General features: G+C 44.0%; 2 protein-coding genes across 2 annotated transcripts; both read right to left on the bottom strand.

Moving 5' to 3' along the window:
* Positions 1-13411: 13411 nt before the first annotated feature.
* On the bottom strand, positions 13412-18684 carry Krt24 (keratin 24). The gene is made up of 8 exons (XM_052195191.1): positions 18094-18684; positions 17102-17184; positions 16212-16368; positions 15852-16013; positions 15630-15755; positions 14451-14668; positions 14189-14265; positions 13412-13515 (listed from the first exon to the last, which is right to left on the bottom strand). The coding sequence occupies exons 1-8, from the start codon at positions 18682-18684 to the stop codon at positions 13412-13414; spliced, it is 1518 nt and encodes a 505-aa protein (XP_052051151.1).
* A 31112-nt stretch (positions 18685-49796) lies between these two features.
* Krt25 (keratin 25) lies at positions 49797-57238 on the bottom strand. The gene is given in 8 exon segments (XM_052195192.1): positions 49797-49906; positions 50235-50302; positions 51118-51335; positions 51888-52013; positions 52099-52260; positions 54995-55151; positions 56442-56524; positions 56822-57238. Coding segments are annotated over 8 exon segments (1341 nt in total).
* Positions 57239-60948: the final 3710 nt, after the last annotated feature.

Here is a 60948-nt window from a genome sequence, read left to right as displayed (position 1 = left end):
CAGTACCCTCTTCTGGCCTCCTTGGATGCCAGGCATTATTTGTGATAGATATCCATGCAGGCAAATATATATATGTTAACAATGTTTTTAAAAGGTAGGACCTTATTCAGGTTGAAGTGTGCTGTCTTCTAATTGAAAAGGGGTGCATTTGTTTCCCAGTGCTGAATAGAAACCCAAATGACCTACATGCAGGCTCTGTGTCTAGACTAAGTCTCTTAGCCTTTCAGATAGGAGCCTGCCTTGTCACCTGCCTGGACAGAGGACAGTGATCTCATTCTGAAGCAGAGCCAGAGCTCTCCTGACAGCACCTCTCCCTGACATTCTCAGTAGCTCAGCTCCGCCTGTGGCTGGAATATTTTCAAAGCAGGGACTGCTGTGTGTGGTTGTTGTGGGTGCCAGATTTTTAATTTTTTTTTTAAATTTATTTTTAGACATTAGGTGGAAACATTCTTGTCCAAGTTACTAACTGAATAATTTCAAGATCTTGGAGACCTCCCCCTACCACCCTGCCATCTCTCTTTCTACCTCCTAACTCCCTCTCATTTTTTGAGACGGGGGTCTCAATATGGTTCAGGTTTGCCCCAAACTTGCTATGTAGGTGAAGATGTCCTTGAACTTCTTCCCCATCCTCCTGCCTCCTCCTCCCAACTGCTACGATTAAAGGTGTGTGTGCACCTCTGCGCGGATTTTTCTTGAATCTTAATAAAAATCAAAACACCTTTATTAGGAGATATAATGTTTTCGAAAACATTTCACAAGAGCTTGTGAAGCTGTCTGTGGGGTCCTTGGTGATTGGCGTGTTCATCCTGGGGAAGATTGTTCAGGAGCAGGGCTACTGTTGATGGTCGATCTGTCTCCCGGGTCCTGAAAAGCCCTTTTGGCTCGTTCTGCGTCTGACTGGAATTGCTGCCGCAGCAGGAGCTCCAGCGTCTGAGGCAGCAGTTTGCAGCAGGAGCACTTTGCTACAGCAGACCATAGATATCATTCTTAAAGCAGAGTCATGGAGAAAATCATCCTGGTTTCCTGACCTTGGTTTTCTTCCCCCCCACCCCCCCAAAGACCCTATTGTGTAGCCCAGGCTATACCCCTTCTCCCTTCCCCATCAACCCTCTTACTTCACACTTCCAAGAGCTGGGATTAAAGGCGTGTCCCACCACATTGCCACCAGCTGTGTCTTTAGCGACCTCATTTTATACTCTTGCTGATTATGTTTTGTTGGGGTTGATTTCTCCTATCACTGAAATCCTGGTTTTTGTTTTTTTTTTTTAATTTTTTTTTTTTTTTATTCAGATGGCAGGCTTTTAATTTCCTGGGCTAGAAATGACCAAGGGACTTAACCATTATGGAAGATGTTACTTCTTCCTTCAGTGTCGCCTCCCTCTAAGAGCTGAGTAGAACACAGGGACTTAGTAAGATAGAAGAGGATGCTGAACTGGGGTGGGTCCTCTGAGACAAGCCGACTCCTGCTCCAGGGTCTCCATTGGTCTCAGGCAATGTCAGGTCACCCTGGACATGGTACAGACCGTGGCTGTGAGGGTCAGCTTGGGTTCATAGCAGGAAAAAGGTTTCCAACACTTTCAACGCTCATTATCTATTTTTTTTTGTTGTTGTTGTTGTTTTTCCGAGACAGGGTTTCTCTGTATAGCCCTGGCTGTCCTGGAACTCACTCTGTAGACCAGGCTGGCCTCGAACTCAGAAATCCGCCTACCTCTGCCTCCCAGAGTGCTGGGATTAAAGGCATGCGCCGCCACCACCACACGACGGTAATTATCTATTATTGTATTGATTTATTCACAACATTTTAGGGAGGAAATACTGGCTAACCTCTAGTTTAATATTGGTTAATGTAATTGACTGTTTTTTTTGTGTGTTTTAATATCATTATTATCATTATTATTTTGTTTTTTTGAGACAGGATTTCTCTGTATAGTCCTGGCTGTCCTGGAATTTGCTCTGTAGACCAGGCTGATCGTGCTCTCAGAGATCCACCTGCCTCTGCCTCCCAAGGGCTGAGATTAAAGGTGTGTGTCGGCACCATACCTGGCTATAATTGGCTGCTAATGGTTCCTTGTTGAATGCAAAATGCTGGAAATTCAGTTCTCAGCATTTAGTGTTTTACACACTGTGTCGGCCTCTTGGGCTTGAAGACTTCCTGCATGTGCAAAGGAGAGACAGTGAGAGACTGCTTAGGAGCACACCATTTCTTTTCAACCTCATTTGAAATCCACCTGATTCAAAGCCCCAAGGCTGGTGGTGGAGCTCAGTGGCAGAACAGTTATCACCACACTTGAGGTCTTGAGTTTGAGAAAAAAAATTACTCGTGAAACAGAAATTAGGTGGTGTGTCTATATTTGAGACAGGACGGCTATAGCATGACTGTGAGAAACGAGAGCTAGCGGGGTGTGGTGCTGAGGACCTGCATTGACAACACAAAGGAGGAGGAGGCAGGAGGGTCACGGGTTCAAGGCCATCCTTAGCTATAGATCAAGTTTGAGACCAGCCTGGGCTACACGAGAACCCATCTCAAAACACCAAGAAAAGAAAAACTGAGTTACTACAAGATTTTCAATGCAAACCTTTTTAGTAAATTATCCTTTCCAAAAAGGAAAATTCTTTCTTTCTAGTTTATTATTTCTGTATAAGAAGCTTGAATTCACATTTTGATGATTTCACAGCTCCTATTTCTACTATGATAAAGGGAAGGTATGCCCAGCGTTCCTTTGAGATCTTCTGTCAACTTGGGATCCTGGGGATGAGAAGCAGGTGTTTTATCACTGGACCAGCCCTAAGCTGATGTCTAAAACTGTGAGCTTTAGGTCTTTCAGAGAAATTAGACAATTAAAATATAGATACATTTTTTTTCCCACCTGAGACAGGGTTTCTCTGTGTAGCCCTGGCTGTCCTAGTACTCTCTGTAGACCAGGCTGTCCTTGAACTCACAGAGGTCCATTTGCCTCTGCCTCTCAAGAGGTAAGATTAAAGTAATGCACCACCACCACTAGGCTTAAAATATAGATACATGTATATTCAGTTTCTTTAGTGGCAGATACATTATAAAAAGTTGTTTAACTCTTTCTTTTAAAAATTCATTTATTTTATCAACTCTGTGCATGTGTGCATGTGTGTGCCTGTGTGGAGGGTAAGTGCATGTGTGTGCAGATGACCGCAGAGACAAGGGTGGAGCAAAGCCCCCGGAGCTGGAGTTACAGGCAGCTGTGGACCCTGTAAGTGGGCATCAGAGGCTGGTCCTCTGCAAGAGCAGTATGCATTGCTGACTAATGTGCTCTCTCTTTAGCTCCTAATTATTTCTTTGTAGAATTTATCTTTGCCTCTGAGAATGAAATAACTGCAAGTGATGGGCAGATCATAATCCACACAAATGAACTTGTGCTTTCCCATGTTTAATTTCTGCTGCTATCATAGATTTTCATCTGTTTTCAAGACTATGCCTATAAAATGTACATTCCTTGGGGATTATGTAATACATTTCCTGAGGTGGTAGGAAGTTCTCGGGGCATGCATACCTCCTACATATCCAGTCTTGGAAATATTTAATTATAAAAACCTAGGGAGAAAAAAAATAGAATCATCTTGCTTTTAAAATAGTTTTGTCAGTTAAAAGGAAGTTTAGAAATCTGTCTCAAAACTTGCCTTGGAATTTTGAAGTGACTAGTGATGTCCCACCGTCCTGTCTTATTTTATGGCAGTGTAGCTCTTTCTGAGGAAGGTAAAGAGCAGGGAGCAGCTGGTGTGAACAGCAAATGTGGGTTCTTTAAACCTCTCCGGCTGGAGAGATGGCTCAGTGGTTAACAGCACTGTCTGTTCTTCTAGAGGACCCGGGTTCAATTCCCAGCACCCACATGGCAGCTTACAACCATCCGTGGCTCCAGTTCTAGGGGACCTTGCACCTTCACAGACATGCATGCAAAACACCCATAAATCTGAAAACAAACACACACACACACACACACACACACACACACACACACCTCTACGGTCACTAGCCTCACTCCCTTCACAGTTCTTGTGCTCTGCTATCACTGCAGTTTTATTTGTGATGTGCAGTCAGAGGCAGCAAGACAGATCCCCAGACTAATGCAGGGTCTTCCCTCCCCTCTGTTCCTCTCCTTCCCCCACCTCCCCATCTCCCACATTTATCTCATCTTTCCCCTCCTCTTGTTTTGTTCTTTTCTTTCCTTTCTCTCCTCTCTCTCCCTTCCTTCCTTCCTCCCTCCCTTTCTTCTTCTTCTTCTTCTTCTTCTTCTTCTTCTTCTTCTTCTTCTTCTTCTTCTTCTTCTTCTTCTTCTTCTTCTTCTTCTTCTTCTTCTTCTTCTCTCTCTCTCTCTCCCTCCCTCTCTCTCTCTCTCTCTCTCTCTCTCTCTCATATAGAAGTTACCACTCAATAAAGTCTGACGTTGCTGATACTCATGGAGTTCATTGCTCTTCCGCTTTAAGGCAGCCTGAATTCATTCCCATGTCTCCAAGGGCAATTCCCACAGGACTTAAGCTTCTGCTAACATTGACATAACTCTGCACTTGTAGCAGAATACCCATATGATGTATTTGGGAAACAAATCTATCAAGCTGGGCCTGCCATCATAGGTGAGCCTGGGGATATTATGGTAATATTGGTTGTATTTTAGGCTTAGCTTTAAAAACAGTTTTTGAGGTTTATTTCTTTTTATTTTATATGTATGGGAATTTTACCTGTATATATGTCTGTGGACCACATGTGTGTTTGATGCCCACAGAAGCCAGACAGGGCACCAGATCCCCTGGGGCTAGAGTTACAGATGGTTGTGAGTTGCCATGCTGGGACTGGGAATGGAACCTAGAAGAGCAGTCAGTGGCTTTAAGCACCGAGCCATCTCTCCAGCCCATAGGTTTGGTTTTGTTTTAAGAATGAAATAAAATATATTTGCTGAGTAACAGAGTGAGTTACAGAATTAAAAATGTTTCCTGAAGGATCTTTCATGCTGAAATGCTAACCCCTAAATTATCATGACTTTATAGAAACTGAGCAAATACCAGATGTAGGATAAAGTCTCTGTGGAAATGCCAGGTGATGGAGTAGGGGGTGTGATGTACGTGGTGGTTTTAAACAGCGTGGCTGATAGGATAGGGGCTGGTCTCCCATGGCCGGCAATCTCTGTGCTTAATTCTGGATGCCATATTTCAGAAGGAATACACATGTGTGTGTGTGTATATATGCATATGTGTGTCTATATGTAGGAATATTTATTTCTTTGTTTTTTGTTTTGTGTTTTGAGGCAAGAGCTCATGTGTCCCAGGATGGTTCTTCAACTTCCTGTGTAACTAAAGATGATGTTAAGCTGACTCTTCTGCCTCTACCTCCCAGTGCTGGGACCATAGCCATGTCCCACCATACACTTAGAGAAGGACATTTAGATGTGAAAATGATCACTGGATCTAACTTTTCAGGCCTTGATAATGAGGACTGTAAGTCAGGTAAGACACAACTAAAGAAATCAAGTCCTTTGTCTAGAGAAGACCCAGTGGCTGTTTCTAAACAGCTTCAAAAGCCCGGGCCAGGATCAAAGAGCTTGAAGTTCCTGGGGATGCAGATTTGGCCCTATGGGAGGAAAACATTTCCAGCACAGTACTTGTTTTAACCTGATTGGACTGCTTTGCAAAGCGAGGAACTTTCCGAGCTCTTGGGCACCTTGGCACTTACAGAATCATTTAGATTAGAATAATCTTCCAGGAGAAACTTCTGTTTGAATGGGAGGCTAGAGTAAGAGTCACTATCCAACTCATTAAAATTCTTTGATTCTTACATTGTCTTGATTGTGAGTGAAATTAAGAGCATCCAGATCAGAACTTCATGGAAAGTTTTGGGTGTGAAGTACCCATTGGGGAAAGAAAAAAAAATTACCTCATCTTGACAAGGTGCAACAAAATCCTCATTTGCATTAAAACCAACAGCAAGATTTCAAAAAAACCCCAAACGAAAATCCCAACCTTCTTTGCTTTCACTCTTGCTTTACTCCCTCCCTCCCTCCCTTCCCCCTTCCTCCTTTCTTCCTTTCCTTCCATCCTTTTCTTCCTTCCTTCTTTCCTCTAATAGTTGTGTATCTCAGGATGGCCTACAGATCACCATGCCCATTTCTATATGGTGCTAAGGATAAACCAAGGATTGTATACATGTTGTACAGTTATCACGTTACACTCTCAAATCCTAGATTTTGTTTTTTTCTTATTCTTAGGCCAGGTAATGAAAAATCATTCAAAACATTTATTTGCAGATAGGTATAAGCAGTGAGAAGAGATAAAATCAGTATATTCTCCTGTGTTTCTTAAGCTGAGGGTGTTAAGAATTCACAGACAGTAAGGAGCTGTTGGCTTGGAAGTGATGTCCCTCCTTGCCCTTTGACACCTGTGGTTCTTGGGACAGCTGTCCCTGTCCCTCACTGAACTCCAGGAATTCCTGCTGTTAATGACCTCACTTGTTTATGGTCCTAGGAGAAGCTCTCCCAAGTGCTGTATCCTGAGTTACAGCACTCAGGATAGTGGGCCCTGCAGCTCACCTGGGCAGCACAGTAGAGCTGGCCCTGGTGGCAGGGGCTCGGGCCAGCCAGCCCTGAGTGTATGAATGTGAGAGAGCTGGCCCCAACACTCCTGCTGTGAGGTGGCATGGGTGCTGGGGATAGCCTCTACCCAGTTGCCACCCGAGGCAGTTGGGAGAGCTGGCTCTGAGGTCATGAGAGCTAAGAGCTGTCCCTGTCTTTCACTGGCTGCAGCACGCATGAGAGCAGACCCTGCACCTTTCCAGGGCAACACAGTAGAACTGGCCCTGGTGGCGAAGGCATGGGTGAGCCAGCTTCGAGGGCATTCGAGCAGGAGTGCTGGCCCTGCCACTTGCTAGTTGCAGCACATGGGAGGGTGGGCCAAACACCTCTACTGGGCAGTACAGTAGGGCTGGCTCTGGTGGTGTGGGTGAGCTGGTAAAGGCTCCAAGGGCAGGAGAGCAGGAGAGCAGGAGAGCTGGCCCTGCCTTTTGCTGGCTGAAATGTTTGGTGACCTAGATGGGGCAGTGCTGGAGAGCTTCCCCTGGCAGTGGGAGCGTGGGAGCTGGCAGGCTGTCCAGATACCTCCCAGGCCCAGATCTAGGGCTTTGAGTTGGCCTATCCTAAAATCTACCTCATCTATAAACTGCTGGAGCATGGGAAGGAGCTGCAGGATCTCCATGACACAGGGCAACAACAGGAGATCTGAGAGGAGTCCCAGTGAGGATCCAGTATGGAGAATGTAGCAGAAGCTAGAGGCCTCAAACTGGACCGATGATTCATTGCAATGAACATTTGCAAGTAAAGATGTGTGGACAAAAGGGTAGACTGTGGGACACACTGTGACATACTGCAGCTGCTGTGATGAGATGCTTTCTATGATTTATTTATTTATTTTTATTTTTTATTTTCCTTTGGGGGTGAGGTTGCAAGAGTAGAGGATTGATACGAAGGGATGGGGAGATGAGGGAATTGAATTGCATGATGTGAAACTCACCAAGAATCAATAAAAAGTTTTTAAAAAAAGAATTCTCTGATTGGGTATGATAGCTGTGAAAACTATGCCCTTTTCATAAGGTCCAGGAATTCCTGCTGTTAATGACCTCACTTGTCCTAGGAGAAGCTCTCCCAAGATGAGTGAGGATGCTTGGAAACTCTTTCTCAAAACAGGAATAAATTCATTTTGTATGCGCATGTTTCGCCTTCATGTATGCCTGTGTACCACGTGTCTCCGTGGTTCCCACTGAGAACAGGTCATGTCTAATGGAACTGGAGTCACATGTTTGCGAGCAGTCATGTGGGTGCTGGAAATAGAAGAGCCAATGGTTTTAACTGTTGAACGATCTCTCCAGCCCATGAATAAAACAAACAAGCAAGCAAGCAAGCAATCTTTCCCAGGATCTCCTTTCATTTATTCTTACCCTCTATGAGTATAGAACCCTGAGTCTCTTATAGCACCCCACATCATAGTCACTGCCACTGTGAGATGATGACAGTGCTGTGATCCCCTTGCTGGGATCCAGCTTCTGGTTTTTCCCTTGACTAGGAACACAGCTTCTGACTCTCTACAATGGGAATAGAATTCCATCACAAGGTGTGTGTGTTAGTCAGAACAGAACACACAGACACAAAGTTTACACTTTGTGTCTTTCTGGGTGTAGATTTCTTTTACACACCCTCCTGTCTTTATTTGCTCAAGAAACATGCTTGAAGTCATTTCTTATAAAACCACACTAGACTAATTACAGATATTGACTTCCTATGATGCTTCAAAAATGTTTAAAAGGACATTTACTTTTTTACTCTCTCTCTCTCTCTCTCTCTCTCTCTCTCTTTCTCTCTGTGTGTATGTACTTGTTCTTGTATGTGTATGTTCACTCACATGTACATTGTCTAAGCATGTGGAGGCCAGAACACAGGTGTGATAGGTGTGGGTATCCTTCAGTTCATAGCATGGCTACATTACCAAGTCAATACTCATGTTTTTTTCTGTTTGTTTGTTTTTAATGGCTACATTAATCCCAGTGTCAGAATGAGCATAGTTTATTCAACCATTTCTATGTTGATAGATATTCATGCTGTTTATAAGTATTTGTTTTGGAAATTTTCATAATAAATATTCACATGTATGTGTGTGTGTATGCGTGTGTGCGTGCACATACATGTGCCCATGTATATGTGTTTGCATGGAGGCCACAGGTTGACATTAGATGCCTTTTGTTGTTGTTGTTGTTGTTGGTTGTGGTGGTGGTTTGTTTGGTTTGATTTTTTTGAGAAAGCATCTGTCTTTGGATGTCAGGTTGTCCCTCCCAGCCAATAGCCGGCTATGTTTCTGGCCTGAGTTTTGCCTCTTTCCTACTCTGTAACCTTTGAGAAGTCCCTGTGTTCATTTTGAGAAGGACAATGAAGTCCTAAGAATTGTGGATGGTCTCCTGATGAACCAGTCTAGAAGTCAGTATTATTTTAAAGTTATATTTAATAGACATTTACAGGTTATTATATTTGTACTTTTTGCAATGTTTTGCAAGGTCCTGAGTTCAATTCCCAGCACCCACATGGCAGCTCATAGCGGTCTGATGACATCTTCTGGTGTACAGATATACATTCAGACAAAGTATACACACACACACAAACACACTCACACACACACACACACACACACACACACGTTCTTAAAAGAGAGATTTATTATTTGTGGCACTTTGTTACTCCACGAGGTGGCATGGGCAACATTGTTTGAGCTACATTTTAGGTGACTGTGCCCTTCCCTCTGTCTCCTCTTGTTTGAACTATCTTCTAACTCCATGATGTCACCAGGCAAGTTCAGCCTTGTTCCTTAGAGTCTGGAGTCCTTCAGCACTCTGCTGCTGGCTGCCGTGCAGCTGGCCAGTAATCTCTGTGAAGACAGACGACACTCCAAGCATCCTCACTCCTTCTGTACATCGCCCCTTAAGTTCACAAAGATGAGAACAGTTTCCGTGAGTCTCTGGATCAAAAGCTAGCCTTGACAGGAAGCACATTCGATACCACTAACTGAGGCTCCTTCTCTGGGCAAGTCTACCCAGAGAAAGCTCTGCTCCTTTAAAAGCTGCTGGAGAGCTGAACCTCAGAGTTTTCACACAAGCACTTTCTGTTGTGAAAGCACCAATGTAATTTTTGGATAGGGAAAATTGTGCAAATATTCTATTTTTCTTTTTTTTTTTTGTTTTTTTGTTTTGTTTTGTTTTTTGTTTTTTTGTTTTTTTTGTTTTTGTTTTGTTTTTGTTTTTGTTTTTGTTTTTTTTTTGGAGACAGGGTTTCTCTGTGTAGCCCTGGCTGTCCTGGAACTCACTCTGTAGACCAGGCTGGCCTCGAACTCAGAAATCCGCCTGCCTCTGCCTCCCAGAGTGCTGGGATTACAGGTGTGCGCCACCACCGCCCTATTCTATTCTTCACATTGAATCCAGGCCCGTGAAGAAATTTCACGATCCAATGTGGTTGAGTAGCTCATTGTTAAGAATGGAGCACACTCCTAGCAACAGGTTCTATTGCAATGCTGCAACTTGGTGCCTACAAGTGGGACTTCTTGTGCACACAACCCTTTCCTACAAACCCATCATGTTAATACCAGCTAAGGGAACAGGGATCTCAGCTCCAGGGAGTTTTCTGAGTAGATTTCCAGTTTGCTTTGATCCAAGGGAAAAAAGGTGCTAGAAACCCCACCAAGGCTGTGTTGGCTGGAAACAGAGATCCAGGTAGTGGCGACCCACAGTTAGAAAACTGGCTCTGGGAAGACCCCTGGCCAATGGCTGAGTTGGGGTGGGTGGATGATGGCTGCATAGGACAGGTTTCCACTTTGAGTAGAATTCTACCGAGTTTCCTTTACTGTGTGGGCACGATGAGAATTGGATTAGCCTCTTCCCGCCCTGCACTCCTTCGGCTCTATCCTTTCCCCTTCAGTCTATTCACGTTGTTCTGAGCCTAGTGACAAAACAAGTTACAGATTACCCAGGTGCTTTGGGTTCTGAAGAGAGAACAGATTCATTGAAGAACGAGGAAGAATTCCCAAGAGTGGGAGGGACTCCAAAGGAGGAATGCATTGACATTCATCTTCAAACATTTGTTTTTATTATATTTCCATTATGCATGTATGTGTCCGTGGCTGTGTGCATATGCGTGTGAGGTGCCTTTGGAGGGCAAATGCATCAGATCCACTGGCGTTGGTTGGAGTGACAGGTAACAGTTGGAAGCCACACAAGGTGGATGCTGGAACATGAACTCACGAATAGCATGTGCTCTCAGACTCCGAGCCATCTCTTCAGTCATGACGTTCATTTTTAATGTCTCCTTCAATATGCTTAGATTATGAAATCCTACATCTTTTGGTTGTTTTGATGATTTAGGTTTGATGTTATATTTTTTATTAGTTTTATAGTTGAATGTATAGGTTTTATGAATTATGCTCAAGTGTGTGTGTGGGGGTGGGTGGGTGGGTTTCTTCATTGGCTGGGAGATTGTTGATTAGTCTAGACTGACTGGTCAGGGAGCACCAAGGATCCTTCTGCCTGTTTCTGCCTCCCTAGTTGATTCTCCAAATTGTGATAGGGTCAATATAAAATTGTGTGATGTATGTACCACTGCTCAGCCTGGCTAGACCTTCAGCTTCACTCTTCTCAGGGCCTGAACCACCTCCTAATCAGAACATTCTAGTTTTCATCACTGAGACAGAGTTCTGAGTGTTTAGAGACACTGTGCAAATGAAGAAATGGGGCTGTGACCACCCATGGGGTAAAAGGTCTCCAAGACGGAGACTGGGGAAAAGAAACCCCAGATCTGTCAACGGACAAGTTTTGATTGGAAATATGGCTCTAACTGGCAAAGGAACAAGTTCCAAAAACCATTTCTTCTCTTTGGGGCTTTTAAAGTGTTAAGAAATCCTAGGCTGGAGAGATGGCTCAGCGTTAAGAGCACTGACTGCTTTTCCAGAGGTCCTGAGTTCAATTCCCAGCAACCACACAGTGGCTCACAACAATCTGTAATGCCTTCTTCTGGGGTGTCTGAAAGCAGCTACAGTGTACTTACATATAATAAATAAATAAATCTTTAAAAATGTTGGATCCCATGTCACATGTACAATATTTTCTCCCTTTGGTTTTTATTTAGTCAACTCTTAATGTCCCCATTTTGTAGTGTGGTTGGCAAATCCTGTGTAATTAAGTCCTTCATGAATTCTTTTTTTTTTTAATTATTATTTTTTTGTTTTTTTGTTTGTTTTTTTGTTTTTTTTATTCGATATATTTTTTATTTACATTTCAAATGATTTCCCCTTTCCTAGCCCCCCCCCCCACTCCCAGAAAGTCCCGTAAGCCCCCTTCTCCCAGGTATCCTTCAACAGAAAAGTGGATGCAAAAAATGTGGTACATTACAATGGAGTACTATTCAGCCATTAGAAACAATGAATTCATGAAATTCTTAGGCAAATGGATGGAGCTAGAGAACATCATACTAAGTGAGGTAATCCAGACTCAAAAGGTGAATCATGGTATACACTCACTAATAAGTGGATATTAATCCTTCATGAATTCTTATGTAGCTCAGGCTAACCTCAAACTCGCAGATGACACTGAGTTTCCGATCCTCCTGCCTCTGCTTCCCAAGTGCTGGGATTATAGGTGCGTGCCACCATGCCCAGCTGATGTCCTTTACCATAAGTACTCTGTAGCCTCTGCTTTCTTCATGTTTAGTTTTCATTCTCAGTGACAAAGTAAACCTTATTGTCCTCAAGACACTCTGTAGCCTCTGCTAGTCTGGAATTTCCTATGGAACCCAGGTTTGCCTGGGACTCATGGCAATTCTGTCTCTTCCCCCACAACTAAGCTGGCTGGCAACTCCCAACTCTCCCGATGGCTACCTCCGGCCTTTGTTCCTGTGAACAATAAGGCTCCTCACCTCCACTACCGACACCGCCCCAAGGCGGTTTTCACCTGACTCGCCAGTCTGAAGGCAGGCAACCCGCTGAGACCTGGAGCCAAAGAAAATTCACAGCCCCGCCTTTGATGTGACCGACTTCTGGGAGGGGTGGTCGATTCCCCAATGACTATATAACATGCCTTAAAAATATTAAAGTCAGTCTTGACCAGAATTACCGCCTTGACTCAAATCTTTTTCGCCTTAACCTCAAAATTCTCTTTCAGGCCACCCAGTTCACATGTAGCTGCTGGCGGTCTACACAATTCCCCAAGTGCTGAGATTGATTACAGATGTGAACAGCCACAGCCAGCTGTGAATTTGTTGAAGTATGAGGCATAGCTTGTGTTTCTTCTTCTAAGCTTATGAAACACCTGTTCAGTGGCTGACATAAAGAATCAGACATTGGTGAATTATAAGTTGATAATTCTAATAAGTTTACCCCTGTCTGAGGAGCTAGAGTGTTGGTTAGAGCGTTAGGGACCCTGAGGTCTACCTTCAGCTATGGCGCTATTCTGTTCTTGTGCGATGTTGAAACCCACATGCAAAATGGCTGGGATCTTACTTAATAAAGAAATCATCAAATTAAAAGAATTAATAGAGAATTAATGTGAGTGACACAATAATGAGCTGTCAATCATGACTCCAGCCCCGTGTCGTAAAATATTAAATTTTTAGGAAAGAAACGTCCACGTGAATGACTTTGCTAGCTTGCAAAAGTACATTTATTGAAGTACAGAAACAGTCAGAGCCAAGTTTTCCTTTCTACTTTAAAGAGAATGTTCTAATAAGAAAAATAAGAGGAAGCAGAAAATGGGATGGGCAGCTAATTTTGGGTAGCAGGTTTCCCGAGAGTTAGCCGCCACAATGGTCAGTCCGGTGTGAGCATTTCATTTTTTGTTTTTTTTTGACAGACGTCCTGCTGATCTGGAAGTTGCTTATTTTACTTTCACTTCAGAAATGTTGCTGACTTGAGACGAGACAACTTTCCCATCTACCACCTCCTCTATGATGGTCTTCGTCACCCTTGTCTTGCTGGGATCTGAAAATCATGAGATTACAAGGTCAGTCTGCAAAGCAGGACAAAGTTGACGCTTTGCTGACTGTGCCCTCTCTGTTTCAGATTGTATCACTGAATATTTTTAATGTGTGTGTATGCATGTGTAAGTGGGTACACATGCATGTATGTGTGTGTACACATGTATAAGTGGGTACACATGCATGCATGCATGCTTGTATGTGTGTATGCATGTGTTGGTGGGTATACATACATGTGGAAGTCAGAGAACAACATCTGGTTCTCCAGGCAACATCCACCTCTCTCTCTCTCTCTCTCTCTCTCTCTCTGTCTCTCTCTCTGTCTCTCTCTCTTTTGAGTCAAGGTCTTGCACTAGCCTGGAACTTGCCATGAAAGCTCCAGCAATCCACCTTTCTTGTTCTCTACCAGCCTTGAAATAACAAGTCCATAAGTCTGTGCCACCATGCCTGGCTGTTTTTTTTTGGTTGCTTGTTTTGTCTTGCCCATGGTTTCTAGGGAATGAACTCAGGTCTTTCTGCTTGCAAGGGAAGCACTTCTGCCTGGACCATGTCCCCAGCCCAATGGTAAACATATACAAGTAAAGCATGCCTTTCACTGTAAAATACTTTTCAGTGACTACCCATTGAGAAGTATTTTGAGATGCTAACATTGTCAACAGTATTCAGAAAACACCTACCTTTTCCTTGGCCAGAACAGCTTCCAGAGTCACTCAGTACCACATGCCTGGGTACTAAGTTTCGATAGTCACATCCACTGTGGGTAAGAAGAAAGAACATTTTCCTATGCAGTTGCCAAGTGGGAGAAACCCCAGGGAGGCCCCAGGTGCAGCTTCGGTGTCTTCTGGTGGGGCTGTGTCTGTTACCCTATCACCCCCCCCCCTTTCCCTCTTTGGTTACACAGGGCCACCTCGAGCGAGCATCTCAGCGACTTTTGCTCACCCTGCATCTCCGCTGAGCAGGCGGCGGTAGGTCTCAATCTCCTGCTCTAGGCGGGTCTTGATGTTCAGCAGACATTCGTACTCCGCACTCTGGCATTGTGTCTCACCCCGGATCTGGCTGAGCTGCTCCTCCAGGCTGCTAATCTGCGCCTGGATTCCAGACAGCTGAGCCACATAGCCAGCTTCTGTGTCAGCCAGGGTCCCCTCCAGAGAGCATTTCTAAGACAGAGAGGAAATGAGAATTCATGTTGACAAAGAATGTAAGACATGTAAGACAAAGAATGATTGGGAGACCCCTCCAGTTTTGCATGAGAAGGTGTGTGCGTGCTTTCACCTACGATGGGCATAATCTATGGTGTCTTGTTTTTGCTTCTTTTACTTTCACTTGCATGACTCAAATTAAATCTTTGAGAGAGAGACAATGAGAGAGAGAGAGAGAGCGAGAGAGAGAGAGAGAGAGAGAGAGAGAGAGAGAGAGCGAGAGAGAGCACATGTGCACTTGTGTGTTGTGGAGCCCAGCTGATGTTCAAGACAAGGTCTCTCACTGAAACTGGAGCTCACCGATTTGGCTAGATTAGGCATGACGCCACCTTGTTTCCATGCCTCCCTTCCCCAAGCTTGCCCAGAGGTGTTGGGGATCTGAACTCTGGTCCTCATGCCAGCACGGCAAGTAACCCTGTCCCCATGGGGCTATCTCCCAGGCCCAGAGAGCAAAACAGTTTTCTTTTCTTTTCTTTTCTTTTCTTTTCTTTCTTTCTTTCTTTCTTTCTTTCTTTCTTTCTTTCTTTCTTTCTTTCTTTCTTTCTTTCTTTCTTTCTTTCTTCTTTCTTTCTTTCTCTCTTTCTCTCTCTTTCTTTTTTTCTTTTTTTGGTTTTTTGGATTTGTTTTTTTTTTGTTTTTTGTTTTTTTTTGTTTTTTGTTTTTCCAAGACAGGGTTTCTCTGTATATCCCTGGCTGTCCTGGAACTCACTCTGTAGACCATGCTGGCCTCGACTCAGAAATCTGCCTGCCTCTGCCTCCCAGAGTGCTGGGATTACAGGTGTGAGCCACCACCACCCGACTACAGTTTTCTTTTCTCTGCCTTTATGTGCTTAAGTGGGCATCTTGCCAATGAAGGACAACTCATTTGCCTGACTCTGCTGGATTTAAAACAAAGTAACAAATAACCATGAGTACATACCATGGCCAGCTGAGACTGAAGCTCAATTTCCAGGGCCTGCACTGTGCGCCTCAGTTCCATTACTTCACTCCTGGCACAATTGGCTGCCTCTGCATCGGTAGAGATTTGGGCTTGCAGGGCTGTGCACTAAATGGAAATAGAGCACAGTTGTTACAGGCTGCAGGAGCAGGGATGGTATCTTAAGCTTGACTTCAGGGTCAGGTGCTTGGCACAGTACTCTACCTGCTCGTTGAACTGTTTCTCGGCTTCTTGGCGGTTCTGCTCGGCCATCGCCTCATACTGAGCCCTCATATCATTCAGGAGTTTGGTCAGGTCGGTTCCTGGGGCAGCGTTCATTTCTACTCTCACGTCCCCTCCAGAGCTTCCTTGCAAGCACTTCATTTCCTAGCATAAAGGGACAAAAAGGCACGGTAGTGATGGGAACCGGAAGGCACAACCTTTTAATGCACGCGGCACTGGGAACACTTAAAACCGTGATACCCAGAGGAGCTTCAAGGCGCCACCAGCTCATTACTACATTGGATGTGGTGGAAGACGCCTGGCCTACGGCAGAGACGTTCATGTCTGCGGAGCGGGTCCTACCTCCTCGTGGTTCTTCCTCAGGAAGACCAGTTCCTCGGTCAGACCCTCGATCTGCATCTCCAAGTCACAGCGCGTCATGGTCATTTCGTCCAGCACTTTGCGCAGGCCATTGATGTCGGCCTCCAAGCACTCTCGAAGGCAAAGTTCATGCTCGTACCTGGAGTGTATCGAGGGAAGGCAGGGGAGGGACCGGTCTCAGAGCACCTCTCTTTCACAACCCTGGGGCAAGTTTTCACCTTGGAGCACCGTTCCTCATTTTTTCTTTCTGCGTCGAAGCGAGGACCCCTGACCTTTGCTAGCAAGTGTTCTCATTGTTGGAGCTGCACCCCCAGCCTCCCCTGACTATTTTGATAAATGAAAATGGCTGACGTTTCTCTAAAGGTTTTGTTTTAATCTCATGAAGAAAAATAATTTCTAATATTAGCTCTACCATGTATGATATTTTTATAATAGTTATCAACCTTAAGCCCTATCCTGTCCTCCCTCCCTCCCACTCTTTCTTGCTTGCTTTATTTTTTCCCCTTCCCTTCTCTTCCAACAATAGTCTCTAAAGTTTACTCCTAAGAACCAGACATAGGACTGCACTCTTGTGACACAGCACTCTGCAGCTAGAGGCAAAAAGATAAAAGAGTTCAAAGCCAGCCTCAGTTACATAGTGAGTTTGACTCCTGTTTGGACTACACAGTATCTGTCTCAAACAAAACAAAACAAAACAAAACACCTCTAAATACTCCAAACCAAACAAACAGTAAAACAGAAGAAAACCAACTAAGTGTACTGCTTTATTTAGGTCATTATCCCCCAAAGGGTTTTTTTTTTTTTCTCTCTCAGCGATTAGACTGTGTTTTATTCCCTATGATTCTTCTTTTCAAGTATTTCCTGGGCCTTACTTCATTCTGAAGTCATCCGCAGCCAGCCTAGCGTTGTCAATCTGCAGAGCCATCCTGGCGTTTTCACAAGTAGCTGAAGTGATCTAGAAGAGAAGGAAGGTGCTTTCTCTTTTGCCTTTGATGCCCACCTGCTGAGGGCACACTTCTAGGTCATTAAATGCTCAAAGGTGGGCTGACCCGCAGACTCCCTTAGCAGCAACCGATGGATACTTAGCACTGCACCTCTCTGCAACAGGAAACAGCCTCCACAATTGTATTTATTTGTATAATTGTATGTATTAATTGTATAACAGTATTTTATACAATACCATCCTCTGCTCCTGTCTGCTGAGCAAAAGATGGGCCATTTCCTCACCTAGTTAAGGTTTCAATGCAAACACAGAATTTCACTTAAAAATATATGTCTCATACACCTGTGGCTGAATTTTTTTTTTTTTTTAGTTTGATGACATTATGCAACATCTCACCAGATTCTCTAGGAAGAAAAATCATCCTAATGACTCCAGAAAGACACAAAAAAATGTTCTAACCTGTCAGAATGAGTCATGAATAATTAGGTCACCATAATTATCCCCTTGGTACCATCGTTCTTATGTATGCCTGTCAGCTGGCCATCTGGCATCGTACAAATGCCATCCTCAAATCTGAGATTCAGACGGAACGCAATCATTGTATAGCAGGACCCATTTTGCACGCATGAATAATTCATTGACTTTAAATTTCATTACAGGGTCCTGGAGATGCCTTAGCATGTACAGACACTTGATTTTTCTTCTGCCTTGACTTTGATCCCAGGGACTCACATAGTAGAAGGAGAGAACCAGCTCTCCTAAGAGGTCCCCTGACTTTCACTCTTGAGCCATAGCATGCATGTCCTTTCTCCATACACACATGCAGACACACACACACACACACACACACACACACACACGTAAATAAATAAATGTATGACCCAAGTAAAAGCCATACAGCTCATAGGAGCGGAGGCCCACCTGGTTCTTCAGATCTTCGATGACTGAGCAGTAGTGGCTGTAGTCTCTTCCAGACCCACCTTTTTCAGCCCCATGTTTGCAATACCAGTCCTTGATTTTAGTCTCCAGATCAGTGTTGGCTTCCTCCAGGGCTCGGACCTTGTCTAGATAGCTGGCCAGACGGTCATTGAGGTTCTGCATTGTTTGCTTCTCACTTCCGGAGAGAAGGCCTCCATCATAGCCACTGATGCCACCAAAGCCACCCCCCATGCTACCTCCGTAGCTAGAGAAGCCTCCACCAGAACCCCCACCAAAGCCAGCGCCCCCACCAAAGCCAGCGCCCCCACCAAATCCAGTGCCCCCACCAAAGCTAGAGGCTGCTCCGAATCCACCCCTTACTGAGCAGCTCCCGAAGCCCCCTCCAATGCTACCCTTAGATCCCCCACTCAGGCCCCAGCTGCTGCTGCTGCTGCCCTGGAAGCCCCAGGCAGAGCCTCCCCCCAGCCCACAGCTGTTCCCACTGCCAAAGGCGCTTCCCCCAGTGCACCCCCTGCTGCCCACAGCCTGGGAGACACGGGAGGAGCAGGACCCTTTCTGAGATGAACAGAACATGATGCTTCTTCGAGTACTGAGCTTTTCCAGTGGCAGGAAAGGTGGAGTGAGAGGCCTGTTCCAGTCTGCCGTTTTGGTCCTTATATACACACCAGTAGGGTGTTGCTTTTCTCTGGGCATTTCCTAATCCCTGTTACAGTTTTGCTAATCCCTAATTGGATAATTTATTTTCCACAAACCTACTTTACTGGCTCTTTTTACGAGGCTAGGTCAGAGACATAGAAAAAAAAATAAGGTGGAGCCAAATTTTTTTTCTTTCAGAATTACTGTTGTAGTCTTTGAGAGGTTTTGATGACTGGTAGTTCCTAGTATTCAGAAAGTGTAATTCCATTCCATTAGCTCCATGGTTTCCCAACGGCAGGGCCTATCCTCAGATTATCAAGTGTAATTAACACCCTCAGTGTGATGAGAGGGAACACTTCCCACCGGGTATCTTTTTGTCTATGGTATTGCCAACAGCAAAATTAAGCTTAGCATCAGCAGACTTTGCTCTGCTGATCAAGTTAATGAAGCTCTCTTCTCTCTGATTTGGTTATTGCCTTCTTGGTAGCTTAGGCTGAATTGAGGCATTTTCACAGTTAATAAGAAAAGCAAACCTCATACTTCCCATTGAGGACTGTGGATCTCAGGGACATGCTCCTTTAGGCAGAAGTCAACTGAGAACAATCGGACAAGGTTTCAGATTGTTCCGGCTTGGGACCAGGGAGAGGCTGCAAAGGCTGCTTGTTCTGTGTCCCACCTCCAGGTCAGGTCTTGGATAGTCTACGCTGGAAAGGAAGCCCTTGCATTTCTAATCCTCCTGCCTCTACTTCCAAAGGGCTGTAATTACAGGCATGTACCACCCCAGTGTTGTACTGGCCTGGGGACTGAACTCAGGGCTTTGGGCTCACTAGGCGCGCACACTACCAACTGAGCCACATTTCCTGGCCCTCTGCTCTTGTCTTACAGCCACAGTAACTTCAATCTTCAGAGTCAAGTCTTAAGACATGGAGAGGGACTGATGTTTCCTGCTCCTGTCTCTGTTTTGGAGGCAACTGGAAAAGAGAAACTTGAAACCACTGTTAATATACAAAGGAGCCACTTTACAGGAGTTTGTTCATTTTACACACGGGGAGACGGAGTTTGTTTGAGTCTGTCCAGTCTCTTTACTTAGGTTTTCCTAGTTTTGTCTACAGGATGTTTACAAGCGAGGACCTTTAATTCTGATAACTCATGCTATAGTTAGGACCTTGGGATCTTCAGTTCCGGAACTTTCACTGTTCATTTTCTGCTTTGTGCTGTTCTCTTCATTTGAGGCGTAGACAGTTCCTTTTATGTTGGCTACTTGTTCCTCTGGTTTGAAAGCATCATTTAAAAAGACTAGCAACGGGGACTGGAGATGGTTGAGTAGGAATGGGCGCTTGCTGTCAAGTCTGACCATGCTAATTTGATATTTGGACCCAGGAGGGAGAGAGGATTGATTTCTGCAAGCTGTCACCTGACCTTCACATGTTGGCCCAGCATGTGCAAACAAGCATACACACGAAATAAACAAGTGGTTTTATTTTTAAACTAAAAAATATGAAAGGTCATTAGTGTTTGACCTCACTTGTATTAAGCGATAGAGGAGTCAAATTCATAGCCGTACACAGCAGGATGGTTGCACCAGGGGCTGGGCGGGCTTGGGGGTGGGGACAGCTGCTGAGACAGTGGCAGAGACTAAGTGTCTCTGTGTGGCAAGGTTTCAGTAGATCAGTTGCTCAGGCAATGTGAGTGTGCTCAACCCTGCTGTACACATCCAGTGATGGCCATGGTAAGCTTTATGTGTATGTTTTATCACAATTTTAAAAAAAGAAAAAGTGTCATTTTCCCACAAGCATACTTAGCTTTATACTCAAGTAACTGAGTTTTCATATTTGAAACTTTTCCCCTTGTCTTAGGGGTCTTTTAAATCACGTGCATGCATGCATTAATCTTTATCCAACCTTCTTCCTTAAGCTAATTTCATTTTATTTTAAAGCTAATTTTATTGTTTATTTTTTATTAATTAGGTGATCATGACCTTTTGTGTGTGTGTGTGTATCTCTGTGCGTGTCTTGTGTGTGTGGTGTGTGTGTGTGTCTGTCTGTCTCTGTATGTGTGGTGTCTTGGTGTCTGTGTGTGTGGTGTGTGTATGTCTGTGTGTGTCTGTGTGTGTGTGTGGTGTGTCTATGTCTCTGTTTGTGTCTGTGTGTGTGTGTGTGTGTGCATGCACACATGCTAGACCATCTGCCCAGCAAGCCTCAGGGATCTCTCCTTGCCTCTACCTCCCCAGGCCCAGCTTTGAACATGGTTCTGCCAATCAAGTCAGGGGCTGGCAAGTGAGGAAGTTTTACTCCCTCTGTAGATTAGGAATCTTTCAACTCCAATAAATTGAGCTGAGGAGGTTTTAAAGGGGAATGAAGGAGAAATGAAAGGAACCTAATGGAACTTAGTAGGTGAAGAGCCTGGGACAGAGAGCTTCCTGTGAAAGGACTGATTTTCACCTTTGTGTTTGTGGCTTTTTCTGTAGTTGTTGTCTTGCTGGAGGGTTTTAATGCCTTTAATTATGCTGATTCTTGGGACATCAGAACATTTGGTTCTTAACTGAGGAAGTACGGGGTGGTGGAAGTATTCTTTTTACTTGGTGTAATTTTCTCTTTCTTTTGTTTTCTTTCTTTCTTTCTTTCTTTCTTTCTTTGTTTGTTTCTTTCTTTGTTTCTTTCTTTGTTTCTTTGTTTGTTTGTTTGTTTGTTTGTTTGTTTCTTTCTCTCTCTCTCTCTCTCTCTCTCTCTCTCTTCCTTCCTTCCTTTATTTTTTAAAAGATTTATTTATTATATATGTAAGTACACTGTAGCTATCTTCAGACACACCAGAAGAGGGCATTGGATCTCATTAGAGATGGTTGTGAGTCGCCATATAGTTGCTGGGATTTGAACTCAGAGCCTTTGGAAGAGCAGTTAGTGCTCTAAACCACCTAGCTGTATCTCCACCCCTGGTGTAGTTTTCTTTATGTTTTTATAATGCTAGTTTCCCTCCCTTCTTCCTTCCCACCTTCCCTCCCTCCCTCCCTCCCTCCCTTCCTTCCTTTCTTCCTTCCTTCCTTCATTCTTTACTTCCTTCCTTCCTTCCTTCTTTACTTCCTTCCTTTCTTCTCTGCTTTCTTTCTTTCCAATGCTAGGGTTCTAACTTAGGCACCCAGGGACTTACACATGCTGGGTAGTGTTCTGACTCTGATTAACCTTTCTAAGTTTTTCTTTTCTTTTTTTTCTTTTCTTTTCTTTTCTTTTCTTTTCTTTTCTTTTCTTTTCTTTTCTTTTCTTTTCTTTTCTTTTCTTTCTTTCTTTCTTTCTTTCTTTCTTTCTTTCTTTCTTTCTTTCTTTCTTTCTTTTGGTATAGAATAGAGTTTATTCAGGCCAGAGGATGGGAGTTAGAGAGGCAGAGAGTGAAGGAGTCATAAATGAAGGGGAGTCGAGTCAGTGAACACGGACATGGTATAGAATAGAGTTTATTCAGAATAGGGGATGGGAGTTAGTGGTAGAGAGAGAGAGAGAGAGAGAGAGAGAGAGAGAGAGAGGAAGAGAGAGTGTGGAGGCCGGCCATGACCACGTGGAGGGGGGGGGGAAGAGCCCCAGGGGCAGAGAGGTGAGAGTCTGTGGGAGAGCGGTGAGCCAAGAGGGAGAGGAGGAGCAAGTAGCCCCTCTTATAGTGGGCCAGATCTCTGGGGCGGGGCATACCTGGCTATTGCCAGGTAGGTGTGGGGTGGAGCTTACACAAAGCCCCAACAGAGAGAGAGAGAGAGAGAGAGAGAGAGAGAGAGAGAGAGAGAGAAGAGAAGAGGGTAGAGGGTAGAGAAGTGGAGGCCGGCCATGACCACATGGAGAGGGGGGAGGGGAGGAGAGCCCAAGAAGGTCAGAGAGGTGGGAGTGCAATGAGAGAGAGCAAAGAGAGACCTAAGTTTTTCTTGTCTTTTAAATTGACTTTCAAAATTAAGGTTGTGTGTTTGTGTGTTTGTGTGTGTGTGTGTGCGTGCGTGCAATCCCCTGTGCAGAAGTGTGTCAAGGTCAGAAGGTTTGTTTTTCATTTATTATTATTATGATGATGATGATGAGATGATGATGAGATGATGTTGATGATGATGATGACGACGATGATGATGATGATGATGATGATGACGATGATGATGATGATGACGATGATGATGATGATGATGATGATAGAGTCACTAAACCTGGAGCTCACCATTTCAGCTACACTGGCTCCCGTGAGCCCCTGGGATCCACCTGTCTCTGTCCCCCAGCACTGGGGTTACAAGTGTGCACAGGTATGCCTGGCTTTTTTGTGGGTTTCGGGGATCTGAACTCAGCTCCTCATGTTTGTGTGGTGAGCTCTTTATCCCTGGAGCCATGTCTCCACTCTCTCAGATTAAGCTCCCAGGAGATACTTTTCTGGGTCTTTTCGGAATGGACCAATGGGACAGGCATTTAATGACTACAATAGCCATTGCTATCTCCCATGCTTTGGGTAATGCGTCAGTGTAGAAATGGGTGCAGAGAGAGTCTGCAGAATTTCCTTCTCTTTCTTAGTCTCCCTTAAGAGCATCTTCACGCTCTCTAGTGCTTCTGTCTTGTCTCTCTTCTAATGAACAAATCTACACAGGAGGCTAACCTGGATTCTGTGATCTGCAAACTGCCTGGTGTATTTATTGGATTACATTAAAGGATTTCCATTATATGCTTAAGTACAATTCTATTCTGGACTGGGGTATCGAGTAGTAAACCTTACTCCCCGGTGTTTCCAGACATCCTCAAATGTGACACTCACTGTCGTTGTCAATGATAACAAATTAGTTCTTGGCATTTCGCTCCACTGTAAATGGAAGCTTCGAGAACATAGTGAGTTTTCAGTGCACTATAACACCTGGATTGACATTCTGGGTGTCTGGCAGCTAGCCAGGGGTTGTCTCGTAACCAGGAGCTCAAAAGAAATGATCAGGGGTGTCAGCCCCATGCTCTGTCCATAGTTATATGCAATTTTGACCAGTAAAGAATTCTATAAATGACAATTCTTGTGCATATGGTTGTTTTGCTGAGTGACTTGCAAATAGTAACCACCAGTGTTGGTTATTGTTGCCAAATAGATTCTGGGTGCTTTTATTTAATTGTTTTTTTTTTTTTAATTTAGCTAGTGTGTCCCTTGCTTTAAGATCAGCATGAACCTTGACAGCTGATGGGCGTGGCTTATCGCTCATGATGAGTCTTCGTTGAGAATGGAACTCAATTTGTATCTCCTGCTTATCCCAGAGAACATTCTAGTGTGGGTTTTATCAACCAAGACATGTGATCAGAGGAGAGTCTGGAGTTCAGAGTACTTGATTGTTGCTAGAGCTTTCAGTGGCAAATGGTAAAGGAAAAGGAACAGTGTAATACAGGGCGGGGAGGGTGTGTAAGATCAGTGGGCCAGCTCCCGTGCAGAGTCATTATTTAGGATAGACTTGACTACTTGAAAGATAAATGTTCTATCCCAGTGGGCATGCTGAGAGGCCGCTCTGTGGACCTATTAATTGATCTCAGCCCAGTGCTACTGTGAGGAGCCAGAGAAGTTACAAACTATCAATAAAAGAAGAGCAGACTGGGCCGGGGAAACTGAAACGGCTTCAATTCCCAGCATCCACATGGTTGCTCACATCTACCTGTAACTCCAGTCCTGTGGGGTCTGATCGTCTGTGGCCGGTGCATGGATGTCCATGTAGACACACCAATACACATAAAATAAAACAAATTAAAATATATGAGAGCGCAGACATCCTGCCTGTGGCTTTGCCTCTTGCTTTCTTACAATCTTATCCTTTCTTTCTTTACTTGGGTCTTTAGCTTGTTGACTTTTACCTTTTAAAAATGCAGCTATTGGACTGGAGAAATGGCTCAGTGGTTAAGAGCACTGACTGCTCTTCCAGAGGTCCTGAGTTCGATTCCCAGAAACCACATGGTGACTCACAACCATCTGTACTGGGATCCAATGCCTTCTTCTGGTGTGTCTGAAGATGGCAACAGTGTACTTACACACATTAAACAAATAAACAAACAAATAAATGCAGCTATTAATTCCATTCATGTTTTCAAAATTAATTAATTAACTTTTTTTTTTGAGATAGGGTCTCATGTAGCCCAGGCTACCCCTCAACTTCTAATGTAGCCCAGGCTGTCTTTGAATTTATGACTTTTCTGCTTATACCTCCCAAGTGCTGGGATGATAGGCGGGCACAGTCCCAGTTCAATGCAGCTCTGAGGCTCTAAGCCGTGGCTTTGTGCATGCTTGACAAACACTGTGCTAACAGAGCCACATCCTGGCTCTTGCTGATCGCTTCTGTGGTTTCCTAGTCTCTGTTCATCTTTGATCTTTGTTATTTGCTTTCTTCTTAGCTCTTATCTTAAGCTGTGATTGATTTCAGGTTCCTTATTTGAGATTTTTTCCCCCATTTTTAAAATTAAGTAAGTACCCGGTGCATGCATATGTAGGTGCATGTATGTGTGCACATCCATTTGCCACAGTATGTTTGTGTGTGTGTGTGCATGTGTATGTGTGTGTGCACATGTATGTATGCATGTCTATGTGGGTATAAGGTGAGATGTCAACTTGTGGAAGTTTTGGGCGCAGAACTTATGTTGTCAGCCTAGGTGGCAAGTGCCTTAGCTACTAAACAATTTCAATTGATCTTTTGAGACAAATCTCATGGGATAGCTCAGGTTGGTCTGGGACTTCTTATGTAGCCCAGGCTGGCCTTACATTTGATGTGTCCAACTATATTTCTGCTTAAGTAGGTACTTGCTTTTGTAAACTTTTCTTCTACCTTTGCTGGATCGCTAATATTTTAAAGTATTACTGTTTCCATTTTTGTCCTAAGAAATGTTTAATTTACCTTCTTAAATTTGTTGCCCATCCATTGGTTGTTTAGAACATGTGATTTAATTTTCGCACAGTTATAAATTTTCCAATGTTCCCCCTGTTATTGATTTATAGTTTTATACCATGGTGATTGGAAAAGCTCTTGATGCGGTTTTAGTCTTCCTGAATATGTTGACCTGATGATTGAGCTGCTTTGGAGTTGTCCCATGTGCAGCTGAGAAGCTGTGTAGTCCCTTATCTGATGGAAGCTGTTATGTGTATGTTATAATGTTTTGTTATTGATTTTTTGCTTGGATGATCCCTCAAAGCAAAGTGTTGCAGACCCTCAATGCTATCACATTATAATTGATCTCTCTCTCTCTCTCTCTCTCTTCGAGACAGGGTTTCTCTGGCTGTCCTGGAACTCACTCTGTAGCCCAGGCTGGCCTTGAACTCAGAAATCCGCCTGCCTCTGCCTCCCAAGTGCTGGGATTACAGGTGTGCGCCACCACCGCCCAGCCCTGATCTCTCTTTTCTTATACCTCCACATTTACTTTATACATTGGTCTCTGGTGTTGGGTGCATATAGATTTATAATTGCTGTATCTTTTTGCTGAGTGGGTCCATTTATATAGTGATCCTCTCCCTCCCCACTTCTCTTGCTCTCTCCTCCACCCCTCTCTCTCTTTTACAGTCTTTTGTCTTGAAGCTGGTTTTCTCTCTATGTAATTATTCTATCTTTTTCTTGGTTTTCACTTGCCTGGGCTTCACCCCCCTCGGCCCCCCCCCCCCCCCCCCCCGCCCTTTCACTTTGCCTTCATGTGTGTTTTTATTGTTACGGTGCATCCTGGTGCTGGAGAGACGCTGCCTTGGGGGCTGAGAGTACCGGATGCTCTCGCAGAGCACCCAAGCTTGGCCTCCAGGCCCGTGTCAGGCAGCTCATAACCTCCAGTAACTCTAACTGCAGAGGATCTGATGTCCTCTTCTGGTGTCTCCAGGCACTGCCCCCCCTACACACACACACACACACACACACACACACACACACACGTAGAGAGAGAGAGAAAGAGAGAGAGAGAGAGAGAGAGAGAGAGAGAGAGAGAGACATACACAGAGACACACAGGCACACACACAGAAAGTCATGCAATTAACAATAAACTAAAACCCTTTAGTGGATTTCTGCAGACTGCACGTGGTGGGTCTAGTGTATGTATCCATGTGTTTTAAATCTATTTTAAACCTATTATTCTGTTTTGTAGACTTGAGAGGACTAGAGAGTTGAGTCCACAAGTATTTCATTGTTAGGTTGGGATTTGTCTCTACTAGTTTGTTCATTGTTTTCAATGTGTTACAATGTAGATTCCTTGTTCCTTTCTCCTCCCATTGTCTTCCTTTGTGTTTAAGAGATTTTCCCTGAGCTGCGCAGGGGTGGTGCACGCCTTTATTCCCAGCACCTGGGTGGCAGAGGCAGGCAGATTTCTCAGTTCCGGGCCAGCCTGGTCTACAGATTGAGTGCCAGGACTATATAGAGAAACCTTGTCTTGAAAAACCAAAGAGAGAGAGAGAGAGAGAGAGAGAGAGAGAGAGAGAGAGAGAGAGAGAGAGAGAGAGAGAGAGAGATTTTCCCTGGTTTGATTCCTTTTTTTTTTCTATTTTTTCTTTCAGCTATAGATTTCTACTTGCTGGTTCTTATGAGGCTTAGGAGAAACATCTTCTAGGTGATAACACATTGCAGGCTGATAACAGCTTAGCCCAGACAACAGAGGAAAACGAAACCCCTCAGAGCTGTGACTCTACTTGTTGCCACCTTCTGGGTCGGGGATGCCACCTCTACAGTCACCACCTGACAAATCATTTGCTTATTATTTCCATAAGCAAATATATCTTTTCGTCTCACCCCGAAGGTGCAACTGACATCCCCCACCTGCACCCCCGCTCCCCCCTACACTATCAGAGCCCTCAACACTTGACTGACTTTTGCGGGTGAGCTTAGCCTTAGATGCGTTCCTGTTACCCGCTGGTGTGCCACTCCTTCAGACTGCAGAACTCTCTTGAGCATTCCGGTGGAGACAAACAACCTCGGCTGTTGCTTTTTAGGAACATGCCCACCTCTCCTTCGCTCTGTCACGCTGGAGGACATCTTGGCTGGGTGCTGTATTCTTACTCTCTCCCTCAGTCTCTGAATACGCCATCCCACTTTCCTGAGATCTGTGAGGGTTCTGCCGAGATGTCTGCTGTGGGTGCACACTGGGGTGCGCTTATGTGTGATTTGCTTTGCTTCTCTTGCTGCTTCCAAGATCCTTCTGGGTCTTTGAACTTTGGTGACTTAATTATAATATCCTAGCGATAATCTTACTTGTACTGAACCTAGATGGGGACCTTTGACTTTAATTTGATTTTTCTGCTTTATTATTATTATTATTAAAAAGATTTATTTTTATATGTATTATATATATATATATATAAGTGCTTTATTTGCATGTGTGCCTGCATGACAGAATAGGGCATCAGACAGAAGAGGGCATCAGATCCTATTACAGATGGTTGTGACCAACACGTGGTTGCTGGGGACCTCTGGGAGAGCAGCTGGCGCTCTTAACTCCTGAGCCATCTCTCCAGCCCTCTTTTATTCTTCTTCACGTACGTTTTCCACTCCTTCTTCGCTCTTTTCTCCCATTTGAATGCCTCAGGCATTTGCTTTTCTGTGTTATCTCCGGAATCCTTTCAGTTTCCTCGCCCTGTCTCTCCCTCTCTGTCTTCCTCTCTCCTTCCTTATTTATTTCTTCTATGCAAGCATGTGTGGCGGTGTACATGTGTGAGGTGGGTACACGAGTGGCACGGTGCAGGTGTGGAAGTCAGAGGACTAGCTGTGGACAGCACTTCTCTCCTTCTATCTTGTGGATCTCTTCGGGGATTGAACCCAGGTCGTGGGTCTTAGTGGCGAGAGTCTCTATCCTCTGACCCATCTTACCTGCTCAATCATTTTCTCTCTCTCCCTCTTCCTCCCTCCCTCCCCCTCTGTCTGTCTGTCCCTGTGTGTGTGTGTGTGTATGTGTGTGTGTGTGTCTGCTCGCTTCCTTCCCTGCCTCTCTCTCTGAGGACAGATCTTATCATGTAGCCTGGAGTGGTGTGGAACTCACTGTGTAGATCGGGCTTTCCCGGGATGCGTATGAACCTTACTGACACCTGGTAACTGCGATTACAGGTGTGCACCACCACGCCTGCTTAGCTCTGTGCACATTTTCATTCCTTTTCATTTTCTTTCTCCTTCCAACCATATTCTTGTTGAACAACCCCCCTTGAAGCTCATGGATTCTTCTACGTAATCAATCCTGCAGTCAGTGCTGGATGTTGGCTTTTTTCATTCATGTTTGCCCAGTGCTTTGTTCAGTTCCTTGCTTTTTTTTCTATTTGTTTTTTTTTTTAAAATCAATCTACTGTCAATTGTCTCAGTATAGTTATTTATTGCTCATTTCATTTATTGTTTTTCTGATGTGGGCTGAGCTCCCTGATTTTCAGTACTTTGCCAGTATTTGTGTCTCGTAAGTTCTCTGTCACCTTCTCTCTGGTGAAGCCTATTTCCTGGATTCTTCTGCATCCTGGTGGCCATGTAGTGACTCTGCATTTGAAGATGTATTTACTGGAGTCTATGCAGACTTGGTTTACCTCAGAAAAACCCTTTAAACCAGCTGTTCTCAACCTGTGGGTCGTAACCTCAGGGGTCTTATGACCCTTTCACGGAGTCACATATCAGCTATTTACATTACAATTCCTAACAGTAAGTTATGAAGTAACAACAAAAGTAATTTTGTGGTTGGGACACTACAAACTGAGGAACTGTATTAAAGGGTCAGAGCATTAAGAAGGCTGAGAACCAATGGTTTAAACCAAGACAAACAAACTATCTAGGGTTCCTGGGCAGACCATTTGACATGGTGCCCATGCAGGGGACCACTGTGGCCTTTGCAGTATTAGGGGAGTGTCCTGACCTCAGGACATTGTTGTTGAGCTTGGTCATAGGCTGGGACCCTGTGGATCTTAAACCTCGAGCAATGCCAGGATATGCATTGAGTTTTATGAGACAGACCACTGGCTGCTCTATCTGAGGGCCTGCTTCAATAACAAGCACCCACATAGCAGCTTACAGCTGTCTGTGAGTTCCAAGGGATCCGATACCCTTTCTGGCTTCCATGGGCATGAGACATGCAAGTGGTACATAGACATCCAGGCAGAAAACTCAGCTGTCCCCCCCAAAACTAAAATACAAAGTAAATGTTTCTGAGAATAATTTTGGGAGGGTTCCAGTCCAATCTCTGGGTCTATCCTTTCCTCTTCCTCCTCCTCCTCCTCCTCCTCCTCCTCCTCCTCCTCCTCCTCCTCCTCCTCCTCCTCCTCACACATACTGTGTGTGTGTGTGTGTGTACATACATGTGGAGGTCAGAGGACAATTCTATAAAGTTGGTTCTCATCTTCCATCTTTACATGGTGTGCTAACTAGTTAGTTTGTGTCAACTGGATGTAGCGGGAAATAATTAACAAATGACCCAACTCTTTCCCGAGCCCACCATGGCTACAAGACAACCAACCAGCGGCCCACAGAGCTCAATCCAGGCCCTCAGGTCTCCTGTGGCTACCGGCCACGTGCAGTCTCACTCGGTGGTCCCCTCTGTCCGCCATCTCTCTGGTGGGGGACTCCGAGTTTCTCTCGCTTCCACTCAGCACCCACACTACCCAAGAGCTACCAGCTTTTACAGTTCCAGGACCGTGGTTCCCCAAATTACCCGGTAGAAGAGACTCTCAACACTTAATTAATTTGCTAATAGATTTATCAATATGTAAAACACAAATTCAAGATGCCAACACAATAAAAGTTTTTGCCAGTATTTCTAACCTCATAATACATCCAAAAAGACGTCCCAAGCTATGGTGTCCTAGGCTCCTGCCTCCCAGCGTCTCTCCTCTTTCCCCTTCGCTCCGCCCCTTACTTCCTCATCCAATCACAGCCCTCTTTGTACTCATGAATTGGGCAGGGAAGTTTTTGCGTCAACTGGACACAGGCTAAAGTCAACTGAGAAGGAGGAAACTCAACTATGAAAATGCCTCCGTAAGATCTGCCTGTAGGCTAGCCTGTAAGGCATTTTCTTAATTAGTGATTGATAGGGGAGGGCCCAGACCATTGTGGGTGGTGCCATCCCTGGAATGGTGGTCCTGGGTTCTATGAGGATGCAGGTTGAGCAAGCCAGGAAGCAGCATCTCCTCTGTAGCCTCTGCATCAGCTCCTGCCTCCAGGTTTCTTTCCCACTTGAGTCCCTTTCCCGGCTTCCTTCAATGATGAACAGGGCAGAGGAAACAGAAGCTGAATGAACCCTTTCCTCCCCGAGTTGGCTTGGTCACGGTAGTTCATTACAGCAATAGCTACCCTAAGTAAGACTCATGGTTTCTGGGAATTGAACTCAGGGTAAGCCATCAGGCCTGGGCGACAGTCACCATACTGCTGAGTCATCTTCCGGTTCTGTCGTTTGCTTTGGAAGTTTCAGTGATCCCTATGTTTGCATCCTTCCTCTACTTCAGTGCAAGTGCATCAGTCTGACCACACTATTTTGACAAATTTCTTACTTTTGAAATCCATTAGCAAGCAGACCACTAGCTTCTATCAAACCCAAACTTAAAGGATATCATCAGACAGCGTCTGCGGCCTATAGGAGAGATTCTTCCATCTTGCTGTGACCAATTCTCTGTATACCCACTGATGTGATTTTAAATTGCTTCTATTTATAACCTTCTTTGCACTATAAACCGTCATGAAACTACTTCCTTGTGGGAACATGGAACCTGGGCGACCTGTGTTTCTATGGCCACACGCCCAAAGGAGACTGAGTGGAGAAGTCACAGATTTGGTCAAGTCCCCGAACAGGCTTGGGAGCTGGCTCTTGGGTTAGGATGCTGGGTCCACCTGAGTGGACACCATAATGTGAAGAAAGCCAGTAAGAACACTGGGTGTGAAAGCCGAGCCCTCCGGGACGAGGGAAAAGAAACAAGAGTCAGCTTTGATGTGGGGGCAGCGACACACTGAGAGTACAGAACAGCTTCCCCCAAGCAACTGTTCTCTTTTGGTCCTTGCCCCATGGAAGGAGCTGGGAAATCATGGCTGGAGGGTGCCAGACAAACCTTGGGTCCTTCTTTCAGCCACAATCAGCAGCAAGTTGGGAGGCTCACACCCCTACAGAGTGGACACAAATATCTCTTCCAATAACAGTGTATGACCGCCTGTGCTAACCAGTCGTCATTACAGGGTGTTTCTGCCACTGCTTGGCATGATGTTCCCGGGCAAAGGCTAATGCCACACCCTCTCTCTGATCCATGAGTTCAGACCTAACCACTTCTCCTTTAGTACATCTTTCTTGTTCCCATTCCAACCTCGAATTTACCAGTTTCTCCCCTACCCACATAATTTTCATTTTTGTTGTTCTTATATTTATTCTTCCCCAACATAACATTTTTATTAATTATTTGGGAATTTTGTACAATGCTGGCTTGCTATACCTCCAAGGTCCACCCTTCCATCCTTACACCCTCCTCTGAAAACAAAACAAAAACCAAGCAAGTAAAAAACAACAATTTATGTTGCATATATAGTCACTGGAGTATGATCAAACTCCCAGTGGGCAACCCCTTAAAGAGAACAGAGTTCTTCCCCATTGCTCATTGGAAGCCGGAAGCCATCAGATGTGAAGGGATACACTTCAGTATCTTCACCACAGCTTTTTTTTTTTTTTTTTTTTTTTTTTGAGACATGGTTTCTCTGTGTAACCCTGGCTGTTCTGGAACTCACTCTGTAGACCAGGCTGGCCTCGAACTCAGAAATCTGCCTACCTCTGCCTCCTAGGTGCTGGGATCAAAGACATGCGCCTCCACTGCCCAGCTTCAATACAGCTTTTAAAGGACTCTCTTCAGAGATTCCTGTCTGGACGGTTTCCTTTTTTCTTTTTCTTTTCTAATTTTTTTTTTTTTGTGGGGAGGGGGCCAGATAGGGAGAGTTTGTCACACAGAAGCCTTCAACGTTTCTCATACTCAATTATGAGTCTGCAATGATAGATACCAGACTGAAAGGAGCTTTCTCTCCCATAACAGCCAGTGGAAGCATGGATTATGGATTGCCACAGGATTTTTGGAGGCACCGGATTGTGGACTTCATGGTTTCTAGGGACAGGATGAAGACTCAGGAACCAAATGATGTGGTGAAAGTCTGCTAGCTCAGAGAAGCAGAAGAAGCACCCAGCTGACCTTCCTACTCCACAAGGGAAAAACTCCTTCTCCTTCTCCACACTGTTTTCAATACCCTTTAACACAAAGACCCTCCTTCTTCTTTCTTGGGTTCTCATGTGTTCACTCCCTGTCAACTGGTTGCTTGCTCTGCATTTTGACCTATTTACCTCTTATTCACAGAAAGCTCTTGGGTTAGAGGTGTATGCTAGGGTTGAGCCACAGGAAAACTACTTGTTTACAGTAAACAGAAAGCTCTTGGATAAAAAATGTGTGCTAGGGCTGAGCCGTACCACAACAAGAAACAGGTTTTTCCAGTTCCTATTTTCAGGGCTCAACAGCGCAGAGACCTACAGCTAGACATTATGAGGACATAGTCTTAATTGGAGATCTGTAGGAGCCAGAGAGGATGGAGGACACCTGGAAAACAAGGACCTCTGGATCAACTGAGCAAGATATACGTGAACTTACAGAGATTGAAGGTGCAAGCACAGGGCCCACATGGGGCTGCACCAGGTCCTCTGTGTAGATACTACAGCTGTTAGATTAGTATTTCCATGAGGAGTGGGTCTCCTGTGACTGCTCTCGGGACTCTTTTCCTTCTGTTGGCTTGCTATGTCCATATTTGATATGATAGTTTTTGCTTGTCTTATATTTTATTTTGTCCTGTATGGTTGTTATATCTTACAAGCCTGTTATTTTCTAATGAGAGGTAAAAAGGGAGGAGATTTGGAGACCGGGGTGGTGGTGGAGAGGAACTGGGAGGAGTAGAGGGGAGGCAAAACTATAATCAGGATATATTATTATATGAGAAAAGAATAACAAAAGAATCTTGTTTTGTGTGTGCGTCCTGGGGAACCAAACACATGTTGTCAAGTTTATTGGCAGGTGCCTTTACTTGCTGAGCAATCTTTCACCCTGTATTTTTACTCCCTCAAAATATCCACCCTTACGAAGATGTCAAACCATATTATTTTTGATTTTTGTGAGCATGTGTGTTGAAGCAAATTAGTTTTGATTTTCATGAGTATGTGTATAACATGCATGCAATTGCTTTCTTATAAAGCTGGGTCATACTGGATCTCTGCTGAACTTCTCAATGAATGACTAATATCTATTCAGGTCAATGAATGAACTTGGACATCCTCAAGGGCTGCATTATGGTCCCTAATAGAGTCTGGCTGGTGCTTTCTGACTGCACTTATTCATTCTGTTCAATGGATAGTTTGTTGAGGCTGAGGTTTCACTATGATAAGCAGATGGAAAGAACAGACAGCTATTAATAATTAATTATGTAAAGATAGATTCCTAGAATGAGGACTCACTGGCTCCAAGGAAATATTATCTGGAACCTGATTATATTTCCAGTTCACCCACTATCTGGCAAGGTATTCTATACTTTCTTGATAAAATGAGTATTTACTGGTGTTTTATGAATAGGAATTGTTTGATACTGGAGATGTAGGCCTGGTATGCCTCCTAGCCCTATGCTTCCAGAAATAAGGCTCAGACTCAAAATAGATTTACAAATACTGTGGTGGTTTGAATATGCTTGGTCCAGGGAGTGGCATAATTTGGAAATTATGTGTGGCTTTGTTGCAGTAGGTGTGGCCTTGTTGGAAGAAGTGTGTTACTGTGGGTGTGGGCTTTAAGACCCTCATCCTAGCTGCCTGGAAACCAGTCTTGTCCTAGTGGTCTTCAGATGAAGATGTAAAACTCTCAGCTTCTCCTGCACCATGCCTGCCTGGATGCTGCCATGCTCCCTCCTTGATGATAATGGACTGAACCTCTGAACCTGTAAGCCAGCCCTAATTAAGTGTTGTCCTTATAAAACTTGCCTTGGTCATGGTGTCTGCTCACAGGAGTAAAACCCTAACTGTTGGCATTCCTTCTAAGAGCTGCCCAACAGTTACCTGGCTGTCACCAGGTAGGCCTGGCTTGATGTAAAAGGGGATGTTTGGCTCCTCCTTACTCTCTTTCTCTCTCTGCCTTTTTCTCTTTCTGACCCCTCCCCCCACATGTTCCTGTCTCTTCTCTCCCTCCCCTCTCATTCTCTGTCTCTACTCAACTCCCCTTCCCATGTCCCTAAATAAACTCTATTCTATACCATATCTGTCATATAGCTAGTACCTCAGGGAGAAGGGATGCCTCAGCATGGGCCTGCTGAGGAACCCCTCCTGCACCTCACCATACCTGGCCCTTTCAAATACATCCTGGCTTATTTTTCTTATAAAACACAACAGTAACTAAGACAAATACCTCAGCCATATAGCCAGGCTCTTCTCTGACTAGGTTAAAATATCCCATTTATTCTAGCCTACATTTCTCCATGTGGCTGGTTACCTGTATCCATCTTGTCACATCTGTACCATGTGTTCATCTTGTCACATCTCCCACCTGCCTCTATCCCAGAATTCTTTCTTCTTCTGGATGTCCCAACTCTATTTCCTGCCTAAGCCGTAGGCCATAGGCTTTTTAACTTACAGGTTATGCATCCATACAATACACAAGATGTTCTCTCTACAGCAGACGGCATTTCTTACTTAAATTTGCCTTGCTTTGATAGGAATCATCTGGACGTGAGGCAGTGTGGAATGCTGCCTGGCCGTTCTCAGTCCATGAATTGTTCCTGTGCAGCCCAGGATTACTTCTTAGGGATCCTGTATGACTTGCTCATAGATCTGCTCTCAAGTTCACACTGAGGCGTTCAGCATGTCCATTGGTCACATGGGACAAGAGTAATGAAAACCTTCGTGTCTTAGGGCACTGTAGGGAATTTAGACCCATAGCAACGGTTTCTTGGCTTCCATTCTGCACACTCTGCACCTAGCCCTTGAGATGTGGGCTAATGTAATTATACATTTTGGACAGCAGGTGGTGCAAAGCTTCAGTAAGACCATTTCATTTTTTTTTTTTTAAATTAGTGCCTATTAGCCACTCAAAATATTGGATTTCATGATGGCATTTCCATGCCTATATATAGCAGTTTACTTGCATTTAAGTCCCTCAGTTCCCAACATTTATTCTTTCTTCCTTTCTGCACCCACTGTTTTTCTTCTACCTTCAAGTCTTAAAGACTTGTGTGTGTGTGTATGTGTGTGTGTGTGTGTGTGTGTGCATTGGCATGTGTGAGTTCTAGTGCTCACAGTGTATATGGAGATCAGAAGACAACCTTGGCTGTTGGTCTTCAACTGCCATCTTGTTTACGTTCAGACAGGATCTCCTGGTTTTCTCCTTGCTACAACAGGTCAGCTGACCCCTGACCTCCTTTCCATCTCCTCCAAGGAGTGCTGAGACTGCAAACACCTCTGGAGATTTGAACTTTCTTTCTTTTTAAAGTTTTTTTTTTTTTTATTAGATATTTTCTTTATTTACATTTCAAATGTTAGCTCCTTTCCCGGTTTTCCCTCCGAAAACCCCCTATCCCCTCCTCCCTCCCCATGCTTCTATGAGGGTGTCCCCTCATGTGCCTACCCACTCCAACATCCCCATCCTGGCATTCCTCTACACTGTCGCATTGAGCCTTCACAGGACCAAGGGCCTCTCCTCCCATTGATGTCCAACAAGGCCATCCTCTGCTACGTAAGCAGTTGGAGCCATGGGTTGCTCCATGTGTACTCTTTGGTTGGTGGTTTAGTCCCTGGGAGCGCTGAGGGGTCTGGTTGGTTGATATTGTTGTTCCTCCTATTGGGTTGCAAGATGGCCATTTTTACTATATTAATCCTGCCAATATATGAGCATGGGAGATCTTTCCATCTTCTGAGATCTACTTTGATTTCTTTCTTCAGAGACTTGAAGTTCTTGTCATACAGAACTTTCACTTGCTTAGTTAGAGTCAAACCAAGGTACTTTATATTATTTGTGGCTATTGCAGAGTATTGTTTCCCTAATTTCTTTCTCAGCCTGTTTATTCTTTGAGTAGAGGAAGACCACTAATTTGTTTGAGTTAATTTTATATCCAGCCACTTTGCTGAAGCTATTTATCAGGTTTAGGAGTTCTCTGGTGGAACTTTTGGGGTCACTTAAGTATACTATCATATCATCGGCAAGTAGTGATATTTTGACTTCTTCCTTTCGAATTTGTATCCCTTTGACCTCCTTTTGTTGTCTAATTTTTCTGGCTAGGACTTTGAGTACTATGTTGAATAGTTAGGGAGAAAATGGGCAGCCTTGTCTAGTTCCTGATTTTAGTGCGATTGCTTCAAGTTTCTCTCCGTTTAGTTTGATGTTGGCCACTGGTTTTCTGTATATTGCTTTTACTATGTTTAGGTATGGGCCTTGAATTTCTGATCTTTTGAAGACTTTTATCATGAAGGGGTATTGGATTTTGTCAAATGCATTCTCGGCATCTAATGAAATGATCTGTGTTTTTTTTTTTTCTTTGAGTTTGTTTATATAGTGGATTACATTGATGGATTTCTGTATATTGAACCATCCCCACATCCCTGGGATGAAGCCTACTTTATCATGAAGGATGATTGTTTTGATGTGTTCTTGGATTCAGTTTGTGGGAATTTTATTAAGTATTTTTGCATCAATATCATAAAGGAAATTGGTCTGAAGTTCTTTTTCTTTGTTGGATCTTTGTGTGGTTTAGGTATAAGCATAATTCTAGCTTCATAGAATGAATTGGGTACTGTTCCTTCTGTTTCTACTTTGTGGAATAGTTTGAAGAGTATTGGTATTAGGTCTTTGAAGGTCTGATAGAATTCTGCACTAAACCCATCTGATCCTGGGCTCTTTTTGATTGGGAGACTATTAATCATTGCTTCTATTTCTTTAGGGGTTATGGGACTGTTTAGATAGTTTTTCTGATCATGATTTAACTTTGGTACCTGATATCTGTCTAGAAAATTGTCCATTTCATTCAAATTTCCCAGTTTTGTTGAGTATAGGTTTTTGTAGTAAGATCTGATGAGTTTTTGATTTCCTTGGTTTCTGTTGTTATGTCTCCCTTTTCATTTCTGATTTTTCTGTTTTGTTTTTTGTTTTTGTTTTGTCTTTTTGGATTTGGTTTTTTCAAGACAGGGTTTCTCTGTATAGCCCTGGCTGTCCTGGAACTCACTCTGTAGACCAGGCTGGCCTCGAACTAAGAAATCTACCTGCCTCTGCCTCCCAGAGTGCTGAGATCACAGGCGTGTACCACCACTGCCCAGCTGATTTTGTTAATTTGGATACTGTCTCTATGCCCTCTGGCTAGTCTGGCTAAGGCTTTATCTATTTTGTTGATTTTCTCAAAGAACCAACTCCTGGTTTTGTTGTATACAAACTCCTGGTTTTCTTTGTATAGTTCTTTTTGTTTCTACTTGGTTGGTTTCAGCCTGAGTTTGATTATTTCCTGCTGTCTACTCCTCTTGGGTGTATTTGCTTCTTTTTGTTCTAGAGCTTTCGGATATGCTGTCAAGCTGCTAGAGTATACTCTCTCCGGTTTCTTTTTGAAGGCACTCAGAGCTATGAGTTTTCCTCTTAGCAGTGTTTTCATTGTGTCCCATAAGTTTGGGTATGTTGTGCCTTCATTTTCATTGCATTCTAAAAAAGTCTTTAATTTTTTTCTTTATTTCTTCCTTAACTAAGTTATCATTGAATAGGGCATTGTTCAGCTTCCACATGTATTTGGGCTTTCTGTTGTTTTTGATGTTATTGAAGATCAGCTTTAGTCTGTAGTGATCTGATAGGATTCATGGGATTATTTCAATCTTCTTGTATCTGTTGAGGCCTGTTTTGTGACTGACTGTATTGTCAATTTTGGAGAAGGTACCATGAGGTTCTGAGAAGAAGGTATATTCTTTTGTTTTAGGATGAAATGTTCTATAAATGTCTGTTAAATCCATTTGGTTCATAACTTCTGTTAGTTTCACTGTGTCTCTGTTTAGTTTCTGTTTCCATCATCTCTCCATTGATGAGAATGGGGTGTTGAAGTTTTCCACAATTGTAGGATGTGAAATATGTGATTTGAGCTTTAGTAATTTGTTTTATGAATGTGGGTGCCCTTGCATTAGGAGCTTAGATGTTCAGAATTGAGAGTTCATCTTGGTAGATTTTTCCTTTGATGAGTATGAAGTGTCTTTCCTTATCTTTTTTGATAACTTTTGGTTTAAGGTTGATTTTATTCTATATTAGAATGGCTACTTCAGGTTGTTTCTTGGGACCATTTGCTTGGAAAAATTTTTTCCAGCCTTTTACTCTGAGGTAGTGTCTGTGTTTGTCACTGAGGTGTGTTTCCTGTATGCAGCAAAATGTTTGGTCCTGTTTACTTATCCAGTCTGTTATTCTATGTCTTTTTATTGGCGAATTGAGTCCATTGATAATAAGAGATATTAAGGAAAAGTGATTGTTACTTTCTGTTATTTTCATTGCTAGAGGTAGAATTATGTTTATGTGGCTATCTTCTTTGTGGTTTGTTAAAAGAAGATATATGTCCTTGCTTTTTTGAGGGTGTAGTTTCCTTTCTTGTGTTGGCATTTTCCATCTATTATCCTTTATAGGGCTGGGTTTGTGGAAAGATACTGTGTAAATTTGTTTTTGTCATGGTATATCTTGGTTTCCCCATCTATGGTAATTGAGAGTTTTGCTGGGTATAGTAGCCTGGGCTGGCATTTTTTGTTCTCGTAAGGTCTGTATGAGATCTGCCCAGAATCTTCTGGCTTTTATAGTCTCTGGTGAGAAGTCTGGTGTAATTCTGATAGGTCTGCCTTTATATGTTACTTGACCTTTTTCCCTTACTGCTTTTAATATTCTTTCTTTGTTTTGACTGTTATGTGACAGGAGGAATTCCTTTTCTGGTCCAATCTATTTGGAGTTCTGTAGGCTTCTTGTATGCTAATGGGCATCTCTTTCTTTAGGGTAGGAAAGATTTCTTCTATAATTTTGTCAGAGATATTTACTGGTCCTTTAATTAGGTAATCTTTACTTTCTTCTATACCTCTTATACTTAGGTTTGGTCTTCTCACTGTGCTCTGGATTTCCTGGATGTTTTAGGTTAGAAGCTTTTTGCATTTTGCATTTTCTTTGACTGTTGTGTCATTGTTTTCTATGGTATCTTCTGTACCTGAGATTCTCTGTTGTATCTCTTGTCTTCTGTTGGTGATACTTGCATCTATGACTCCTGATCTCTTTCCTAGGTTTGTGTCTCTAGAGTTGTCTCCCTTTGTGATTTCTTTATTGTTTTTCTTTCCATTTTTAGAACCTGGATGGTTTTGTTCAATTTCTTCACCTGTTTGGTTGCATTTTCCTGTAATTCTTTAAGGGATTTTTGTGTTTTCTCTTTAAGAGCGTCTACTTGTTTACCTGTGTTCTCCTGTGTTTCTTTAAGGGAGTTATTAATGCCTTTCTTAAAGTCCTCTATCACCATCATGAGATGTGATTTTAAATCCGAATCTTGCTTTTCCCGTGTGTTGGGGTATCTGGGACTTGCTGTGGTGGGAGAAGTAGGTTCTGATGATGCCAAGTAGCCTTGGTTTCTGTTGGTAGGGTTCTTGTACTTGCCTATAGCCATCTGGTTATCTTTGGTGTTAGTTGGTCTTGCTGTTTGGGTGCGGATGGCTGTGGGACAGCCTTAGCTCTGGAGTGCAGAGGGAGACTGGAAGAATCCTGTCCCTATCTGCTCAGCTGTTCCTGTTTCCTGTGCTCTCCTGGCCAGTCCTGCTTTGGACAGTTATTGGGGTGAAAGTGGTGATGTCACCTATTGCTTAGGAGTGAGAGCACTCCTGGGAGACCAGCTTTCTCCTGGCAGGATTTGTGCTGTGGAGGTCTGTGGAACAGCCTTACCTCCTGGGTACACATGGAGATTGGAAGTGAGATTTGAACTTTCATTCTCACACTTATGTGGCAAGCGTTTTATCTACATTGAGCCATCTCTTTAGCTCTGCCCTCCTACTTTTCGATTCCACTCACGAGAGAAAACACTGACTACTTGTCTTTACCGAGTCTGGCTCACTTTGCCTGGTGTGTTGATGTCGGATTCCATCCATTTTCCTGCAAAGGAATGATAACAATCTTTGTGAGCAAATGATGTTCTGTTGTATGTAGATGTCGCATTTCTACCATCCATTCAGCCACTGCTGGGCATCCATGCTGATTCCACTGAGAGACTAGCAGTTAGACAGACCCCCTGACAGGCAGACGGGGGGGGGGGGAGGCTATGATGAAGGTGGTAAATTTTCAAGATGGCCAACTTCTTCCTCATCTTCCTGACTTGAGAGAAGGCCCCCTGCTGATGGACTGGCTCCTCAAGTTCAAAGCCTGCTCAGGTCATACCACACAATAATTCTGGGCCATTCAACCATCCTCGCTTTCTTCAAATCAACCAACCCTAAATCAGAGGAGAAAAACTCTTTAAGAGGTTTTAAACCTTTCCTGCCCCTGCTGCATCCCCCACCCCTAGCCCTGGAGAAGGGACTGGATTTTCTGACTTCCCAAGTCTCCCTTCTGCTTTGCAATGTGTGCCTGCTGTGTGTTTCCTGGCCCCCAATAAACAGTCTTTTAAACTGCTGATTCCATCTGCTGCCGACCTTGGTGTTTCTGTGATCATCTGTTGTGCTTCAGATTTTTCCTGCCTTTTAGTTCTTTAACTGGTAGAGAAACACGAACCAGATCAAACCCCCTAGGCTGTATCACTATCACCTCACTATTAGAAATTGTGCCACAATAAACATGCATGCGCAGGTTTCTCTGTCACATGGTCATATTTGAGAGGTTGTCTCTGCAGAGGAAATAAGCCAGTTCAGCTGAATTAAAAGTTAAAAGAAAAAGAAAAAGAAAAAGAAAAAAAAGGCATGTTTATTTGGGAATGGGCTCCAGGACAAGCTCACCAGTCTCTGAGGATGAAGCTGGGAGACTGGGCATTAGCATTCCTTCTAGGCTCTGCCCCACAGTTACCTGGCAACAGCCATGTAATGCCTGACTTACTATAAAAGGGGATGTTTGGCTCCTCCTCACTCTCATATTCTATGCCCCTTCCCTCCCTGCCCCATCTCCCTCTCCATCCCTCCATATGTTCCTGGCCGGCTTTTCCTCTTCTCTCCTCTCCTCTCCTCTCCTCTCCTCTCCTCTCCTCTCCTCTCCTCTCCTCTCCTCTCCTCTGGTCCCCTTTGATCCCCTCCCCTCCTTTCCCCTCCCCTCAATTCAGACCTTTGCATGTGTGTATCAAGCACTTTACTGACTGGGCCATTTCTCTTTTTTAAAAATTTCAAGCTACACAGAGAAACCCTGTTTTTAAAAAAAAAGAAAAAAAAAAGAAAAAACGTTTGCGGTCTCACATTTCTGTAATTTCTCTGTGAGATTCATCTTGGTTCGTGAGTGGCAGGAAAGAACTTTTTTTAAAAAAAGATTTATTTATTTATTATATATAAGTACACTGTGGCTTTCTTCAGACATTCCAGAAGAGGGTGTCAGATCTCTTTATGAATGGTTGTGAGCCACCGTGTGGTTGCTGGGAATTGAACTCAAGACCTCTGGAAGAGCAGCCAGTGCTCTTGACCATTGAGCCATCTCTCCAGCCCAGGAAAGAGCATTTAATTCCCTCCTCAGCCCTGCACCCTTTCCTGTCCCTGACAGATAGTCTTTTCTGGAGTGGCCTTTCTCACTGAGGACTTGGAGGGAAACTATCTAAATTTGATTGTTGCTAGGGAAACTGACTGCTGCTGTTTAGAGATGGGAGGAGGCGTAGCTCAGTGCTCATGGGGAGTCGGGGCCAGGCAGCATGAGAGGTGTATGCATAACCCAGAGCCAAGGAAGTGCCAGAGTCCTACACCATCTCCATGCTTGCCCACGTCAAGGCCCTGCTCCTAAAAGGCTACTATGCACTCCTGTGGTGTTTATATAATCACAGCAAGATGCAAGACTTCTTGTAGTTTTCACAACATTGAGAACGTGTCAGAGAAGTAATTCACATCACCGCGCCCCTCCCCTCCCCCCCTAAGGAAAGGTGACTTCACTAAATGTTGACCTAGATGTGGTCTCTTGGCTGCAGATGGCCGGTTTGTGGTTTGTGGTCTCCTGCTGTGGACCAGCAGCTGCCCTCATTAGAGACCTAGTTTTCTCAGGGCTGGCCTAGGGGTTCACCTTGCCACCCCACTGCTTCCTAATCCCATACCCCTCAAGTCACAGATCCCCATCACTGGGCTGGGCTTTCTTGCTATTTTGCTGCTGACAAACCCAAGACCCCCTTTGTCACTTGCTGTGAAAGGTTCAGGATGCTTATATTCCATTCCATTGAGACCAGGGTGGGAAACGGTGACAGGAGGATATGTAGATTCATGTCCCCGGACCTGGGTGCTCCAAACTCCTAAGTGGGGAGTCTGAAGAGAGACATTGGAGGATGGATTTAGGCTTCTCAGCAGTGGTGTGTGTGTGTGTGTGTGTGTGTGTGTGTGTGTGTGAGAGAGAGAGAGAGAGAGAGAGAGAGAGAGAGGGAGAGAGAGAGAGAGAACAACTTGTGGGAGTCAGGGGTATGCACTCTACTCATCAGGCTTGGGCAGCTTGGTGGCAAGAGTCCTTACCTTCTGAGCATCTCAGTGCCTCTTTTGAGTCAAAGTCTCATAGGATAGCTCAGTTTCTCCCCACCCACATAATTTTCATTTTTATTGTTTTTACAGAGATCTTTAAAAAAGATTTATTTATATATATGAGTACACTGTTGCTGTCGTAAGACACACCAGAAGAGGACATTCGATCCCATTACAGATGGTTGTGAGCCACCATGTGGTTACTAGGAATTGAACTCATGACCTCTGGAAGAGCAGTCAGTGCTCTTAATTGCTGAGCCATCTCTCCAGTCCTGTGACAGTTATTTTTAACCATCATTAATTATCACTTAATTGTTCTTGTATTTTTCTCTGAAAACAAAAGAAGTTTGTTTATTGAATGTGTTTATTTAATGCGTGTGTGTGTGTGTGTGTGTGTGTGTGTGAGACAGCCAGTTCTCTCTACCATATGGTTCCTGGGAATTAAATTTAGTTAGCTGTCATGCTTGGTGGCGGGTGTCTTTATTTGCTGACCCATTTTTGTCCCTTGTATTTTCACTACCTCAAAATATCCAACACTGTAAAGACATTGGTGGAAATTGATTTTGATTTTTATGAGCATGTATGTAACATGCATGCAATTGTTTTCTTATAAAGCTGGGTCATATTGGATCTCCAGTTTCAGTTTTCCAGTGAAAGACTAATATTTTTTTCAGGTCAATGAATGAATTTGCAGTTAGTCAGTTAGTTAGTTAGTTTTCAGACAGGTTTCTCTGTGTAACATCCCACTCTGTAGACCAGGCTGGCCTTGAACTCAGAGATCCACCTGGCTCTGTCTCCTGAGTCCTGGGATTAAAGGTGTGCACCACCTCTGCCCAGAAAGCTTGGACATTTTTAAATGGCTGTGTATGGTCCCTAGCAGAGTCTGGCTGGTGCTTTCTGATTGCACTTCCTCACTCTGGTTAAAGGATATTTTATTGTGTCTGAGATTTCCCTATGACAAGCAGCTGGCAAGAATAGACAGGTATTAATAATCGATTATTTTAAAGACAGATTCCTAGAAGGAGACTCACTGGCTCTATGGAAACATTATCTGGAGCCTGTTGCTGTATTATTCTTTGGATGATTTTGCCAGCTCACCCTCCATCCGTAAGGTGTTGGTATTTTTTCTGCACTCTCTTGGTACATGAAAGTTTACCGATATTAAGGGCTTGTTTGATATTGAAAATGGCATTTCTTGCTTAAATTTGCCTTGCTTTGATAGGAATCGTCTGGACATGAGGTGGCGTGCAATGCTGCCTGGCCGTTCTCAGTCTGTGAACTGTTCCTGTGCAGCCTGGGTTCAGTCTCTTAGGGATCCTGTATGGCTTGCTCATAGATCTGCTCTCAAGTTCATGGCGTTCAGCAGGTCCATTGGCCACACAGGACAAGAGTAATGAAAACCCTTCGTGTCTTAGGGCACTGTAGGGAATTTAGAGCCATGGCAGCCGTTTCTTGGCTTCCATTCTGCACACTGCACCAAGCCCTTGAGATGTGGGCTAATGTAATTATACTTTTTGGACAGCAGGTGGCACCAAACTGTAGCTAGGATTTTTTTTTTTTTTTGAAAGATTTATTTATGATGTATACCGCATTCTGCCTGCATGTATGCCTGGAAGCCAGAAGAAGGCACACGATTTCATTACAGATGGTTGTGAGCCACCATGTGGTTGCTGGGAATTAAACTCAGGACCTCTGGAAGAGCAGCCAATGGTTGCCTGCTCTCCCAGAATGCTGGAGTTTACAGCCTGGTGATCTTTTCCTATCTGTTGAGCCAGGCTCCACCCATATCCCCCAGCATTTATGTTTTGCTTATTCCAGACCCTTTCGTCCTAACTGCTGAGCATTGATTCTAGGCCTTAACACCCATCCATATGAGAGATATCACTTGTCTTTTACAACAGAGCAAGGACTTCTATGTTATCTTAGGGCCAGTCCAATCCTGACATCCATGGGCTCTGTGTTTACCTTAGTCATTTTTCCTAGACCCAGCATCTCAGTCCCTCTCTCTGAGTCAACAGTAACCTCCTTGTGAAAGAAGCCAGATGTACTTTGTGAAGAATTTCAATGTGAACATGTCTTAAGCCCTGCTGTACTCACAAATGTGAGTTGTTACCAGAAAACTTCTTCCCAAAAATTGTGCTGTGCTTAAATGTGGCCAAAATAAATGGCCTGGTGTCAGACTCTGGAGTTTGAACCATGGGTAGCTGACTAAGTTGATCTGAACCAAGTTTTCTTCTTCTCCTTCTCCTTCTCCTTCGCCTTCTCCTTCTCCTTCTCCTTCTCCTTCTCCTTCGCCTTCTCCTTCTCCTTCTTCCTCTTCCTCTTCCTCTTCTTCTTCTTCTTGTTCCTCGTCCTCTTCCTCTTCTTCCTCCTCCTCCCCTCCTCGCCTCCCCTCCTCCTCCTTCTGTGCAGTCTGTGCTCTTGACTGCTGAGTCATCTCTCTAGTCCTCCCAAGTTTTAGTCTAACTTCACCTGGAAGATGTAAAGCTTGCAAGGACGCTCCCTTTCCCACCCCTTCACGACCTTCCATTTTGCTTTTTTTGAGACAGGGTCTCTCTCTCTCTCTCTCTCTCTCTCTCTCTCTCTCTCTCTCTCTCTCTCTCTCTCTCTCTCTCTCTCTCTCTCCTGGCTAGGCTAGCTGATGTGTAACCTTCCAGGACTACCAAGACTACAAATGGGTGCTTCCACCTTCAGCTTCATGTGGTTCTGGAGATTAGAACTATGTCCTCACACTGTGTGGTGAGTACTTTACTTCACTGAACCATCTTATCAGCCCCTTCTCCTATTTTTTTTTTTAAAATTCTACCTATTAGAGGAAACTTGTTTTTAATGAGTCTGGCTCAGTTTGGCTGGTGTCTGATTCCATTCACATTCCTGTAAAGGACACAGTAACAATCTTTATGACTAAATTGTCAGGGTTTTGCTGCAGAGCACCTTGACAAATCTGGGGGTCAAGGTGTGCCGTAGAGATCACACCACACAACAGAGATTTACTGATGGGTGTGTGGGCTGTGGGAGGGGGTGTGGGGGCAAAAGGCTGTCTTGGAGTGGGGACTTAGGGGACAGAGAGAGAGAGAGAGAGAGAGAGAGACAGAGACAGAGACAGAGATAAAGAGAGACAGAGTGAGAGCAAGAATGAGAGAAAGAAAGAGAGGTAGGGAGGGAGGGAGAGATCTGTGATGGGGGACCTTTAAAAGGGTTGGTATCTGGTGATGATATAGCTTAGCTGCTGGTGCTGAGTCTCTGAGAGCAGGCTTGGGGAGCGCCTGGTTGCTAACATTCCTCCCTTTTGTTTATTATAAAAAGTGAGGCGATAGGAAGGGGTGATGGTGAGCTGGAATGCAGGCACTGAGCTCTTTAGACTGCTTCCTGATGTAGGGGGTGGGGGGTGGGGGTGGGAGCAGGGGCATCGATGGGAACTCAAGAAAGCTGGGATGTTGGCCAAGTCCTGGGAGAGCAGGCTGCTTCCCTTGTAAGCTTATACTTAGAAGATAACCAAAGGAAATTTAAAATCTTGAGCTTGTGACCGTGATAATCATAGCCAGTGTTTACGAGAGCTAGCTTATTAGAAGTCCATTGCTTAATGTTAAAACTTTTGCAGTCCCAATATAGCAATAGTTTAGTAAGGGAAAGAAATCTGAAGCATCTTTTGCTTTATATTCCTTAAGTCACTTGTGCCCCTCCCCCGTCTTTGTGCCTTGCTTTCATCTTCCCACACAGTTTGGAGGCATCAGAGCAGCTCGCTGTCGCTTACGGCCCTTTGAAGGCTACAGGGCAGAGGGGCAGCGCCTGCGCATTGGACACATATGTAGATAGCGCTCTAAAAAAAAGCTAGTCATATAAAAGCTACAGTCCTCAAGGTGAAATACTTGGGCTTTGACGAGGAGAAAACGTGCTAGAACAACTTAGAGGCAAACACACACAATTTTTAGCTATATTCCTCAGACGTCGTGGCTGAATAATGCACCGCTTTACCTGGGACACACGTCTTTTCATGTGTGATGGCGGCTTGGGCTGTTTTCAACTCTCGGTTATTGTGACTGGTCCTGACCTTCATAAAGACCAAAAGCAAATTTCAGCCTTCCGGGGCTGAGGTGTGAGACTATTAGTAGTAGAGGTTTTCCTTCAAGGTGAAGAGAGTGATTTGGAGCTGTGTCATGAAGTTTTCACACAATGCTGTGAATGTATTCTGTAACAATAAAGTGTGCATTTTAAGTGAGCTTTCATGTTGCCTTTCAATTTTATTTTTTTGAAAATCCTATCATTTTATGTGTTTGGATGTTTTGCCTGCATGCATGGTGCCTTCAGAGGCCAGAAGAGGGAGTTGGATTTCCTTGGACTGGAATTATAGGCACTTGTGAGTCACCAAGTAGGAAGTAGGAATTGAACTCCAGTCCTTTCGAAGAGCAACCAGTGTTCTTAACCACTGAGCCGTCTTTCCAGCCCCCATGAAATATTTTTTGAGGTGGAATTTTCTGTGAGACTGCAATGTTTTTGATTCATATAACCTGGCATTCTGGCTTTAGTTGCCTAAAGCTAAGATTGTGTCAGATAATTCCCCGTGTTCTTAATCGATATCACCGTCTTTTCTCTTTGATGTTTTCACACGGATCCCCAAAGGAAAAATTCCCAAAGGATTAAATTGCAGATAATTCATCCACAGAGACGGGGCTCAGCTAACGGGCTCCCTTTGATCTAAGAAAATCAAGTTTACAGTTCATCTCACAGGCATGTCCAACCTGTGACCCATGGCCTACATGCGTCTGTGGACAGTCGTAGTCATGAGTACAGCCCAACACATCTGTAGATGCTAGCATCATGGTATAATGTCAAAACATTCAACATGCCTGACTAATACATGCTCTTTATTGGGGGTGAAGAGTTATAAATATTTGGTATGATATAACCTTAAAGACAAGTGGATGCGGACTCCCATCTATTCCTGAGGATCTTGAACAACTTCAGTGATGAAACTCACTAAGACATGCTCCCCCTGCCCCTTCTCACACACAAGTCCTTAGCATGCTAGCATTCCTTCTAGGCTCGGCCCAACAGTTAGTTACCTAACAACAGACAGGTAGGCCTGGCTTGCTTTAAAAGGGACTGTTTGACCTCACTCTGCTCTCTCTGACCAATTTCTCCCCCTCTCTCCTTCCCCTTCCCTCTCTCTCTCCACGTGTTTACTGTCGGCCTCTTTCTCTATTTTCTCCCTCTCTCTCCTTTCCCTCCTCCCCTTTCTCTCCACATGTTTACTTTATCTACTTTTTCTCTCTCCGTCCTTCTCTGTCTCCTCTGCCTCTACTCCTTCTCAATCTCCCCACCCCCATGCCCTCAAATAAACTCTGGTACCTCAGGGGGAGGAATGCCTCAGCATGGGCCCACCGAGGCGCCTCGTCCCACCACACCATACTGTGCTCTACAAAACATATTATTGGTTTTACAAAATATAACACAAGTACATGTACACATGCACACACATATGTACATATATATATGTACATACAAGTACACATACACACCTACCCTACCCACACATGGACACACACACACACATACACACACACAGGACATGACAATAGGAGGACTCATGTAAGGAGGAAGGAAATCAGCAGGAGCTGGGGGCCAAGGGTGTTCTGGGAGTGCACATGCTCAGAATACATCATATGCAAGCATGAAAACGTCATAATGAAGCACATTATTATGTAATATTAATTTACACTAATAAGGAACAACGATGAAACCACAAGGCTCTATTAATATGATTTGGATTCTAAGCCAACTTTTGCTCTAGTCTCTCCTATATTTGGAATATTGCTGTACCATTATATTCATAAGGAGCAGTAATTTTGAATAATAAATCACTATGAGTATTAAAATTGAAGTAAAGTTAGTACTTACTGGATGTCTAACTCACTTCAGTATAAAGCTTTGAGACAAATGCTTTTTTTATTCCCAGTCGCACATGAAGAATGCACCAGGCATACATTTACCGACGATGACAGGAAATAGGCTTCTTCTGTCAAAGTGTCAGTGGGATTGCTTTAATTCTCTCTGACCTTGTCTAGAAATCATTGTGAAAACCTAAGGGGAAGACCTCCTAATTAGTATCTAAACTTTTCACACAAATCCGAAGTTGCTACGCGTTCATAGCCTGCGGCACAGTCACGGACCTTTCAAAGACAAGACAGCGGCAGCCACTAGAGGTGAGTTGCTCAAGGAAGGTTTATTGACGGTAAAGAAATACTGACAGATGGCTGTAGGGTAATTAGGTGAGCCCTCCCGATCGCAAGAGACATCCGACATCCCTCCGGATGGACGGGAGTTCTGCTGCTGCTGGCTCAGAAGGAGAAAGGACAGAAGACAACAGGACAGACATTTTTCATAAGCTTGCTCATTTCCCAGATGCATTTCACTCCTTGTCTTCTCTGAAGCTTTTCTTCTTCTTTTGCTTGTGATCTGTGCTAATTGCTTTGAGATTTCTCTTCCAGGGAGTGGAGCCTAGTGGTAAGTATCTTGCTGCGCTGGTCCACCTCCTCTAGGACTTTCTTAACCACTATGGCTTTGGCTGATTCTGAAAATCGCAAGTTAAAGGAAGATTTTTAGTGAGCAAGAAGGAAATGAATTAGAAGGCACAGAAAGAAATTATAAGATGTCTTTCCCAAGCATAGGTTAGAGTATGTAAAGGGTGCAAATATGATTCATCTTTGGTGAATTTTGATTACCTGGTTGGGCCAAATCATGGTGATTTTTGACTTTATTGAAAATAAGCATACGCATCTAAAGTAAGACATCTAGCATGCAATGGTGTCTACTCTAAGTCTTACTGTAGCATAAAAACAATGACCTGTGTATTGGAAGTAAGGTGGCCTGACAGAATAATGGGATTTCCCTTCTATTACCTTTGATTTGGTTCCCGATATTTCCAGATCCGTAATCTTTAGACTTGTAACTCGAAGATTTACAGGCCCTGTGAAGACACCACAAAAGAGAAACGTGGAGGGAAGCCCTTCTGTTGTAGATTTGCTCTTTGTGGAACAGGTTCAGTGGATCACAGCTGAAGCCAATCTAACATTAAGTATTTATTTATTTAATGTATGTGAGTACACTGTTGCTGTCTTCACCAGAAGAAGACAGAAGAGGGCATCAGATCCCATTACAGATGGTTGTGAGCCACCATGTTGCTGGGAATTGAACTCAGGACCTCTGGAGGAGCAGTCAGTGCTCTTAACCACTGAGCCATCTCTCCAGCTCTGCTCTAATGTTAAGAAGTGACAGTTTTAATCTTCATTCTTTGCTGTGTTGGATTTTGCTAAATGCTGCTGATTTGTTTCTTGGCTATGGAGTGCAGATGCTTAACACTTAGCTTAGCATCCATGGTGACAGAGACGGCCACATTTGTTCCTGGTCACAGATCTAACAGTGAAGCACATTTTGGGATGGTCATGCCTCATCGTCGATGGGGAAAGGGTCTGTGATTGAAATGGATTCAGAGGCAAAGTGTGTTCACATATCATCGCTAGGGCTGCATAGTGTTTACATAAAACCTACTCACACTCCCCTACGCCTGGAATCTCTGGGTCACTTACAGCTCTAGTGCAAATTCTGTGCAAGCAGCTGCTGTTCTTTAAGAGGAAGATCCAGAGGAAACCTGTGTGTGTCCAGCACCGATGCACTTTTCTTAGCAATAGCTTTCTGCCGTGGGTGTCGGAATCCACTGACGTGGAAGAGGTGGGCATGGAGAATGGAATGAAAACAGCTTCCCACATAAACCCCTTCACCTACCCCTCGTCTCCTCCTATGAGGAGGCAGTAGGTCTCGATCTCCTTCTCCAGGTGCGCCTTGACGTTCAGCAGCTGCTCGTATTCCAGCTTCTGGCCCTCGGTCTCCGTCCTCACCTGGTGCAGCTGCTCCTCCAGGGCGCTGATCTGAGCCTGGATCTGAGCCAGCTGTGTGCAGTAGTTGCCCTCGGTCTCTGTCAGGGAGCACTCCAGAGAGTGTTTCTGTCAGGAAGAACAGAGAGTGTGTGAGAGGATGCACAGCTGGTCAGCTAGTTGTCACTAGCTATGTGTAGTGTGGTGTACACCTTTGAAGCCAAAGGCAGAGGCAGGTGGGTCTCTGTGAGTTCCAGTGAGTTCTACACACTGAATTCTAGGCCAGTCAGAGCCACATATGAAATCCTATCTCAAAAAAAAAAAAAAAAAAGAAACAGACAAACAAATAAACAAATGAAAACAAGCCAAGGGATGGAGAGATGGCTCACTGGTTAAGGGCATTGATTGCTTTTCCAGAGGTCCTGAGTTCAATTCCCAGCAACCACACAGTGGCTCGCAACCATCTGTAATGGGATCCGATGCCCTCTTTCGGTGTCTCTGAAGACAGCTACAGTGTACTCACATATAAAATCAATCAATCAATCAATCAATCTTTAAAAATGAAACCAAAACAGAACAAAAGTATATGTGGATGTCTTTTCGGCAGCAACTGGGGCTTTTAAATTTAAAAAGCGGAAATTTAAAACAAACTTAGGGCGCCGTAGGAGATTCCTTCCGTACCGTGGCCAGGAGAGACTGCAGTTCAATCTCCAGGGTCTGGAGCGTGCGCTTCATTTCGGTCAGCTCATTCCTGGCTGAGGTGGTGGCACCCACGTCCTCGGTGATCTGCTGCTGCAGCGTAGCACTCTGAGATGACATCGAAAAGGGGCGGATTTTAGTTTTGGGAACAGCACAAAACCACACAGGGACCGCCTGGTCCGGTGAGAGTTACCTTTTCCTGGAACCAGGCCTCGGCGTCCCTGCGGTTCTGCTCAGCCAGGGCCTCGTACTCGGCTCTCATGTTGTTCAGCAGGACGGTGAGGTCCACGCCCGGGGCTGCGTTCATCTCCACGTTCACGTTGCCTCCAGCCGCGCATTGCAGAGCCTGCATTTCCTGGAGGCAGAGAGGTGCTGGGTTCAAGTCAAGTGGCACTTTCAGGGAGTCTAGAAACTTAGCTTTGGCAGAGCCCTGGTTCCCCTCCTTGGCTCTTCAGTGACCATCTCGCCACATTTTATAACTCCTCTCTGTTTGATTGACTTCTCAAAGTCAATGACGATAACTACCTCATCAGGTACCCTGCTTTGTTCTGGAGGAATCTTAAGGGTTCTAGCACCTTTTATTATTGAGTCAGATCCTGTTCCTGAGGCTGCAAGTCCTCAGTCTAGCTCTGAGACACAGAGTAAGCCTTTACTTCTTCACAAATACAAGTCCTTAAACCATTTAAAAGAATAGCCCCCTGCCTCTTATTTGGATTGCTTAAATATGCTTTTAGTCCATATTCTTCAGTTAGAAAGAGATCACTTTGATATTTTCTCAGTTCAGGGACTCCCTGAACACAGCCTGAGCATAACCAAAAGGTTGACTGCAGATAATTTGAAACAGTTGAAATGATATAAATAGATAAATAAGTGTATAAACACACACACACACACACACACACACACACATGCTCAGGAACATGTACAGGGAAGGAAGGATCCAGCTGTTTGTTAAGTTTACATAATCATTATAAAGTACCCTTTCCGACTTTCTAGTCAGACAGATCCCTGTGTGATTTCTGGCTCTGCCAGTTGTAACTGATAATTTGGGAAAGTTACGATTTATCTGAAGATTGAAGCCCCTTATATTTAAAAATCCTTCTCTAGGTGGTGGTAAGAGAAATGGGAGGTTTATTAATAATACAGTGACTTTTCAGTATTGTTTGCCATATGAATGCTGGCCATCGAGATTCCTGTCATCTGGAGAGCAGGAATCTGTTCTGCTGTCAAGGACTGCAGTATTCTGTCTGCATGGCATGCTGTTGGCGAGCAGTTCTAAGTGTATCTATAGACACAAGTGTCCCTGCCAAGTCTGTGTGAACTAACACAGCATAGGTTGGCTGTCTGCTGTAGAGTCCTTCCTCCCTACTCCTGAGTCAGGGCAGCTTGCCTTCCTCCATGAAGCCAATCCCCAGGTCCTTATATAATGTCCTTCCTGGTGGGCCCTCTATCTCTGTCTCTGCCTGTGGCTTTACAGACCACAGGATTTAGTGAAAACTTTCCCAGCTCAACAACAAACAAACCAAGTAAGATAATCCAAAGGAAAATCCGTGGGCCATCCATAAGCAAAGCATTTTAAGAATCAATTGCTCCTAATTCACCACCAATTCCTTGAGTAACTATGTAACTAACATGGGTTATAACCACACGTGAGGGCATAGAGCCAAATGAGTGCTGAAATTCCAGTAAATTTACAGATTAGCCTTATGGCTAACCAAGCAGCATGTTAGCCTGTAGTCTTTGTTCCAAATTTAAGCTTTTGTGGTAACTGTGGATCTTCGACCATTTTAAAAAAAATACCAAAGATTTACAACATTATGCCCCTCCCCCCATTTTTTTAGTACAGAAAATATGACTGTAAAAACAATGGCTCTGTGGTCACGTGAGCACTTCCAAAGGATGCTATGTGCCTGGAAGGGTAAGTCCAGGTGTAACAGTTTAATGGAAGTTTCACCTTTATCACTGTGTCTATTAAGAATATTTTAGGGGCTGGAGAGATGGCTCAGTGGTTAAGAGCACTGGCTGTTTTTCCAGCGGTTCTGAGTTCAATTCCAAGCACCCACATGGTGGCTCAGGACCATTAATTTATAATGTGATCTGATGCCCTCTTCTGTCATGAAGGCATACACGCAAACAGAGCACTCATATACATATATAAATAGATCTTAAAAAGCAAAAAAAAAAAAGAGTATTTTAAGCAGTAAATGGAACATGTGTGTGACAGTGCTGCCCTCGAGGTTTGGGAATAATCGTGGAAGAAGGTGTAGAGAGACCGGAAGAACCAGAGGCGGTGCCTGATGCCAGGTACGAGTGATTTCTGGACCTAATAGGGCGGATGCATGTATGAATTCACAGTGGTAGTGACAGCATCCATAAGACACACAAGCTCAGGCCAGACAAAATCCAAGCATGGAGTTAGAGAGTTGGGCACAGAATCCTACTCCACTGAGGATCTACTGACATTTGATAGCAGCGGGAGAGGGAGAGCCAGTTTTCTTCAACAGTGTGACCCATGGTAGTGACTACACTCCAGGCTGCATTTCTAAGAGTAACTGAGCAGCACTTGGTGGGCATGATGTGGGAAGGGGAGGTGAGGATGGAGAGGATGGAGACAGGAGGGGTTGGGGGAGGAAGGGTCGATTCGATCAACATGTATTGAATTCTCAAGAATCAATACTAACATTATGAAAAAATAATGTCTTACTGTTAAGACCGAATACTTAATGCATGTTGCTGTTATGTAGAAATTTAGGCTCAGTTTTCATAGGATGGCCTTTAAAGCACACTCATTTCATCTAATTGGGGATAATTGTCTAAGCAGTCTGCTTAATTTAGCGATAATGACAGCCAGTCACTGATCTTAGAAGCCTGATTGTTCTAGAAAGCATGGTTCCCATTCCTCCCGTGCCCCTGTCGTGGGAAAATGGGCACAAGAATAAAGGTGAACACAGGTAACTAACTCATCAGCTGCAAAGATGAGCTGGCTCCTGAGGGTGGGCGGTGAGAGTCTTTAGAGCAATTTCTTGTTTGTGAGGGGGAGGTGTGGTGTTATCTGCTGGGAGACCGGCAGCCCGCCCTCCATCTCTTACCTCTTTGTGGTTCTTCTTGAGGTAAGTCAGCTCCTCACTCAGGGTTTCGTACTGAATCTCAGGTCAGTGCGGCACCAGGGTGATTTCATCCAGAACCCTGCGCAGCCCGTTGACGTCAGCCTCTACGCTCTGGTGCAGAGCCAGCTCATTTTCGTACCTTCAAAAGCATCAGTGATTTTTCTAGTTGGTCTCATGGTTGGAGAGAGTCACCGATCATGGATATACTCAGGACTTCTGAAGTGGCAAATCTGGCCACTTTTGTGACTTCTTTGAAGTAAATTATACACTTAGCATTTTTCTTTCTTTCTTTCTTTCTTTCTTTCTTCTTTCTTTTCTTCTCTTTCTTTCTTTCTTTCTCTCTTTCTCTCTTTCTCTCTTTCTCTCTTCCTTCCTCCTTCCCTCCCTCCCTCCCTCCCTTCTTTCTCTCTCTCTCTCTTTCTTTCTTTCTTCTTTCTCTTTCTCTCTCTCTCTCTCTCTCTCTCTCTCTCTCTCTCTCTCTCTCTCTCTCTCTCTCTTTCTTTCTTTCTTTCTTTCTTTCTTTCTTTCTTTCTTTCTTTCTTTCTTTCTTCTTTCTTTCTTTCTTTCTTTCTTTCTTTCTTTCTTTCTTTCTTTCTTTCTTTCTTTCTTTCTTTCTCTTCTTTCTTTCTTTCTTTCTTCTTTCTTTTTCGAGACAGGGTTTCTCTGTATAGTCCTGGCTGTCCTGGAACTCATTCTGTAGACCAGGCTGGCCTCGAACTCAGAAATCCACCTGCCTCTGCCTCCCAAGTGCTGGGATTAAAGGCGTGCGCCACCACCCGCCCGGTCTCACTTGCCATTTTTTAAAGAAATGTGAGAGGCATTTGGCAAAACAAACAGATTACTAGTTTTATAAATAATCACTAAAACTAGCCATTGTATAGAAAAGCGAAAGCATTCTCTCTCTCTTTTTTTTTTTTTGGTAAAAGAATCTAAGCTGCATTTTGATCATACACACCTCTAGCCCCCTAGCTCTCCACTCCCACTCCCCTTGAATAGCCCCCAACATGGCCCCTCCCATTTTCATTTTTTTTAAAACTTAGTGTCCAATCAGTGCTGCCTGCTGAGATCTTGCCGGATTTTATTGGCTTGACTTTATTCAGGTACCCCCGGGGGGGGGGGGAAGAGAGAGAGAGAGAGAGAGAGGGAGAGAGATGAGAGAGGAGAGAGAGAGAGAGAGAGAGGAGAGAGAGAGAGAGAACGCATGCGCACAAATGCCTCTGCTAAGCCTGGTGTGTCTTAGAGCACTCCTAGACCATCCTCTGGCTTGAACATTCTTTTCACCCCTCCATGTTCATCCTGCTTTCTTTATATCCAAGCGCTTTCCAACGCTGGAATAAGACTGACTAGAATTTGATGGAGGGATTAAAAAGAGCTCTGACTTAAGACCCCACGAATCGCCATGGATTCTTTTCGCCCCGCGATGACTTACTTGAGCCTGAAGTCATCAGCTGTGAGCCTGGCGTTATCAATCTGCAGAACAGCGTTGGCATTGCTGGTGGTGGAGGTGATGATCTGGAAACCAGGAGTTTGACTTTTTAAAAAGGCTATTTTCACAATAATTTTAAAAGGTAAAGGTTTTTTTTTTTAACGTTAGAAAATGCTAATGATAAAAATCAACTAGACTATCAGTCAAGGGCATATTTAACATGAAGTTAAACCCTTGAATTTACTTCATGATTATTTCCAATGTTAAATGAAATGTTCTTAAAAATACCACTAATAATCATGTAGCATCATCCTTTTTTTCTTCAATAAAAAGGACTCTTAGTAAACTACCTACATGTGATGTGCAAAAATATAATTTCTTACCTGGTTTTTAAGATCATCGATGATGGGGAAGTATCTACTGTAGTCATGATCGAGACCGCGGCATGACCCAGGTCCAAATTTTTCGTACCAGCTCTTGATCTTCTGCTCCAGGTCAGCGTTGGCCTCCTCTAGTGCTTGCACGTTCTCCAGGTAGGAGGCCAGGCGGTCATTGAGGTTCTGCATGGTGACCTTCTCATTACCGGAGAGGAGGCCCCCCTCATTCACGGTGAAGCCAGCACAGGAGTTGGTCATCCCCGTGTTTCCTCCCGTGGAGCTGCCCCCAAAGGCGCAGGAGAAGCCACTTCCAATGCCTGCTACGCCACAAGCATTTCCAGCCCCAAAGCTGGCTCCCCTGAGCGATCCTGTGCTAGGACGAGCATAGGACCTCCTGGATCCACTGGAAAGACGGAGAGACATGATCTCAGGGCAAGCGAGTTGCAGAGCTGTGTTCTTGAAAGTCAGAATAGAGTGCCTTCTGACCTCGATGGTTTCGTTTGCCCTTTTATAGACAATTCTCATGGGTGTTCTACGAAATTCTGCCTACATAGGGTAAAGGCTGGCTTGCCAGCCTCAGCAAGTTAGCGTAATTGGATGATTTTTTCTAATTAGTAACTAACTTTGTTGGGCTCATTTCTGTAGAAGGGCAGTTGCCCCTGGGTTAGTGTTTATCTAAGAAATGGATCCGGGTGGAGCAATGCCAGGCTCATTATTACAATTTAAAATGACTACTGAGTCATGGGCTGCTTCCAACTGAAGCAGATAACGCTTGCGGCTCCGTCACAGAGCAGGGATTTGGTATCGGGGTTTTGGGTTATCACGCCAAGGCAGGTTTTGAAGTTTCCGAGACCCTGCTTTGCCGTCTTGATTCTTCTTACGCTGGTCGAGAAGAGCAGCAACACATTTCTTCGCCCTCGGTCCTTCAATCACTAGGTTGTGGTTCGCCCATTTGTTCTGAATTCCTCCTCACAGTTCCCGATGGGAAATTAGTTTCCATTCCGCTGACATGTGCAACATACTTTGTTGACACTTATGAGAGAGCATAGTTGTCTTCTTCTGTCATCCATTGGTAATTAGGAACACACCCCTAATTGCTGGTATGTTTTGTGGGAGTTTGGAAGGACATCAACGTATTTCCTGACCTCATAGAATTTGAAGACAACTTGGAAGGAACAATTTCATCTTTTCTTATGCGGTTTATTTAGTTCAGTTGAAAGTCGTGGGAAGGTAACTCTTCACTGGGTGTGGGCTCCTATATAGTAATTGAAAACCCTTAATATGAAAAGCCCACTTTGAAATTGGCAAATTGAAATTACACTTAACTACACACACACACACACACACACACACATACACACACACAAACACACACTCTAAGATGTTTCGTTACCTACATACAATGGAATGACTAAGTCCAGCAAATTAACATAGACTTCTCTCACATATTTCTGAGGTGAGAACATTTACATTGGACTCAGCAGTTTTCACACAAGACATGCGTTATCATTAATGTAGTCACCTAATTGTGAACTGCATCTCCTGGACTCATTTCTCCTAGCTGAATTTTTGTGGCCCTCCACCAACATTTCCTCCTTGTGCTTCTGTGAGATTAGTGAGGTTGAATTCCTTTTTCTAGGTTTGCTGACAGTTCCTTTAAAGGAATGCCTTTTAAATCAGGTTGCTTTCTTGTTGTTAAGTTCTTCATATATTTTGAGTACTAAATTTTTATATATTTATAATTTATAAATTATGAAATTTATAATTTTTACATTTGCATGTACATATATTTATATTGTTTCATATATATGATACTAATATTTATATATTTTGGGTACTAAGCAGTCTTATTAGATACTGCCTTCACTGTATTCTCAGTGTGCGGGGTAGCTCTTTATTCTGTTCCTTTGTTCTGAGGAAGATTTTTAGTGCTTTGTAGTTCTGTGTTTCTAATTTTGCATTTGTTGACTGTATTTTTAGCTTAACTTTTTTTTTCTTCTTAACTTCTTTTTTCTTTTGTCACATTTCCAGAGGACTTAAGTTTGACTTAAGTTTGGGATTACAGGCGTGTGCCACCACCGCTGGCTAGGCCATAGTTTTTTAAATTAAATCCACTTTTTAAATTTTTTTTTATAAATAGTATAAGGTGAGGACCCGAAGTCTTCATTTCCTCTCCAGTTTTCAGCACATTATCTACTGAAGAGACTGCCCTCCTGTATTCTTGGAATCTTAAACAACAACAACAACAAAAATGATTGTAAATGCATGGGTTGCCGGGCGGTGGTGGCACACGCCTTTAATCCCAGCACTTGGGAGGCAGAGGCAGGTGGATTTCTGAGTTTGAGGCCAGCCTGGTCTACAGAGTGAGTTCCAGGACAGCTTGGGCTACACAAAGAAACCCCATTTTGAAAAACAAAAAACAAACAAACAACAACAACAACAAAAAGCATGGGCTTGTTTCTGGGCTCTTCATTTTCACCCGCCAGGTTATAGGTGTGCGTTTGCGTTGGAACACAGTGTTTTTAGGTTACTGACACTGGTAACAGGTTCTGAGGTGACATCGTTAACTTCACTCTTTCTTCTGGCGGCGGGGTGGGTCCATGTGAGGCCTCCGTGGGAAGGGGAAGCTCCTTGAACATCTCGCCCACGAAGCTTCTTTTCCTAACTCTGTGGAAGGCGCGCCATAGTTTTTAATAGAGATTGCACTGAATCTGTATAGTTTAATAATTTCAATTCTTTTAATCTGTAGACACGAGATATATTTTTATTTATTGTTGTCTTTTGAAATGTTTAAAGATCCAACTCCTCCAAGATCCCCCCCCCCCATTTCCTGCCTTCCTGATTTCGTCTTCTCTTTCAAAAGTTACCCCTCAGCTCCAATATGTGCTGCTCACATAGTCCTGGGTGTGGGGCCGGGAGCATGTATATTAAGAGACGATCATTGTATAAACCTACCGGGGGCCACACCCTTAAAAGAAAACTGATTCTTCTCCCTCTCCTTGTTGCCATCAAGGGTCTGGAATAGTTCTTCGTCTAGGGAGTTGTCAGTGTAAGGATCCATTGCCTCCTGTCTTACATTTTTGTTTTTCCTTTTGCGCTCTGGTAAAGGAATTGCTTTCTTCTGTGATGCTTTCTTATCACCAAGCAGAAACATGCTGATTTTCCTATGGCAATATTGGTTTCTACCTTTATGGAATTCATTTATTAGTTCCAACAATTTTTGATCAGGCATTATACACACATTCTCTGTGTGTATGTGTATGTATGTGTGTTTGTGTGCATGTGTATGTGTGTGCGTGCATGTGTGTGTGTGTGTGTGTGTGTGCGCACATGCCAGAGTTCAACGTCCTCTAGTGTTCTCTACTTATATATTTTTTTAAAAAAATACTTATTTGCCGGGCGATGGTAGTGCACGCCTCTAATCCCAGCACTTGGGAGGCAGAGGCAGGTGGATTTCTGAGTTCAAGGCCAGCCTGGTCTACAGAGTGAGTTCCAGGACAGCCAGGGCTACACAGAGAAACCCTGTCTCGAAAAACAAACAAACAAAAAATTATTTATTTATTTCATGTATGTGAGTACACTGTAGCTGTCTTCAGCCACACCAGAAGAGGGCATCGGATCCCATTACAGATGGTTGTGAGCCACCATGTGGTGCTGGGAATTTAACTCAGGACCACTGGAAGAGCAGCCAGTGCTCTTAACCACTGAGCCATCTCTCTAGCCCTCTCTACTTATATATTTTTTAAAAGTTACTATTATTATTGTGCGTGTACATGTGTATTTGTTGTATTTATTATGTGCATGCATTCCCCAGCATGCACATGGAGTCATCTGACTCCGGAGAGTTGCCTCTCTCCTTCTGAGCTAATGTGGAGCCTAGGGATAGTGTTCAGGTCCTCAGCCTTGAGTGACAAGTACTCTAACCACTGACCTAGCTTGCCACCTACCTCGACATTAATTTTTTGAGATAGGGCCACTCGTTGAAACTGGAGTGCACCATGTTATCTAGACTGGCTGGCCAGCATGCCCCTAGGATCCTCCTCTGTACCCCCAGCACTGGGATCATAGACTGTTGCCAGATCTTGCTTTTGTGTGGGAGTTGGGAATCCAAACTGTGGCCTTCATGTTTGCAC

The sequence above is a fragment of the Apodemus sylvaticus genome, chromosome 10 (genome assembly GCF_947179515.1).
Source record: "Apodemus sylvaticus chromosome 10, mApoSyl1.1, whole genome shotgun sequence".
Classification (NCBI taxonomy): Eukaryota; Metazoa; Chordata; class Mammalia; order Rodentia; family Muridae; genus Apodemus; species Apodemus sylvaticus.
Note: the sequence above shows the minus strand (reverse complement) of the source record. Positions and strands in the feature narration are given on the sequence as shown.

What these genes read in the sequence shown, in the direction of transcription:
- Krt24 (XM_052195191.1), bottom strand. Translation starts at nt 18,684, where the DNA reads ATGTTCTGTTCATCTCAGAAAGGGTCCTGCTCCTCCCGTGTCTCCCAG. An exon ending in GCGGATGACTTCAGAATGAA is followed by an intron (nt 16,369 to 17,101) that starts GTAAGGCCCAGG and finishes GATACACTCCAG; the next exon opens with GTACGAGCATGAACTTTGCC. An exon ending in TTCAGTCTCAGCTGGCCATG is followed by an intron (nt 14,669 to 15,629) that starts GTATGTACTCAT and finishes TCTCTGTCTTAG; the next exon opens with AAATGCTCTCTGGAGGGGAC.